Raw genomic sequence first — 70732 nt, 5'->3', positions numbered from 1 at the left:
AGTAACCGGACGCCAGATCGAGGGTGGAAAAATACCGCGCTCCTGCGAGACTGTCGAAGGTGTCGTCGATGCGAGGTATGGGGAAGGCATCGCCGAGCGTGACTGCGTTTAGTTTACGGTAATCGACGCAGAACCGGGTTGACCCATCCTTTTTCGTTACTAGTACCACCGGGGCTGACCAGGGGCTCGCCGAGGGCTGAATTATGTTATCGCGAAGCATGTCCCCAACTGCCTCTTTGATTTGGGCGCGTTCGGGTGCGCCCACTCGGTACGCAGGGAGTTTGATGGGTCGGGCTGCACCGGTGTCAATTTGATGCTTAACAAGGTCGGTCCGACCCACGTCCGAGTCGTGTTCGCTGAACACGTCGGCATACTCCCGCAGTAACTCGCGCAGCCGATCGGCCTCTCCCTTAGGTAAGTCCGCCCATGGTACATGTAACGCGTCGAGCAGGGGAACGACCTCGGCTCGGGGAGTCGGGCCGACTCGCCAGGCCAGGTCCTGCTCACCCTCAGGACGACCGGGGTCCTCAGCCCAGAGTGCGAACACCGAGTCGTTAGAGTGGCGTGCGTGCAGGGGGTGTACTGTGGCTATCGGGGTGCGCCGTCGCAGTATCGCGGGGGTATTGTGGGGGTTAAACATCCGCATAAACAATCGGTCCCCATCTGCGTTTACCAACGTGGCGGATCCCACAACCCCATACCGTTTTGCCAACTCCGGGTGAGGAGTTAGCATTACCTCCCCTGATGGTCGGAGCGCGGGGTCGGTGGGGGATGTTGCCACCGGCACCAGCATCTCGGTGAGCGGGCCGATGGTGACTGCCGTCGCCAGGATAGCGGCCACAGGTGCAAAGCGGCGGCGCGTTGGTTCTCGTCCCAGGAACGGTATCCGCTCGCCGTTGCTCTCCATGGTGGCGCATCGCTGGCGGGGTTGCACGTTGAGTCCCAACCGTTCTAGGAGGTCGGTGCCTGCGATACACTCGTGACACAACGCACTCGACACGTAGAACTCCTGCGTGCACACCTGGCTGCCTATGCGGACCTCTAGGGTGGCTTTCCCCAGCAGCCCCATTCCGGCTCCGCTCGCAGTGTGCAGCGCGCGGTCCGGTGCCTGCAGGTGACGCACGTCGACCCCGATCGCGCTGCAGTGCGCTGCGCTCACGAGCGAGGCCACCGCCCCCGTGTCCAGTAGGATTCGGGTACGCACTCCGTTAACCTCCCCTTCCACCAGCGACGTGGCCCCCGTGATCCCCGCCACCAGCTCCCGCAGCCAGTCGCCAGGAGTCACCGTTTCCGTGGGCGTTGTTGCTGGAACCTGTGTGGAGATCACTCGCTCGCCATTATTCTCATTATCGTCTATTTGTATCGGGACCGCGTCGATTGCACCCCTAGTTGGTCCGCTCTCTAGGGGGCGTTGGAGTTTAACCCCCGCGTCTGTCTAGCTCGGGTGATTTCAGGACAGTCCCTCACTAGATGCCCTCGGCGATCGCACATATAACATGCCCGGGGAGGGGGGGCGGCTCCGTAGTGGGCCCCCTGCCCACTCCCTCCCCCCCCATTACGCCGCTGTCCACCCTCCGCCTCTAGTCGGGCTACCCTCCCAGATAACCCTCCTACCGTGGCGCGTAGGTCCCCCATTTCGGATCGGATGGTCTCAACGGCGGATTGCAGTTTGGTCACATTCTCACCTACGTGGGTTACCCTATCACCTACTTGGTTTATCATATCTCCCATACCTGCCTGTAACCCAGCTACCCACCCCGGAGTTGTTTCGCTGGGTCTCTGGGGCTCCCTTGCCCGTCCTCTTACTGCGATGGCGAGCTCCTCCTCCTCGTCCGAGAGTAGGCTCGTTACGGCGCACTCTCGTCCCCTCCCTCGAGGCTGCGCGCGCTCACCAGAGAGCTTCTCGCATTTACGCGCGCGCTCGACAAGTGTGGTAAAGGAGAGGCGTGCACCGTCTATATTTGGCTGCCACCACGGGGTGCGTGCCAAATATCGCTGGACCTTCCCGGTGGCGAGGCTCTCAATTACTTTCGCCTCGTGCTCCGGGTACGCAAGCTGGGTCAACATGCGTACGTCCTCGGCGTAATCTCGCAGATCCTCGCCGGGCTGGCGGCGGCGTGCCTCTAAGGCCGCCTGCGCCTCCTCCTCGTCATAGGCGCCGAAGCGCCGTTCGAGTTCGCACATTAATTTTTCCCACTGAGTTTGTGTGCTTGCGGGCAAAGCTTCCACAAAGTCAGCTGCCCGTCCATCTAAATGTATCTCTAACTGCTGCAACGCCTCCTCATCCGACCACCCATTAACCTTTTTAGCCCCCCTGATGCTGCGGGCAAACGATTTCCATGATGGAATTCCTTTGCCCGTAAATGTGCATTTGATTTTAACCTGGGTTGGGGGGCCTCTTTCCCTTGGGGGTGCGGGGGATCGTCCCGCTTCTGACACCAATATGTGGGGGTCGCTAGCCCCCGAGATCCCTCCCTCGATAATGCTAACGGCCGGGCTAGCATCATCAATCGCCCCCCCGCTGCTAAGCGAACCGCTGCTAAGTTCCTCACCTATGGCGGGGGAGCCGTCGCCCGCGGATTCCCCTCCACCGCGGGTCCGCGTAATGGGCATGGTTAATTACCGATTAGTATTCTTCCCCTCTCTACTACGATACTTCCCTTTCCTAATCGCGCGCCTGCAACCCACGCGGAGCGAACGCACGCACGCCCACACACACGCCGCTCCGCGCACTCCAACTCAACTCACGTTATACTCGCGCACCTGTATCACACACGGAGTGAACACACGCGACACCCACTCTCGCACCGCTCTGCGCAGCGCTCCCCCGAGGCGAGCCGCAGCACTACAGAATCACTGCGTACCCACGCGCAACCCGCGCGCTCAGCTCCGCGCAGCGCTCACTCACGTGGCGAACCACTGTGCACACAGCGCACCCACACGCTCACACTGCACGACAAGATCACGCGAGACCACGCTTCGCTATTAATGATTTATTATAGGCCACCTGCGAATTGATGTTGAATCAGTGAGTCGACGAGGCTGGCCTATTCCACTAAACCTGTACCTATTCCCTATTTATCGGCTTACGATACCCTACTTTACCTCCCCACTCACTGTTTGGTGCCCGCGGAGGTTCGCTGCTCTCTGCGCTAACAGCGTACCTCGATGCGTCGCACGGACGTCCGGGTCGCTGGCTGGAACTCCTGCTGGTCCGCTGGCCTGGAGAGAAGGGGCGATTTCCCCTCTCCGCTCCTCTATTTATCCTTCCTACCTCAAAGGGGATGCTGCGCTGAACAATGGGCTCGTGCACCCCAAGCCCGTGCACGGCGGTTCCCCGGGCGCTGTTGATATGCTAATCAGTGAGCGACGTTGGCGGCGTACATCCTAATTACTCCCTTACCCTTCCTAACAATGGGGCCTGTGTGGTGCCACAGCGACGGGGCCGCTCTGCCGAGCCAGGGAGCCGCCCGGCTTCCCCCACCGCACTGCCCCCAATCACCCGCCCCACATAAGCACACACCCGCACGCATCCCCCCCCCCCCCCCCCCCCATAGAGCTGGAAGGGAAGGTTACCTGATCGACCGGTTTTTATCCGAGAGACCCTTATCGGGATTAATTCTCACGGTTTCCGGCGATCAGGGAATTGGATGACCTCCCCCGTGCTACGTGGTACCGCGGCGCTGCTGCCGGCCTTAATATGGTGTGGTCGCGGCGTGGGGCATTCGGCCACCGCGGTTGAGGCGCATTTCCCCCCACACACACCCCCACGAGTCGACGGGGCAAGCAGGGGAGGCACGGGACAGCATGAATAGCGGGGTCACAGGGGCTGTTGCGCATAGTCATGGAGGGTTGGGATAATTGCGCTTGAGCGCGCAAGCCCCATTGGTAGGAAGGGTAAGGGAGTAATTAGGATTTACGCCTTGCACGCAGCACACTGATTAGCATATCAACAGCGCCTGGGGACTGCCGTGCGCGGGCTTGGGGTGCACGAGCCCATTGTTCAGCGCAGCATCCCCTTTGGGAGGTAGGGAGGATAAATAGAGGAGCGCAGAGGGGAAATCGCTCTCTTACTCCAGCGCCAGGCGACCAGACGCAGCTCGAGCCAGCGACCCGGACGTCCGTGCGACGCACCGAGGCACGCGGTTAACAGAAGGATCAGCGGACCGCCGTGGACACTTAACAGTGAGTAAGAAGGGGAATTAGAATCATAGCCGATAAATAGGGAATAGGTACAGGTTTAGTGGAATAGGCCAGCCTCGTCGACTCACTGATTCAACATCAATTCGCAGGTGGCATATAATAAATCATTAATAGCGAAGCGTGGTCTCGCGTGATCTTGTCGTGCAGTGTGAGCGTGTGGGTGCGCTGTGTGCACAGTGGTTCGCCACGTGAGTGAGCGCTGCGCGGAGCTGAGCGCGCGGGTTGCGTGTGGGAACGCGTGTGGTACTGTGTGTGCGTAAGCTCGCGGCGTGCGTAATCGGCGTACCCCAGGTGCGCGATTGTAACGTGAGCGGCCAGCGCGGCGCAGAGAAGCGCAAGAGTGAGTGCCGTACAGAGCTGTGTGTGTGGGTGTGCGCGTACGTAATTAACCATGCCTGCTACGCGGACCCGCGGTGGAGTGGAACCCTCGGGCGACGGCTCCCACACCATGGGTGAGGAACTTAGCAGCGGTTCGCTTAGCAGCGGGGGGGCGATTGATGATGCTAGCCCGGCCGTTAGCATTATCGAGGGAGGGATTTCGGGGGCTAGCGACCCCCACAAATTGGTGTCAGAAGCGGTACGGACCCCCGCGTTACCTCACGCTAAAATAAGACTAATATTTACCGGCCGGGGGGCCCCTTCGTGGAAGGCATTCGCCCGCAATCTCTTAGGGGCCAAGGAAATTAATGGATGGACGGACGCGCAGGCAGTACGTCAACTTAATATGAATCTTGATGGGCGGGCAGCCGATTTTGTAGAAGCGTTACCCGCGAGCGCACAGACACAGCTAGAGGAGCTGATGCGCCGACTCGATCAGCGTTTTGGCACGCGTGACGAGGAGGAAGCAAAATCGGCCTTAGAGGCGCGCCGGCGCCAACCTGGCGAAGATCTACGTGATTACGCCGAGGATGTGCGTGAGTTAACAAAGATCGCACGCCCGGGGTACGCAACTGATGTTATTGAGGAACTGGCCGCCGAGAAAATCCAGCGGTACCTGTCTCGCACGGCGTGGTGGCAGCCAGACATGAGCTGCCCACGTCTTCCGTTTAACACCCTTGTCGAGCGCGCACGTAAGTGTGAAAGAATTCACAGCGAACGCGCGCAGCTCCGGGGGCTGGGACGAGAGCGCGCCATTGCGAGCCTGCTCTCGGAAGACGAGGAGGAGGGACAGGAGCTCGCGAGGACGGTAAGGGGCCGGGAAAGAGAGCCACAGAGACCCAACGAGACGACCCCGGGGTGGGTAGCCGGGTTACAGGCCGGCATGAGAGATATGATAACCCAAGTAGGTGAAAGGGTAACCCAGGTACGCGAGGAAGCAAATAAAAATATGACCAAACTGCAATCCTCCGTTGAGACCATCCGATCCGAAATGGGGGACCTACGCGCCACGGTGGGAGGGTTATCTGGGAGGGTAGCCCGACTAGAGGCGGAGGGTGGACAGCGGCGTAATGGGGGGGGAGGGAGCGGACAGGGGACCCGCTACGGAACCGCCCCCCCTCCCCGGGCATGTTATATGTGCGATCGCCGAGGGCATCTAGTGAGGGACTGTCCTGAAATCACCCGAGCGAGACAGACGCGGGGGGTTAAACTCCAACGCCCCCTAGAGAGCGGACCAACTAGGGGTGCAATCGACGCGGTCCCGATACAAATGGACGATAATGAGAATAATGGCGAGCGAGTGATCTCCACACAGGTTCCAGCAACAACGCCCACAGAAACGGTGACTCCTGGCGACTGGCTGCGGGAGCTGGTGGCGGGGATCACGGGGGCCACGTCGCTGGTGGAAGGGGAGGTTAACGGAGTGCGTACCCGAATCCTGCTGGACACGGGGGCGGTGGCCTCGCTCGTGAGCGCAGCGCACTGCAGCGCGATCGGGGTCGACGTGCGTCACCTGCAGGCACCGGACCGCGCGCTGCACACTGCGAGCGGAGCCGGAATGGGGCTGCTGGGGAGAGCCACCCTAGAGGTCCGCATAGGCAGTCAGGTGTGCACCCAGGAGTTCTACGTGTCGAGTGCGTTGTGTCACGAGTGTATCGCAGGTACCGACCTCTTAGAACGGCTGGGACTCAACGTGCAACCCCGCCAGCGATGCGCCACCATGGAGAGCAACGGCGAGCGGATACCGTTCCTGGGACGAGAACCGACGCGCCGCCGCTTTGCACCTGTGGCCGCTATCCTGACGACGGCAGTCACCATCGGCCCGCTCACCGAGATGCTGGTGCCGGTGGCAACATCCCCCACCGACCCCGCGCTCCGACCATCAGGGGAGGTAATGCTAACTCCTCACCCGGAGTTGGCAAAACGGTATGGGGTTGTGGGATCCGCCACGTTGGTAAACGCAGATGGGGACCGATTGTTTATGCGGATGTTTAACCCCCACAATACCCCCGCGATACTGCGACGGCGCACCCCGATAGCCACAGTACACCCCCTGCACGCACGCCACTCTAACGACTCGGTGTTCGCACTCTGGGCTGAGGACCCCGGTCGTCCTGAGGGTGAGCAGGACCTGGCCTGGCGAGTCGGCCCGACTCCCCGAGCCGAGGTCGTTCCCCTGCTCGACGCGTTACATGTACCATGGGCGGACTTACCTAAGGGAGAGGCCGATCGGCTGCGCGAGTTACTGCGGGAGTATGCCGACGTGTTCAGCGAACACGACTCGGACGTGGGTCGGACCGACCTTGTTAAGCATCAAATTGACACCGGTGCAGCCCGACCCATCAAACTCCCTGCGTACCGAGTGGGCGCACCCGAACGCGCCCAAATCAAAGAGGCAGTTGGGGACATGCTTCGCGATAACATAATTCAGCCCTCGGCGAGCCCCTGGTCAGCCCCGGTGGTACTAGTAACGAAAAAGGATGGGTCAACCCGATTCTGCGTCGATTACCGTAAACTAAACGCAGTCACGCTCGGCGATGCCTTCCCCATACCTCGCATCGACGACACCTTCGACAGTCTCGCAGGAGCGCGGTATTTTTCCACCCTCGATCTGGCGTCCGGTTACTGGCAGGTGGAGATGACGGAGGAGGATCGGCCAAAAACAGCATTCACCACCCCGATGGGCCTGTTTGAGTTTCGAGTGTTGCCGTTCGGACTCACTAACGCGCCCGCGACGTTCCAGCGGTTGATGGAGTTGGTGATGCGGGGCTTGCAGTGGGAACAGTGCCTGATTTACTTGGACGATGTGATAGTGTTCAGTAGATCTTTGTCTGAGCATTGGTCCAGGCTTCGAGAGGTGTTCCAGCGGCTGCGAGCGGCTCATCTCAAGCTCAAGCCACGTAAGTGTTACATCGCACAACGCGAGGTGGGGTACCTCGGGCATCGCGTCAGCGAGGCAGGCGTGCGCACCGATCCGGAGAAGGTACGCGCCGTAGTGGAGTGGCCACGGCCAAGGAATCTGACGGAGATCAGATCATTTTTGGGGCTCGCCACCTATTATCGTCGCTTTGTAAAGGGATTCAGCGAGATTGCACGCCCCCTCACCCAACTCACCTCCCCTAAGCACCCCTACCAGTGGACGGGGGCCTGCCAGACGGCCTTCACCACTCTCAAAGACCACCTCACCCACGCCCCCACCCTCGCTTTCCCCGATTTTACCACCGATTTTATTTTGGACACCGACGCCTGCAGCAGCGGGCTGGGCGCGGTGTTGTCACAGGTACAGGATGGGGCGGAACGAGTCATCGCGTACGCCAGCCGGACCTTGAGTGGGGCCGAGCTGAACTATTGCGTGACCCGCCAAGAGTTGTACGCCGTGATTTTCGCATGCAAACAGTTCCGACCGTATTTGTACGGCAGGAGATGTCGCGTACGCACTGACCATTATGCTCTGCAGTTTCTTCTTACATTCAAGGAGCCGCGGGGGCAGATGGCCCGGTGGTTGGCGCAGTTGCAGGAGTACAACCTGCAAATCGAGTATCGGGCTGGCCGGACGCATGCAAACGCGGACGCCTTATCGAGGCGACCCACGGTGTACGCCGAGACGAGGGCGGAGGAGGCCTGCCCGTGTTTCACGGGGGGACGCTGCCGGCAGGCAACGGACCCCCGAGAGGCCGCGGCCACTGACCCCCCCCCAGCGAGGGAGAGTGCAGTGTGCGCCACAGAAACCCTCACAGGTGGCACTGAGGATCCCGTCGACCGCCCGGCAAGCGCGGGACCCGCGGCTCGGGACCCGATCGGACGGATCCAGGAGGACGTCGGCTGCGCCTTCCCGGGCCTAAACGACGAGCAGCTGAGACAGACCCAGCAGCGAGATCCGGATCTGGCGGCAGTGGAGGCGGCACTGCGGGAGGAAAAGAGCGCCCTACCAGGACCCTGGAGCGGTTTGTATGCCCGGTTGTGTGTGCGGAACGGAGTGGTACGGGAGTTAACCGAGGCCGGCCAGCCGGGGGGCATCTGTGTTCCTGCCCAGGTGCGACCCCAGCTGCTACGGCTGGTGCATGACCACCCACTCGGGGGCCATGATGGGGAACGGCGCACCCGCGTGTGGTACTGTGTGTGCGTAAGCTCGCGGCGTGCGTAATCGGCGTACCCCAGGTGCGCGATTGTAACGTGAGCGGCCAGCGCGGCGCAGAGAAGCGCAAGAGTGAGTGCCGTACAGAGCTGTGTGTGTGGGTGTGCGCGTACGTAATTAACCATGCCTGCTACGCGGACCCGCGGTGGAGTGGAACCCTCGGGCGACGGCTCCCACACCATGGGTGAGGAACTTAGCAGCGGTTCGCTTAGCAGCGGGGGGGCGATTGATGATGCTAGCCCGGCCGTTAGCATTATCGAGGGAGGGATTTCGGGGGCTAGCGACCCCCACACCTGCGCGCTCCAGCGCAATTATCCCAACCCCCCATGACTATGCGCAACAGCCCCTGTGACCCCGCTATTCATGCTGTCCCGTGCCTCCCCTGCTTGCCCCGTCGACCCGTGGGAGTGTGTGTGGGGGGAAATGCGCCTCAACCGCGGTGGCCGAATGCCCCACGCCGCGACCACACAATATTAAGGCCGGCCGCGGCGCCGCGGTGCCACGTAGCACGGGGGGGTCATCCAATTCCCTGATCGCCGGAAACCGTGAGAATTAATCCCGATAAGGGTCTCTCGGATAAAAACCGGTCGATCAGGTGACCTTCCCTTCCAGCTCTATGGGGGGGGGAAATGCGTGCGGGTGTGTGCTTATGTGGGGCGGGTGATGGGGGGCAGTGCGGTGGGGGAAGCCGGGCGGCTCCCTGGTTCGGCAGAGCGGCCCCGTCGTTGTGGCACCACAGAACGAATGATTATTGCATTCGTTCTAAATTTGTAGCTTTCGTGACTGCAATGATTCATACTCTTAGGTTTTTTCGGTAAAGTCACGTAGGTAAAACAATAATAAATAACTAAAACAATATAAATAATAAAATAACAAATCAGGGGGGAAGAGGGGGGCTTATCTGAATGTGGTTGCCGGGAAGTGGCGGGGGTGTCGGGGCTAAAAGAGAACAAATGAGCACATCAGCTCAGGGTTGTGGCCGGTGTTAGCTGATAGTAAGCATAAAAGTACTGGTAAACGCTGGGGATGTTAACACTCGGTAAAGTATAATATTACCTGTCAAATAAGATGGTACAAATATGTGTAGTTAAATATTTTTTACATGGTTAATAACATCTTTCCAATGATTACTCATTCGTGTTACTTAGTGCAGTAAATACGTGTTACTTATTGCAGTAAAAACAACTCATCGCATGAACCATCCTGCGCTCCTAGAATATCAACTCTGTCAATGCATTAAACGTAAGATTATATATTTTCTTTAAACATTCGACTGCGGAGTCACTTGAGTTGAATTTGAGTGGTGATGATTGTGCACCGTGCCTCGATCTTGTTCAAAGCGCGCGACCCTTCTGCAGTGCGTGACCTACTCACCTCTTGCCACGTAAAATGTTAAACTTTCTATTTAATGTCGGTTAATTTTGAGTAATTTTCTTCAGTTTGTTGTCCATCTGAAAATCCATATATTTATTCATTTCAAAGTTCGATTAAAACGTCCAGTTAAAAGTTCGGTGACAAGGGACGATTGACATGGCGCGCAGTCCTCACCATAGCGCGAGAGGAGGAATCGCGAGCGCGCGAGGCAAAACTTAAATAGAAAATATTTCGTTGGAATTAAATGAGTAGTATGTTTAAGCATCTTGTCTTGCAAAAAATTCGAGTGCGTTTTAAATAGTGTTCATCAGTAACACTTTTGAAAACCGACAATCATCATATCTTGCCCTGACCGAACAATGTTGTGGTGCCACAACGACGGGGCCGCTCTGCCGAACCAGGGAGCCGCCCGGCTTCCCCCACCGCACTGCCCCCCATCACCCGCCCCACATAAGCACACACCCGCACGCATTTCCCCCCCCCATAGAGCTGGAAGGGAAGGTCACCTGATCGACCGGTTTTTATCCGAGAGACCCTTATCGGGATTAATTCTCACGGTTTCCGGCGATCAGGGAATTGGATGACCCCCCCGTGCTACGTGGCGCCGCGGCGCCGCGGCCGGCCTTAATATGGTGTGGTCGCGGCGTGGGGCATTCGGCCACCGCGGTTGAGGCGCATTTACCCCCCACACACACTCCCACGGGTCGACGGGGCAAGCAGGGGAGGCACGGGACAGCATGAATAGCGGGGTCACAGGGGCTGTTGCGCATAGTCATGGGGGGTTGGGATAATTGCGCTGGAGCGCGCAGGCCCCATTGTTAGGAAGGGTAAGGGAGTAATTAGGATGTACGCCGCCAACGTCGCTCACTGATTAGCATATCAACAGCGCCCGGGGAACCGCCGTGCACGGGCTTGGGGTGCACGAGCCCATTGTTCAGCGCAGCATCCCCTTTGAGGTAGGGAGGATAAATAGAGGAGCGGAGAGGGGAAATCGCCCCTTCTCTCCAGGCCAGCGGACCAGCAGGAGTTCCAGCCAGCGACCCGGACGTCCGTGCGACGCATCGAGGTACGCTGTTAGCGCAGAGAGCAGCGAACCTCCGCGGGCACCAAACAGTGAGTGGGGAGGTAAAGTAGGGTATCGTAAGCCGATTAATAGGGAATAGGTACAGGTTTAGTGGAATAGGCCAGCCTCGTCGACTCACTGATTCAACATCAATTCGCAGGTGGCCTATAATAAATCATTAATAGCGAAGCGTGGTCTCGCGTGATCTTGTCGTGCAGTGTGAGCGTGTGGGTGCGCTGTGTGCACAGTGGTTCGCCACGTGAGTGAGTGTGGTACCACAACGACGGGGCCGCTCTGCCGAACCAGGGAGCCGCCCGGCTTCCCCCACCGCACTGCCCCCCATCACCCGCCCCACATAAGCACACATCCGCACGCATCCCCCTCCCCCCCCCCCATAGAGCTGGAAGGGAAGGTCACCTGATCGACCGGTTTTTATCCGAGAGACCCTTATCGGGATTAATTCTCACGGTTTCCGGCGATCAGGGAATTGGATGACCTCCCCGTGCTACGTGGCACCGCGGCGCTGCGGCCGGCCTTAATATGGTGAGGTCGCGGCGTGGGGCATTCGGCCACCGCGGTTGAGGCGCATTTCCCCCCACACACACCCCCACGAGTCGACGGGGCAAGCAGGGGAGGCACGGGACAGCATGAATAGCGGGCTCACAGGGGCTGTTGCGCATAGTCATGGAGGGTTGGGATAATTGCGCTTGAGCGCGCAGGCCCCATTGTTAGGGAGGGTAAGGGAGTAATTAGGATTTACGCCTTGCACGCAGCACACTGATTAGCATATCAACAGCACCCGGGAACCGCCGTGCGCGGGCTTGGGGTGCACGAGCCCATTGTTCAGCGCAGCATCCCCTTTGAGGTAGGGAGGATAAATAGAGGAGCGGAGAGGGGAAATGGCCCCTTCTCTCCAGGCCAGCGGACCAGCAGGAGTTCCAGCCAGCGACCCGGACGTCCGTGCGACGCATCGAGGTACGCTGTTAGCGCAGAAAGCAGCGAACCTCCGCGGGCACCAAACAGTGAGTGGGGAGGTGAAGTAGGGTATCGTAAGCCGATAAATAGGGAATAGGTACAGGTTTAGTGGAATAGGCCAGCCTCGTCGACTCACTGATTCAACATCAATTCGCAGGTGGCATATAATAAATCATTAATAGCGAAGCGTGGTCTCGCGTGATCTTGTCGTGCAGTGTGAGCGTGTGGGTGCGCTGTGTGCACAGTGGTTCGCCACGTGAGTGAGCGCTGCGCGCGGGTTGCGCGTGGGTACGCAGTGATTCTGTAGTGCTGCGGCTCGCCTCGGGGGAGCGCTGCGCAGAGCGGTGCGAGAGTGGGTGTCGCGTGTGTTCACTCCGTGTGTGATACAGGTGCGCGAGTATAACGTGAGTTGAGTTGGAGTGCGCGGAGCGGCGTGTGTGTGGGCGTGCGTGCGTTCGCTCCGCGTGGGTTGCAGGCGCGCGATTAGGAAAGGGAAGTATCGTAGTAGAGAGGGGCAGAATACTAATCGGTGATTAACCATGCCCATTACGCGGACCCGCGGTGGAGGGGAATCCGCGGGCGACGGCTCCCACACCATAGGTGAGGAACTTAGCAGCGGTTCGCTTAGCAGCGGGGGGGCGATTGATGATGCTAGCCCGGCCGTTAGCATTATCGAGGGAGGGATCTCGGGGGCTAGCGACCCCCGCAAATTGGTGTCGGAAGCGGTACGGACCCCCGCGTTACCTCACGCTAAAATAAGACTAATATTTACCGGCCGGGGGGCCCCTTCGTGGAAGGCATTCGCCCGCAATCTCTTAGGGGCCAAGGAAATTAATGGATGGACGGACGCGCAGGCAGTACGTCAACTTAATATGAATCTTGATGGGCGGGCAGCCGATTTTGTAGAAGCGTTACCCGCGAGCGCACAGACACAGCTAGAGGAGCTGATGCGCCGACTCGATCAGCGTTTTGGCACGCGTGACGAGGAGGAAGCAAAATCGGCCTTAGAGGCGCGCCGTCGCCAACCTGGCGAAGATCTACGTGATTACGCCGAGGATGTGCGCGAGTTAACAAAGATCGCACGCCCGGGGTACGCAACTGATGTTATTGAGGAACTGGCCGCCGAGAAAATCCAGCGGTACCTGTCTCGCACGGCGTGGTGGCAGCCAGACATGAGCTGCCCACGTCTTCCCTTTAACACCCTTGTCGAGCGCGCACGTAAGTGTGAAAGAATTCACAGCGAACGCGCGCAGCTCCGGGGGCTGGGACGAGAGCGCGCCATTGCGAGCCTGCTCTCGGAAGACGAGGAGGAGGAACAGGAGCTCGCGAGGACGGTAAGGGGCCGGGAAAGAGAGCCTCCAGTGTCCCGCGAGACAACCCCGGGATGGGTAGCCGGGTTACAGGCTGGCATGGGAGATATGATAACCCAAGTAGACGATAAAATGAGCCGAAATATGGCCAAGCTACAGTCTACCATTGAGACGGAGATGGGGGAACTACGCTCGACCGTAGGGGGGCTGGCCGGGAGAGTGTCCCAATTAGAGTCCGATTTGGGACAACTGCGTACTGGAGGAGGGAGAGGGAGTGGGCAGAGAGCCCATTACGGAGCCGCCACCCCTCCCCGGGCATGTTATATGTGCGATCGCCGAGGGCATCTAGTGAGGGACTGTCCTCAGGTCGCCCGAGCTAGACAAGAGCTAAGGTCAAACACTAAGGCCCCCCTAGAGAGGGGACCACCGGGGGGTGAAATCGACGTAGCCCCGACACAAACAAGCTGTGAGAATAATGGCGAGCGAGTGATCTCCACACAGGTTCCAGCAACAACGCCCACAGAAACGGTGACTCCTGGCGACTGGCTGCGGGAGCTGGTGGCGGGAATCACGGGGGCCACGTCGCTGGTGGAAGGGGAGGTAAACGGAGTGCGTACCCGAATCCTGCTGGACACGGGGGCGGTGGCCTCGCTCGTGAGCGCAGCGCACTGCAGCGCGATCGGGGTCGACGTGCGTCACCTGCAGGCCCCGGACCGCGCGCTGCACACAGCGAGTGGAGCCGGAATGGGGCTGCTGGGGAGAGCCACCCTAGAGGTCCGCATAGGCAGCCAGGTGTGCACGCAGGAGTTCTACGTGTCGAGTGCGTTGTGTCACGAGTGTATCGCAGGCACCGACCTCCTAGAACGGTTGGGACTCAACGTGCAACCCTGCCAGCGATGCGCCACCATGGAGAGCAATGGCGAGCGGACCAACGCGCCGCCGCTTTGCACCTGTGGCCGCTATCCTGGCGACGGCCGTCACCATCGGCCCGCTCACCGAGATGCTGGTGCCGGTGGCAACATCCCCCACCGACCCCGCGCTCCGACCATCAGGGGAGGTAATGCTAACTCCTCACCCGGAGTTGGCAAAACGGTATGGGGTTGTGGGATCCGCCACGTTGGTAAACGCAGATGGGGACCGATTGTTTATGCGGATGTTTAACCCCCACCATACCCCAGCGATACTGCGACGGCGCACCCCGATAGCCACAGTACACCCCCTGCACGCACGCCACTCTAACGACTCGGTGTTCGCACTCTGGGCTGAGGACCCCGGGCGTCCTGAGGGTGACCAGGACCTGGCCTGGCGAGTCGGCCCGACTCCCCGAGCCGAGGTCGTTCCCCTGCTCGACGCGTTACATGTACCATGGGCGGATTTACCTAAGGGAGAGGCCGATCGGCTGCGCGAGTTACTGCGGGAGTATGCCGACGTATTCAGTGAACACGACTCGGACGTGGGTCGGACCGATCTTGTTAAGCACCAAATTGACACCGGTGCAGCCCGACCCATCAAACTCCCTGCGTACCGAGTGGGCGCACCCGAACGCGCCCAAATCAAAGAGGCAGTTGGGGACATGCTTCGCGATAACATAATTCAGCCCTCGGCGAGCCCCTGGTCAGCCCCGGTGGTACTAGTAACGAAAAAGGATGGGTCAACCCGGTTCTGCGTCGATTACCGTAAACTAAACGCAGTCACGCTCGGCGATGCCTTCCCCATACCCTGCATCGACGACACCTTCGACAGTCTCGCAGGAGCGCGGTATTTTTCCACCCTCGATCTGGCGTCCGGTTACTGGCAGGTGGAGATGACGGAGGAGGATCGGCCAAAAACAGCATTCACCACCCCGATGGGCCTATTTGAGTTTCGAGTGTTGCCGTTCGGACTCGCTAACGCGCCCGCGACGTTCCAGCGGTTGATGGAGTTGGTGATGCGGGGCTTGCAGTGGGAACAGTGCCTGATTTACATGGACGATGTGATAGTGTTCAGTAGATCTTTGTCTGAGCATTGGTCCAGGCTTCGAGAGGTGTTCCAGCGACTGCGAGCGGCTCATCTCAAGCTCAAGCCACGTAAGTGTTACATGGCACAACGCGAGGTGGGGTACCTCGGGCATCGCGTCAGCGAGGCAGGCGTGCACACCGATCCGGAGAAGGTACGCGCCGTAGTGGAGTGGCCACGGCCAAGGAATCTGACGGAGATCAGATCATTTTTGGGGCTCGCCACCTATTATCGTCGATTTGTAAAGGGATTCAGCGAGATTGCACGCCCCCTCACCCAACTCACCTCCCCTAAGCACCCCTATCAGTGGACGGGGGCCTGCCAGACGGCCTTCACCACTCTCAAAGATCACCTCACCCACGCCCCCACCCTCGCTTTCCCCGATTTTACCACCGATTTTATTTTGGACACCGACGCCTGCAGCAGCGGGCTGGGCGCGGTGTTGTCACAGGTACAGGATGGGACGGAACGAGTCATCGCGTACGCCAGCCGGACCTTGAGTGGGGCCGAGCTGAACTATTGCGTGACCCGCCAAGAGTTGTACGCCGTGATTTTCGCATGCAAACAGTTCCGGCCGTATTTGTACGGCAGGAGATGTCGCGTACGCACTGACCATTATGCTCTGCAGTTTCTTCTTACATTCAAGGAGCCGCGGGGGCAGATGGCCCGGTGGTTGGCGCAGTTGCAGGAGTACAACCTGCAAATCGAGTATCGGGCTGGCCGGACGCATGCAAACGCGGACGCCTTGTCGAGGCGACCCACGGTGTACGCCGAGACGAGGGCGGAGGAGGCCTGCCCGTGTTTCACGGGGGGACGCTGCCGGCAGGCAACGGACCCCCGAGAAGCCGCGGCCACTGACCCCCCCCCAGCGAGAGAGAGTGCAGTGTGCGCCACAGAGACCTTCACAGGTGGCACCGAGGATCCCGTCGACCGCCCGGCAAGCGCGGGACCCGCGGCTCGGGACCCGATCGGACGGATCCAGGAGGACGTCGGCTGCGCCTTCCCGGGCCTAAACGACGAGCAGCTGAGACAGACCCAGCAGCGAGATCCGGATCTGGCGGCAGTGGAGGCGGCACTGAGGGAGGAAAAGAGCGCCCTACCAGGACCCTGGAGCGGTTTGTATGCCCGGTTGTGTGTAGAAAACGGGGTGGTGAGGGAACTGGCCGACGCTGGGCAGCCGGGGTGCATCTGCGTTCCCGCCCATGTGCGACCCCAACTACTACGACTGGTACACGACCACCCGCTCGGGGGCCATGATGGGGAACGGCGCACCCGGGAGACTCTGCGTCGCCAGTATCTCTGGCCTAAATTGGCGCAAGATGTGGCCGCCTGGGTGCAGGGCTGCCGGGCCTGTCAGCAGTGTGGGCAAAAGCCGGCGAGGTACCAGGTACCCCTGAGGCCGTTCCGAGTCAGTCGGACGAATCAGTTGGTCGGAATCGACCTGCAGGGGCCCTTTCCACGATCCCACCGGGGCAACCGATATATTCTCGTAGCGGTGGAGTACTTCACCCGCTACCCCGTGGCGGTGGCTATCCCGGATAAAACAGCCCTCGTAGTGGCCCGGGCCTTCGTGGAAAACTACGTACTTAAGTGCGGGATCCCCGAACGAGTCATTACCGACCAGGGTAGTGAATTCGAGGCCGAACTATTTCAGGCGCTGTGCCGAGAGTTCGGGATCCAGAAGGACCGAACCACGGCGTATCACCCCCAGGCGAACGGGATGGTAGAGAGGATGAACCAGACTCTGGCCGGGAAGCTTAAACGCATGGCGGCCGCGAATCAACAGGACTGGGACGAACACCTTCCCTATGCCCTGTTCGCCTACACCACCGCCGTTCACACCTCTACAGGACAGACCCCGTTCCTAATGATGTTTGGTCGCGAGTCTCGCCTGCCCGCAGATCTGCTGTTCGGTGTCCCTCCGCCGCAACGGGAGGAAGGGAGCCACCCCGTGGAGCACTTGCTGGAGACCCTGCGAGGGGCCAGGGGCCGAGCCTACCCGCACGGAGAGGCCGCGCACCAGCGGCAAGAGCAGGGCGCCCGACCCCGTATGGAGCCCCCCTTCTACACTGCGGGCTCCGAGGTGTGGCTGTACACTCCCCGCGTCGGTGCCGGACAGGTGGGGAAGCTGACCACCTACTGGCGAGGACCCTGGATTGTGAGACGGCAGATCTCACCATGGACGGTGCTGATTCAGGGAGGAGAGAGGGGCCGGGAGATGGTGGTCAACATCCGCCGACTGAAGCCGTGGCGAGCAGCCCCCGAGGGGGGGAGCCCCGCCGTCCAAGTACCCCGAAACCCCGGGGTCCCCCCACCCCCCGTGCCCGGGGGCCTCGCGCAGTATATGGGCCCCACGGAGCCCCGGGCTCCGAGGGGCCCCGGGCGGGGCCGGGGGCGACGAGGACGGCGACCCTTAAACCCCACCGCCTCTGAGTTTGTTCCCCAGCCCGCAGGTGCCAGGGGCCGAGGGGAGCCGTTGGAATGGAGGAGGAGACCACCGCCGGAGCCCCAGGAGACGGAGCCGCCACCCCCGAGGCCAGCCACAAGGGCCGGGCGAATCCCGCGGACCCCGCGGCGATACCTCGTGGGGGCAACCCAGGCGAGGTGCTCCAGTCAACCCGGGACGGGGACTGGCACCCCGGGGGGCTATGTGGTGCCACAACGACGGGGCCGCTCTGCCGAACCAGGGAGCCGCCCGGCTTCCCCCACCGCACTGCCCCCCATCACCCGCCCCACATAAGCACACATCCGCACGCATCCCCCCCCCCCCCCCCCCCCCCATAGAGCTGGAAGGGAAGGTCACCTGATCGACCGGTTTTTATCCGAGAGACCCTTATCGGGATTAATTCTCACGGTTTCCGGCGATCAGGGAATTGGATGACCTCCCCGTGCTACGTGGCACCGCGGCGCTGCGGCCGGCCTTAATATGGTGAGGTCGCGGCGTGGGGCATTCGGCCACCGCGGTTGAGGCGCATTTCCCCCCACACACACCCCCACGAGTCGACGGGGCAAGCAGGGGAGGCACGGGACAGCATGAATAGCGGGCTCACAGGGGCTGTTGCGCATAGTCATGGAGGGTTGGGATAATTGCGCTTGAGCGCGCAGGCCCCATTGTTAGGGAGGGTAAGGGAGTAATTAGGATTTACGCCTTGCACGCAGCACACTGATTAGCATATCAACAGCGCCCGGGAACCGCCGTGCGCGGGCTTGGGGTGCACGAGCCCATTGTTCAGCGCAGCATCCCCTTTGAGGTAGGGAGGATAAATAGAGGAGCGGAGAGGGGAAATGGCCCCTTCTCTCCAGGCCAGCAGACCAGCAGGAGTTCCAGCCAGCGACCCGGACGTCCGTGCGACGCATCGAGGTACGCTGTTAGCGCAGAAAGCAGCGAACCTCCGCGGGCACCAAACAGTGAGTGGGGAGGTGAAGTAGGGTATCGTAAGCCGATAAATAGGGAATAGGTACAGGTTTAGTGGAATAGGCCAGCCTCGTCGACTCACTGATTCAACATCAATTCGCAGGTGGCATATAATAAATCATTAATAGCGAAGCGTGGTCTCGCGTGATCTTGTCGTGCAGTGTGAGCGTGTGGGTGCGCTGTGTGCACAGTGGTTCGCCACGTGAGTGAGCGCTGCGCGCGGGTTGCGCGTGGGTACGCAGTGATTCTGTAGTGCTGCGGCTCGCCTCGGGGGAGCGCTGCGCAGAGCGGTGCGAGAGTGGGTGTCGCGTGTGTTCACTCCGTGTGTGATACAGGTGCGCGAGTATAACGTGAGTTGAGTTGGAGTGCGCGGAGCGGCGTGTGTGTGGGCGTGCGTGCGTTCGCTCCGCGTGGGTTGCAGGCGCGCGATTAGGAAAGGGAAGTATCGTAGTAGAGAGGGGCAGAATACTAATCGGTGATTAACCATGCCCATTACGCGGACCCGCGGTGGAGGGGAATCCGCGGGCGACGGCTCCCACACCATAGGTGAGGAACTTAGCAGCGGTTCGCTTAGCAGCGGGGGGGCGATTGATGATGCTAGCCCGGCCGTTAGCATTATCGAGGGAGGGATCTCGGGGGCTAGCGACCCCCGCATGAGCGCTGCGCGGAGCTGAGCGCGCGGGTTGCGCGTGGGTACGCAGTGATTCTGTAGTGCTGCGGCTCGCCTCGGGGGAGCGCTGCGCAGAGCGGTGCGAGAGTGGGTGTCGCGTGTGTTCACTCCGTGTGTGATACAGGTGCGCGAGTATAACGTGAGTTGAGTTGGAGTGCGCGGAGCGGCGTGTGTGTGGGCGTGCGTGCGTTCGCTTCGCGTGGGTTGCAGGCGCGCGATTAGGAAAGGGAAGTATCGTAGTAGAGAGGGGCAGAATACTAATCGGTAATTAACCATGCCCATTACGCGGACCCGCGGTGGAGGGGAATCCGCGGGCGACGGCTCCCCCGCCATAGGTGAGGAACTTAGCAGCGGTTCGCTTAGCAGCGGGGGGGCGATTGATGATGCTAGCCCGGCCGTTAGCATTATCGAGGGAGGGATCTCGGGGGCTAGCGACCCCCACAATGTCTCCCAAATGTTGGTTGTTCACTTGTTTAGAATTATAATTTATATCGTGAGCATTGTCGTATATTGCATAAGTAACGTACATTAAAGAAGTGATCTTCGTGATGATGTATCAACTAGATGCATGTAAGTATGAACGTTACGGGAGTAATCGAGCCCAAAGGCAGGCGTGATAAACACAGTGAGTATGGTGGCAACTCCCTCACTAGAGCTGAGTGCTGGATGATCTCAGCGACGTCCGCATTCAGTACGCCGCTTCTATAATAACCTCGGGCCTGGAGGACGCTCGGTTCGAATTCGTGAGAGCGCTGATTTCGGTTTCAAAGAGGCGAGGCGATAAAAGCGACGTCTTGAGATGGCGGAAACTGCTCCTGCTCAACCACCAGCTGTGGCTACTTCAGCGCCTAAAAGCCCCAAGAAGAAGCGCGCCGCTCCAAAGGCCAAGAAGGTCGGCCCCAGCGTGTCCGAGCTCATCCTCAAGGCTCTGGCCAGCAGCAAGGAGAGGAACGGCGTGTCTCTTCCTGCGCTCAAAAAGTCGCTTGCTGCCGGAGGATACGACGTGGAGAAGAACAATTGTGGTGCCACAGCGACGGGGCCGCTCTGCCGAGCCAGGGAGCCGCCCGGCTTCCCCCACCGCACTGCCCCCAATCACCCGCCCCACATAAGCACACACCCGCACGCATCCCCCCCCCCCCCCCCCATAGAGCTGGAAGGGAAGGTTACCTGATCGACCGGTTTTTATCCGAGAGACCCTTATCGGGATTAATTCTCACGGTTTCCGGCGATCAGGGAATTGGATGACCTCCCCCGTGCTACGTGGTACCGCGGCGCTGCTGCTGGCCTTAATATGGTGTGGTCGCGGCGTGGGGCATTCGGCCACCGCGGTTGAGGCGCATTTCCCCCCACACACACCCCCACGAGTCGACGGGGCAAGCAGGGGAGGCACGGGACAGCATGAATAGCGGGGTCACAGGGGCTGTTGCGCATAGTCATGGTGGGTTGGGATAATTGCGCTTGAGCGCGCAAGCCCCATTGTTAGGAAGGGTAAGGGAGTAATTAGGATTTACGCCTTGCACGCAGCACACTGATTAGCATATCAACAGCGCCTGGGGACTGCCGTGCGCGGGCTTGGGGTGCACGAGCCCATGGTTCAGCGCAGCATCCCCTTTGGAGGTAGGGAGGATAAATAGAGGAGCGCAGAGGGGAAATCGCTCTCTTACTCCAGCGCCAGGCGACCAGACGCAGCTCGAGCCAGCGACCCGGACGTCCGTGCGACGCACCGAGGCACGCGGTTAACACAAGGATCAGCGGACCGCCGTGGACACTTAACAGTGAGTAAGAAGGGGAATTAGAATCATAGCCGATAAATAGGGAATAGGTACAGGTTTAGTGGAATAGGCCAGCCTCGTCGACTCACTGATTCAACATCAATTCGCAGGTGGCATATAATAAATCATTAATAGCGAAGCGTGGTCTCGCGTGATCTTGTCGTGCAGTGTGAGCGTGTGGGTGCGCTGTGTGCACAGTGGTTTGTGGTGCCACAACGACGGGGCCGCTCTGCCGAACCAGGGAGCCGCCCGGCTTCCCCCACCGCACTGCCCCCCATCACCCGCCCCACATAAGCACACACCCGCACGCATTCCCCCCCCCCATAGAGCTGGAAGGGAAGGTCACCTGATCGACCGGTTTTTATCCGAGAGACCCTTATCGGGATTAATTCTCACGGTTTCCGGCGATCAGGGAATTGGATGACCTCCCCGTGCTACGTGGCACCGCGGCGCTGCGGCCGGCCTTAATATGGTAGGTCGTGGCGTGGGGCATTCGGCCACCGCGGTTGAGGCGCATTTCCCCCCACACACACTCCCACGGGTCGACGGGGCGAGCAGGGGAGGCACGGGACAGCATGAATAGCGGGGTCACAGGGGCTGTTGCGCATAGTCATGGAGGGTTGGGATAATTGCGCTTGAGCGCGCAGGCCCCATTGTTAGGGAGGGTAAGGGATTAAGTAGGATTTACGCCTTGCACGCGGCACACTGATTAGCATATCAACAGCACCCAGAACCGCCGTGCGCGTGCCAGAGGATCGCGAGCCCATTGTTTAGCGCAGCATCCCCTTGAAGGTAGGGAGGATAAATAGAGGGGCGCAGAGGGAAAATAGCTCCCTTCTCTCCAGGCCAGCGGACCAGCAGGACTTCCAGCCAGCGACCCGGACGTCCGTGCGACGCATCGAGGTACGCTGTTAGCGCAGAGAGCAGCGAACCTCCGCGGGCACCAAACAGTGAGTGGGGAGGTGAAGTAGGGTATCGTAAGCCGATAAATAGGGAATAGGTACAGGTTTAGTGGAATAGGCCAGCCTCGTCGACTCACTGATTACACATCAATTCGCAGGTAGCATATAATAAATCATTAATAGCGAAGCGTGGTCCCGCGTGATCTTGTCGTGCGGTGTGAGCGTGTGGGTGCGCTGTGTGCACCGTGGTTCGCCACGTGAGTGAGCGCTGCGCGGAGCTGAGCGCGCGGGTTGCGCGTGGGTACGCAGTGATTCTGTGGTGCTGCGGCTCGCCTCGGGGGAGCGCTGCGCAGAGCGGTGCGAGAGTGGGTGTCGCGTGTGTTCGCTCCGTGTGTGATACAGGTGCGCGAGTATAACGTGAGTTGAGTTGGAGTGCGCGGAGCGGCGTGTGTGTGGGCGTGCGTGCGTTCGCCCCGCGTGGGTTGCAGGCACGCGATTAGGAAAGGGAAGTATCATAATAGAGAGGGGCAGAATACTAATCGGTAATTAACCATGCCCATTACGCGGACCCGCGGTGGAGGGGAATCCGCGGGCGACGGCTCCCACACCATAGGTGAGGAACTTAGCAGCGGTTCGCTTAGCAGCGGGGGGGCGATTGATGATGCTAGCCCGGCCGTTAGCATTATCGAGGGAGGGATCTCGGGGGCTAGCGACCCCCACAAATTGGTGTCGGAAGCGGTACGGACCCCCGCGTTACCTCACGCTAAAATAAGACTAATATTTACCGACCGTGGGGCCCCTTCGTGGAAGGCATTCGCCCGCAATCTCTTAGGGGCCAAGGAAATTAATGGATGGACGGACGCGCAGGCAGTACGTCAACTTAATATGAATCTTGATGGGCGGGCAGCCGATTTTGTAGAAGCGTTACCCGCGAGCGCACAGACACAGCTAGAGGAGCTGATGCGCCGACTCGATCAGCGGTTTGGCACGCGTGACGAGGAGGAAGCAAAATCGGCCTTAGAGGCGCGCCGGCGCCAACCTGGCGAAGATCTACGTGATTACGCCGAGGATGTGCGCGAGTTAACAAAGATCGCACGCCCGGGGTACGCAACTGATGTTATTGAGGAACTGGCCGCCGAGAAAATCCAGCGGTACCTGTCTCGCACGGCGTGGTGGCAGCCAGACATGAGCTGCCCACGTCTTCCCTTTAACGCCCTTGTCGAGCGCGCACGTAAGTGTGAAAGAATTCACAGCGAACGCGCGCAGCTCCGGGGGCTGGGACGAGAGCGCGCCATTGCGAGCCTGCTCTCGGAAGACGAGGAGGAGGAACAGGAGCTCGCGAGGACGGTAAGGGGCCGGGAAAGAGAGCCTCCAGTGTCCCGCGAGACAACCCCGGGATGGGTTGCCAGTATACAAACGGGTATAAAGGATGTCTCCGGCCAGGTAACCCAGATAGACAACAAGGTAAACCAAGTAGGTGAGAGGGTAACCCAGGTACGCGAGGAAACGAATAAAAATATGACCCAACTGCAATCCTCCGTTGAGACCATCCGATCCGAAATGGGGGACCTACGCGCCACGGTGGGAGGGTTATCTGGGAGGGTAGCCCGACTAGAGGCAGAGGGTGGACAGCGGCGTAATGGGGGGGGAGGGAGCGGACAGGGGACCCGCTACGGAACCGCCCCCCCTCCCCGGGCATGTTATATGTGCGATCGCCGAGGGCATCTAGTGAGAGACTGTCCTGAAATCACCCGAGCTAGGCAGGCGCGGGGGTTAAACTCCAACGCCCCCTAGAGAGCGGACCAACTAGGGGTGCAATCGACGCGGTCCCGATACAAATAGACGATAATGAGAATAATGGCGAGCGAGTGATCTCCACACAGGTTCCAGCAACAACGCCCACGGAAACGGTGACTCCTGGCGACTGGCTGCGGGAGCTGGTGGCGGGGATCACGGGGGCCACGTCGCTGGTGGAAGGGGAGGTAAACGGAGTGCATACCCGCATCCTACTGGACACGGGGGCGGTGGCCTCGCTCGTGAGCGCAGCGCACTGCAGCGCGATCGGGGTCGACGTGCGTCACCTGCAGGCCCCGGACCGCGCGCTGCACACTGCGAGCGGAGCCGGAATGGGGCTGCTGGGGAAAGCCACCCTAGAGGTCCGCATAGGCAGCCAGGTGTGCACGCAGGAGTTCTACGTGTCGAGTGCGTTGTGTCACGAGTGTATCGCAGGCACCGACCTCCTAGAACGGTTGGGACTCAACGTGCAACCCCGCCAGCGATGCGCCACCATGGAGAGCAACGGCGAGCGGATACCGTTCCTGGGACGAGAACCAACGCGCCGCCGCTTTGCACCTGTGGCCGCTATCCTGGCGACGGCAGTCACCATCGGCCCGCTCACCGAGATGCTGGTGCCGGTGGCAACATCCCCCACCGACCCCGCGCTCCGACCATCAGGGGAGGTAATGCTAACTCCTCACCCGGAGTTGGCAAAACGGTATGGGGTTGTGGGATCCGCCACGTTGGTAAACGCAGATGGGGACCGATTGTTTATGCGGATGTTTAACCCCCACAATACCCCCGCGATACTGCGACGGCGCACCCCGATAGCCACAGTACACCCCCTGCACGCACGCCACTCTAACGACTCGGTGTTCGCACTCTGGGCTGAGGACCCCGGTCGTCCTGAGGGTGAGCAGGACCTGGCCTGGCGAGTCGGCCCGACTCCCCGAGCCGAGGTCGTTCCCCTGCTCGACGCGTTACATGTACCATGGGCGGACTTACCTAAGGGAGAGGCCGATCGGCTGCGCGAGTTACTGCGGGAGTATGCCGACGTGTTCAGCGAACACGACTCGGACGTGGGTCGGACCGACCTTGTTAAGCATCAAATTGACACCGGTGCAGCCCGACCCATCAAACTCCCTGCGTACCGAGTGGGCGCACCCGAACGCGCCCAAATCAAAGAGGCAGTTGGGGACATGCTTCGCGATAACATAATTCAGCCCTCGGCGAGCCCCTGGTCAGCCCCGGTGGTACTAGTAACGAAAAAGGATGGGTCAACCCGGTTCTGCGTCGATTACCGTAAACTAAACGCAGTCACGCTCGGCGATGCCTTCCCCATACCTCGCATCGACGACACCTTCGACAGTCTCGCAGGAGCGCGGTATTTTTCCACCCTCGATCTGGCATCCGGTTACTGGCAGGTGGAGATGACGGAGGAGGATCGGCCAAAAACAGCATTCACCACCCCGATGGGCCTGTTTGAGTTTCGAGTGTTGCCGTTCGGACTCACCAATGCGCCCGCGACGTTCCAGCGGCTGATGGAGTTGGTGATGCGGGGCTTGCAATGGGAACAGTGCCTGATTTACTTGGACGATGTGATAGTGTTCAGTAGATCTTTGTCTGAGCATTGGTCCAGGCTTCGAGAGGTGTTCCAGCGACTGCGAGCGGCTCATCTCAAGCTCAAGCCACGTAAGTGTTACATCGCACAACGCGAGGTGGGGTACCTCGGGCATCGCGTCAGCGAGGCAGGCGTGCACACCGATCCGGAGAAGGTACGCGCCGTAGTGGAGTGGCCACGGCCAAGGAATCTGACGGAGATCAGATCATTTTTGGGGCTTGCCACCTATTATCGTCGATTTGTAAAGGGATTCAGCGAGATTGCACGCCCCCTCACCCAACTCACTTCCCCTAAGCACCCCTATCAGTGGACGGGGGCCTGCCAGACGGCCTTCACCACTCTCAAAGACCACCTCACCCACGCCCCCACCCTTGCTTTCCCCGATTTTACCACCGATTTTATTTTGGACACCGACGCCTGCAGCAGCGGGCTGGGCGCGTTGTTGTCACAGGTACAGGATGGGACGGAACGAGTCATCGCGTACGCCAGCCGGACCTTGAGTGGGGCCGAGCTGAACTATTGCGTGACCCGCCAAGAGTTGTACGCCGTGATTTTCGCATGTAAGCAGTTCCGGCCGTATTTGTACGGCAGGAGATGTCGCGTACGCACTGACCATTATGCTCTGCAGTTTCTTCTTACATTCAAGGAGCCGCGGGGGCAGATGGCCCGGTGGTTGGCGCAGTTGCAGGAGTACAACCTGCAAATCGAGTATCGGGCTGGCCGGACGCATGCAAACGCGGACGCCTTGTCGAGGCGACCCACGGTGTACGCCGAGACGAGGGCGGAGGAGGCCTGCCCGTGTTTCACGGGGGGACGCTGCCGGCAGGCAACGGACCCCCGAGAGGCCGCGGCCACTGACCCCCCCCCAGCGAGGGAGAGTGCAGTGTGCGCCACAGAAACCCTCACAGGTGGCACTGAGGATCCCGTCGACCGCCCGGCAAGCGCGGGACCCGCGGCTCGGGACCCGATCGGACGGATCCAGGAGGACGTCGGCTGCGCCTTCCCGGGCCTAAACGACGAGCAGCTGAGACAGACCCAGCAGCGAGATCCGGATCTGGCGGCAGTGGAGGCGGCACTGCGGGAGGAAAAGAGCGCCCTACCAGGACCCTGGAGCGGTTTGTATGCCCGTTTGTGTGTGCGGAACGGAGTGGTACGGGAGTTAACCGAGGCCGGCCAGCCGGGGTGCATCTGTGTTCCTGCCCAGGTGCGACCCCAGCTGCTACGGCTGGTGCATGACCACCCACTCGGGGGCCACGATGGGGAACGACGCACTCGAGAGACCCTGCGTCGCCAGTATCTCTGGCCCAAATTGGCACAAGATGTGGCCGCCTGGGTGCAGGGCTGCCGGGCCTGTCAGCAGTGTGGGCAAAAGCCGGCGAGGTACCAGGTACCCCTGAGGCCGTTCCGAGTCAGTCGGACGAATCAGTTGGTCGGAATCGACCTGCAGGGGCCCTTTCCACGATCCCACCGGGGCAACCGATATATTCTCGTAGCGGTGGAATACTTCACCCGCTACCCCGTGGCGGTGGCTATCCCGGATAAAACAGCCCTTGTAGTGGCCCGGGCCTTCGTGGAAAACTACGTACTTAAGTGCGGGATCCCCGAACGAGTCATTACCGACCAGGGTAGTGAATTCGAGGCCGAACTATTTCAGGCGCTGTGCCGAGAGTTCGGGATCCAGAAGGACCGAACCACGGCGTATCACCCCCAGGCGAACGGGATGGTAGAGAGGATGAACCAGACTCTGGCCGGGAAGCTTAAACGCATGGCGGCCGCGAATCAACAGGACTGGGACGAACACCTTCCCTATGCCCTGTTCGCCTACACCACCGCCGTTCACACCTCTACAGGACAGACCCCGTTCCTAATGATGTTTGGTCGCGAGTCTCGCCTGCCCGCAGATCTGCTGTTCGGTGTTCCTCCGCCGCAACGGGAGGAAGGGAGCCACCCCGTGGAGCACTTGCTGGAGACCCTGCGAGAGGCCAGGGGCCGAGCCGGCCCGCACGGAGAGGCCGCGCACCAGCGGCAAGAGCAGGTGTGGTGCCACAGCGACGGGGCCGCTCTGCCGAGCCAGGGAGCCGCCCGGCTTCCCCCACCGCACTGCCCCCAATCACCCGCCCCACATAAGCACACACCCGCACGCATCCCCCCCCCCCCCCCCCCCCCATAGAGCTGGAAGGGAAGGTTACCCGATCGACCGGTTTTTATCCGAGAGACCCTTATCGGGATTAATTCTCACGGTTTCCGGCGATCAGGGAATTGGATGACCTCCCCCGTGCTACGTGGTACCGCGGCGCTGCTGCCGGCCTTAATATGGTATGGTCGCGGCGTGGGGCATTCGGCCACCGCGGTTGAGGCGCATTTCCCCCCACACACACCCCCACGAGTCGACGGGGCAAGCAGGGGAGGCACGGGACAGCATGAATAGCGGGGTCACAGGGGCTGTTGCGCATAGTCATGGAGGGTTGGGATAATTGCGCTTGAGCGCGCAAGCCCCATTGTTAGGAAGGGTAAGGGAGTAATTAGGATTTACGCCTTGCACGCAGCACACTGATTAGCATATCAACAGCGCCTGGGGACTGCCGTGCGCGGGCTTGGGGTGCACGAGCCCATTGTTCAGCGCAGCATCCCCTTTGGGAGGTAGGGAGGATAAATAGAGGAGCGCAGAGGGGAAATCTCTCTCTTACTCCAGCGCCAGGCGACCAGACGCAGCTCGAGCCAGCGACCCGGACGTCCGTGCGACGCACCGAGGCACGCGGTTAACAGAAGGATCAGCAGTGAGTAAGAAGGGGAATTAGAATCATAGCCGATAAATAGGGAATAGGTACAGGTTTAGTGGAATAGGCCAGCCTCGTCGACTCACTGATTCAACATCAATTCGCAGGTGGCATATAATAAATCATTAATAGCGAAGCGTGGTCTCGCGTGATCTTGTCGTGCAGTGTGAGCGTGTGGGTGCGCTGTGTGCATAGTGGTTCGCCACGTGAGTGAGCGCTGCGCGGAGCTGAGCGCGCGGGTTGCGTGTGGGAACGCGTGTGGCACTGTGTGTGCGTAAGCTCGCGGCGTGCGTAATAGGCGTACCCCAGGTGCGCGATCATAACGCAAGCGGCCAGCAGACGGCGAGCGCTGCGCAGAGTGGCGCAAGAGTGGGTGTCGCGTGTGTTCACTCCGTGTGTGATACAGGTGCGCGATCATAACTTGCGTAGTTGGTGTGGAGTTGGAGTGCACGGAGCGGCGTGTGTGTGTGTGCATACGTTCGTTACATGTCGGATACGGATGCGCATTGGTAACGTGCCGCACAGGGCTATACTGCGAGCACGGCGTTTGATTGACGATGATGTGCGCACGTATGCTCGCAGCGTGGGAGCGCGGCGCGAGGCTGTAACAGTAGGGGCGTCGCATTCGAATGCCGGCGAAACCGTAGCGGGTAATAGGGAGGTGGGGTAACGTAAACGGAATAGGGGATGCAGGCGGGAGGGACCCCGGGGGCCAACGGCCCCCACAAATTGGTGTCGGAAGCGGTACGGACCCCCGCGTTACCTCACGCTAAAATAAGACTAATATTTACCGGCCGGGGGGCCCCTTCGTGGAAGGCATTCGCCCGCAATCTCTTAGGGGCCAAGGAAATTAATGGGTGGACGGACGCGCAGGCAGTACGTCAACTTAATATGAATCTTGATGGGCGGGCAGCCGATTTTGTAGAAGCGTTACCCGCGAGCGCACAGACACAGCTAGAGGAGCTGATGCACCGACTCGATCAGCGCTTTGGCACGCGTGACGAGGAGGAAGCAAAATCGGCCTTAGAGGCGCGCCGGCGCCAACCTGGCGAAGATCTACGTGATTACGCCGAGGATGTGCGCGAGTTAATAAAGATCGCACGCCCGGGGTACGCAACTGATGTTATTGAGGAACTGGCCGCCGAGAAAATCCAGCGGTACCTGTCTCGCACGGCGTGGTGGCAGCCAGACATGAGCTGCCCACGTCTTCCCTTTAACACCCTTGTCGAGCGCGCACGTAAGTGTGAAAGAATTCACAGCGAACGCGCGCAGCTCCGGGGGCTGGGACGAGAGCGCGCCATTGCGAGCCTGCTCTCGGAAGACGAGGAGGAGGAACAGGAGCTCGCGAGGAAGGTAAGGGGCCGGGAAAGAGAGCCTCCAGTGTCCCGCGAGACAACCCCGGGATGGGTTGCCGGTATACAAACGGGTATAAAGGATGTCTCCGGCCAGGTAAACCAGGTACGCGAGGACGCAAATAAAAATATGAAGACCCTCCAGTCTGAGATGGGTGAACTACGCTCGACAGTAGGGGGACTAGCCGGGAGGGTGTCCCAATTAGAGGCCGATTTGGGACAACTGCGTACTGGGAGAGGGAGCGGACAGGGGACCCGCTACGGAGCCGCCACCCCTCCCCGGGCGTGTTATGTGTGCGATCGGCGAGGGCATCTCAGGAGGGACTGTCCTCAGGTCGCCCGAGCTAGACAAGAGCTAAGGTCAAACACTAAGGCCCCCCTAGAGAGGGGACCACCGGGGGGTGAAATCCACGTAGCCCCGACACAAACAAGCTGTGAGAATAATTGCGAGCGAGTGATCTCCACACAGGTTCCAGCAACAACGCCCACAGAAATGGTGACTCCTGGCGACTGGCTGCGGGAGCTGGTGGCGGGGATCACGGGGGCCACGTCGCTGGTGGAAGGGGAGGTAAACGGAGTGCGTACCCGAATCCTGCTGGACACGGGGGCGGTGGCCTCGCTCGTGAGCGCAGCGCACTGCAGCGCGATCGGGGTCGACGTGCGTCACCTGCAGGCCCCGGACCGCGCGCTGCACACTGCGAGCGGAGCCGGAATGGGGCTGCTGGGGAAAGCCACCCTAGAGGTCCGCATAGGCAGCCAGGTGTGCACGCAGGAGTTCTACGTGTCGAGTGCGTTGTGTCACGAGTGTATCGCAGGCACCGACCTCCTAGAACGGTTGGGACTCAACGTGCAACCCCGCCAGCGATGCGCCACCATGGAGAGCAACGGCGAGCGGATACCGTTCCTGGGACGAGAACCAACGCGCCGCCGCTTTGCACCTGTGGCCGCTATCCTGGCGACGGCAGTCACCATCGGCCCGCTCACCGAGATGCTGGTGCCGGTGGCAACATCCCCCACCGACCCCGCGCTCCGACCATCAGGGGAGGTAATGCTAACTCCTCACCCGGAGTTGGCAAAACGGTATGGGGTTGTGGGATCCGCCACGTTGGTAAACGCAGATGGGGACCGATTGTTTATGCGGATGTTTAACCCCCACAATACCCCCGCGATACTGCGACGGCGCACCCCGATAGCCACAGTACACCCCCTGCACGCACGCCACTCTAACGACTCGGTGTTCGCACTCTGGGCTGAGGACCCCGGTCGTCCTGAGGGTGAGCAGGACCTGGCCTGGCGAGTCGGCCCGACTCCCCGAGCCGAGGTCGTTCCCCTGCTCGACGCGTTACATGTACCATGGGCGGACTTACCTAAGGGAGAGGCCGATCGGCTGCGCGAGTTACTGCGGGAGTATGCCGACGTGTTCAGCGAACACGACTCGGACGTGGGTCGGACCGACCTTGTTAAGCATCAAATTGACACCGGTGCAGCCCGACCCATCAAACTCCCTGCGTACCGAGTGGGCGCACCCGAACGCGCCCAAATCAAAGAGGCAGTTGGGGACATGCTTCGCGATAACATAATTCAGCCCTCGGCGAGCCCCTGGTCAGCCCCGGTGGTACTAGTAACGAAAAAGGATGGGTCAACCCGGTTCTGCGTCGATTACCGTAAACTAAACGCAGTCACGCTCGGCGATGCCTTCCCCATACCTCGCATCGACGACACCTTCGACAGTCTCGCAGGAGCGCGGTATTTTTCCACCCTCGATCTGGCGTCCGGTTACTGGCAGGTGGAGATGACGGAGGAGGATCGGCCAAAAACAGCATTCACCACCCCGATGGGCCTGTTTGAGTTTCGAGTGTTGCCGTTCGGACTCACTAACGCGCCCGCGACGTTCCAGCGGTTGATGGAGTTGGTGATGCGGGGCTTGCAGTGGGAACAGTGCCTGATTTACTTGGACGATGTGATAGTGTTCAGTAGATCTTTGTCTGAGCATTGGTCCAGGCTTCGAGAGGTGTTCCAGCGGCTGCGAGCGGCTCATCTCAAGCTCAAGCCACGTAAGTGTTACATCGCACAACGCGAGGTGGGGTACCTCGGGCATCGCGTCAGCGAGGCAGGCGTGCGCACCGATCCGGAGAAGGTACGCGCCGTAGTGGAGTGGCCACGGCCAAGGAATCTGACGGAGATCAGATCATTTTTGGGGCTCGCCACCTATTATCGTCGATTTGTAAAGGGATTCAGCGAGATTGCACGCCCCCTCACCCAACTCACCTCCCCTAAGCACCCCTACCAGTGGACGGGGGCCTGCCAGACGGCCTTCACCACTCTCAAAGACCACCTCACCCACGCCCCCACCCTTGCTTTCCCCGATTTTACCACCGATTTTATTTTGGACACCGACGCCTGCAGCAGCGGGCTGGGCGCGGTGTTGTCACAGGTACAGGATGGGACGGAACGAGTCATCGCGTACGCCAGCCGGACCTTGAGTGGGGCCGAACTGAACTATTGCGTGACCCGCCAAGAGTTGTACGCCGTGATTTTCGCATGCAAACAGTTCCGGCCGTATTTGTACGGCAGGAGATGTCGCGTACGCACTGACCATTATGCTCTGCAGTTTCTGCTTACATTCAAGGAGCCGCGGGGGCAGATGGCCCGGTGGTTGGCGCAGTTGCAGGAGTACAACCTGCAAATCGAGTATCGGGCTGGCCGGACGCATGCAAACGCGGACGCCTTGTCGAGGCGACCCACGGTGTACGCCGAGACGAGGGCGGAGGAGGCCTGCCCGTGTTTCACGGGGGGACGCTGCCGGCAGGCAACGGACCCCCGAGAGGCCGCGGCCACTGACCCCCCCCCAGCGAGAGAGAGTGCAGTGTGCGCCACAGAGACCCTCACAGGTGGCACTGAGGATCCCGTCGACCGCCCGGCAAGCGCGGGACCCGCGGCTCGGGACCCGATCGGACGGATCCAGGAGGACGTCGGCTGCGCCTTCCCGGGCCTAAACGACGAGCAGCTGAGACAGACCCAGCAGCGAGATCCGGATCTGGCGGCGGTGGAGGCGGCACTGCGAGAGAAGAAGGATGCACTACCAGGACCCTGGAGCGGTTTGTATGCCCGGTTGTGTGTGCAGAACGGAGTGGTACGGGAGTTAACCGAGGCCGGCCAGCCGGGGTGCATCTGTGTTCCTGCCCAGGTGCGACCCCAGCTGCTACGGCTGGTGCATGACCACCCACTCGGGGGCCACGATGGGGAACGACGCACTCGAGAGACCCTGCGTCGCCAGTATCTCTGGCCCAAATTGGCACAAGATGTGGCCGCCTGGGTGCAGGGCTGCCGGGCCTGTCAGCAGTGTGGGCAAAAGCCGGCGAGGTACCAGGTACCCCTGAGGCCGTTCCGAGTCAGTCGGACGAATCAGTTGGTCGGAATCGACCTGCAGGGGCCCTTTCCACGATCCCACCGGGGCAACCGATATATTCTCGTAGCGGTGGAATACTTCACCCGCTACCCCGTGGCGGTGGCTATCCCAGATAAAACAGCCCTTGTAGTGGCCCGGGCCTTCGTGGAAAACTATGTACTTAAGTGCGGGATCCCCGAACGAGTCATTACCGACCAGGGTAGTGAATTCGAGGCCGAATTATTTCAGGCGCTGTGCCGAGAGTTCGGGATCCAGAAGGACCGAACCACGGCGTATCACCCCCAGGCGAACGGGATGGTAGAGAGGATGAACCAGACTCTGGCCGGGAAGCTTAAACGCATGGCGGCCGCGAATCAACAGGACTGGGACGAACACCTTCCCTATGCCCTGTTCGCCTACACCACCACCGTTCACACCTCTACAGGACAGACCCCGTTCCTAATGATGTTTGGTCGCGAGTCTCGCCTGCCCGCAGATCTGCTGTTCGGTGTCCCTCCGCCGCAACGGGAGGAAGGGAGCCACCCCGTGGAGCACTTGCTGGAGACCCTGCGAGGGGCCATGGGCCGAGCCTACCCGCACGGAGAGGCCGCGCACCAGCGGCAAGAGCAGGGCGCCCGACCCCGTATGGAGCCCCCCTTCTACACTGCGGGCTCCGAGGTGTGGCTGTACACTCCCCGCGTCGGTGCCGGACAGGTGGGGAAGCTGACCACCTACTGGCGAGGACCCTGGATTGTGAGACGGCAGATCTCACCCTGGACGGTACTGATTCAGGGAGGAGAGAGGGGCCGGGAGATGGTGGTCAACATCCGCCGACTGAAGCCGTGGCGAGCAGCCCCCGAGGGAGGGAGCCCCGCCGTCCAAGTACCCCGAAACCCCGGGGTCCCCCCACCCCCCGTGCCCGGGGGCCTCGCGCAGTACATGGGCCCCACGGAGCCCCGGGCTCCGAGGGGCCCCGGGCGGGGCCGGGGGCGACGAGGACGGCGACCCTTAAACCCCACCGCCTCTGAGTTTGTTCCCCAGCCCGCAGGTGCCAGGGGCCGAGGGGAGCCGTTGGAATGGAGGAGGAGACCACCTGCCGGAGCCCCAGGAGACGGAGCCGCCACCCCCGAGGCCAACCACAAGGGCCGGGCGAATCCCGCGGACCCCGCGGCGATACCTCGTGGGGGCAACCCAGGCGAGGTGCTCAAGTCAACCCGGGACGGGGACTGGCACCCCGGGGGGCTATGTGGTGCCACAGCGACGGGGCCGCTCTGCCGAGCCAGGGAGCCGCCCGGCTTCCCCCACCGCACTGCCCCCAATCACCCGCCCCACATAAGCACACACCCGCACGCATCCCCCCCCCCCCCCCCCCCATAGAGCTGGAAGGGAAGGTTACCCTGATCGACCGGTTTTTATCCGAGAGACCCTTATCGGGATTAATTCTCACGGTTTCCGGCGATCAGGGAATTGGATGACCTCCCCCGTGCTACGTGGTACCGCGGCGCTGCTGCCGGCCTTAATATGGTATGGTCGCGGCGTGGGGCATTCGGCCACCGCGGTTGAGGCGCATTTCCCCCCACACACACCCCCACGAGTCGACGGGGCAAGCAGGGGAGGCACGGGACAGCATGAATAGCGGGGTCACAGGGGCTGTTGCGCATAGTCATGGAGGGTTGGGATAATTGCGCTTGAGCGCGCAAGCCCCATTGTTAGGAAGGGTAAGGGAGTAATTAGGATTTACGCCTTGCACGCAGCACACTGATTAGCATATCAACAGCGCCTGGGGACTGCCGTGCGCGGGCTTGGGGTGCACGAGCCCATTGTTCAGCGCAGCATCCCCTTTGGGAGGTAGGGAGGATAAATAGAGGAGCGCAGAGGGGAAATCTCTCTCTTACTCCAGCGCCAGGCGACCAGACGCAGCTCGAGCCAGCGACCCGGACGTCCGTGCGACGCACCGAGGCACGCGGTTAACAGAAGGATCAGCAGTGAGTAAGAAGGGGAATTAGAATCATAGCCGATAAATAGGGAATAGGTACAGGTTTAGTGGAATAGGCCAGCCTCGTCGACTCACTGATTCAACATCAATTCGCAGGTGGCATATAATAAATCATTAATAGCGAAGCGTGGTCTCGCGTGATCTTGTCGTGCAGTGTGAGCGTGTGGGTGCGCTGTGTGCATAGTGGTTCGCCACGTGAGTGAGCGCTGCGCGGAGCTGAGCGCGCGGGTTGCGTGTGGGAACGCGTGTGGCACTGTGTGTGCGTAAGCTCGCGGCGTGCGTAATAGGCGTACCCCAGGTGCGCGATCATAACGCAAGCGGCCAGCAGACGGCGAGCGCTGCGCAGAGTGGCGCAAGAGTGGGTGTCGCGTGTGTTCACTCCGTGTGTGATACAGGTGCGCGATCATAACTTGCGTAGTTGGTGTGGAGTTGGAGTGCACGGAGCGGCGTGTGTGTGTGTGCATACGTTCGTTACATGTCGGATACGGATGCGCATTGGTAACGTGCCGCACAGGGCTATACTGCGAGCACGGCGTTTGATTGACGATGATGTGCGCACGTATGCTCGCAGCGTGGGAGCGCGGCGCGAGGCTGTAACAGTAGGGGCGTCGCATTCGAATGCCGGCGAAACCGTAGCGGGTAATAGGGAGGTGGGGTAACGTAAACGGAATAGGGGATGCAGGCGGGAGGGACCCCGGGGGCCAACGGCCCCCACACAGGGCGCCCGACCCCGTATGGAGCCCCCCTTCTACACTGCGGGCTCCGAGGTGTGGCTGTACACTCCCCGCGTCGGTGCCGGACAGGTGGGGAAGCTGACCACCTACTGGCGAGGACCCTGGATTGTGAGACGGCAGATCTCACCATGGACGGTGCTGATTCAGGGAGGAGAGAGGGGCCGGGAGATGGTGGTCAACATCCGCCGACTGAAGCCGTGGCGAGCAGCCCCCGAGGGGGGGAGCCCCGCCGTCCAAGTACCCCGAAACCCCGGGGTCCCCCCACCCCCCGTGCCCGGGGGCCTCGCGCAGTACATGGGCCCCACGGAGCCCCGGGCTCCGAGGGGCCCCGGGCGGGGCCGGGGGCGACGAGGACGGCGACCCTTAAACCCCACCGCCTCTGAGTTTGTTCCCCAGCCCGCAGGTGCCAGAGGCCGAGGGGAGCCGTTGGAATGGAGGAGGAGACCACCGCCGGAGCCCCAGGAGACGGAGCCGCCACCCCCGAGGCCAGCCACAAGGGCCGGGCGAATCCCGCGGACCCCGCGGCGATACCTCGTGGGGGCAACCCAGGCGAGGTGCTCCAGTCAACCCGGGACGGGGACTGGCACCCCGGGGGGCTATGTGGTGCCACAACGACGGGGCCGCTCTGCCGAACCAGGGAGCCGCCCGGCTTCCCCCACCGCACTGCCCCCCATCACCCGCCCCACATAAGCACACACCCGCACGCATTCCCCCCCCCCATAGAGCTGGAAGGGAAGGTCACCTGATCGACCGGTTTTTATCCGAGAGACCCTTATCGGGATTAATTATCACGGTTTCCGGCGATCAGGGAATTGGATGACCTCCCCGTGCTACGTGGCACCGCGGCGCTGCGGCCGGCCTTAATATGGTAGGTCGTGGCGTGGGGCATTCGGCCACCGCGGTTGAGGCGCATTTCCCCCCACACACACTCCCACGGGTCGACGGGGCGAGCAGGGGAGGCACGGGACAGCATGAATAGCGGGGTCACAGGGGCTGTTGCGCATAGTCATGGAGGGTTGGGATAATTGCGCTTGAGCGCGCAGGCCCCATTGTTAGGGAGGGTAAGGGATTAAGTAGGATTTACGCCTTGCACGCGGCACACTGATTAGCATATCAACAGCACCCAGAACCGCCGTGCGCGTGCCAGAGGATCGCGAGCCCATTGTTTAGCGCAGCATCCCCTTGAAGGTAGGGAGGATAAATAGAGGGGCGCAGAGGGAAAATAGCTCCCTTCTCTCCAGGCCAGCGGACCAGCAGGACTTCCAGCCAGCGACCCGGACGTCCGTGCGACGCATCGAGGTACGCTGTTAGCGCAGAGAGCAGCGAACCTCCGCGGGCACCAAACAGTGAGTGGGGAGGTGAAGTAGGGTATCGTAAGCCGATAAATAGGGAATAGGTACAGGTTTAGTGGAATAGGCCAGCCTCGTCGACTCACTGATTACACATCAATTCGCAGGTAGCATATAATAAATCATTAATAGCGAAGCGTGGTCTCGCGTGATCTTGTCGTGCGGTGTGAGCGTGTGGGTGCGCTGTGTGCACCGTGGTTCGCCACGTGAGTGAGCGCTGCGCGGAGCTGAGCGCGCGGGTTGCGCGTGGGTACGCAGTGATTCTGTGGTGCTGCGGCTCGCCTCGGGGGAGCGCTGCGCAGAGCGGTGCGAGAGTGGGTGTCGCGTGTGTTCGCTCCGTGTGTGATACAGGTGCGCGAGTATAACGTGAGTTGAGTTGGAGTGCGCGGAGCGGCGTGTGTGTGGGCGTGCGTGCGTTCGCCCCGCGTGGGTTGCAGGCGCGCGATTAGGAAAGGGAAGTATCATAATAGAGAGGGGCAGAATACTAATCGGTAATTAACCATGCCCATTACGCGGACCCGCGGTGGAGGGGAATCCGCGGGCGACGGCTCCCACACCATAGGTGAGGAACTTAGCAGCGGTTCGCTTAGCAGCGGGGGGGCGATTGATGATGCTAGCCCGGCCGTTAGCATTATCGAGGGAGGGATCTCGGGGGCTAGCGACCCCCACAGGTTCGCCACGTGAGTGAGCGCTGCGCGGAGCTGAGCGCGCGGGTTGCGTGTGGGAACGCGTGTGGTACTGTGTGTGCGTAAGCTCGCGGCGTGCGTAATCGGCGTACCCCAGGTGCGCGATTGTAACGTGAGCGGCCAGCGCGGCGCAGAGAATTGCAAGAGTGAGTGCCGTACAGAGCTGTGTGTGTGGGTGTGCGCGTACGTAATTAACCATGCCTGCTACGCGGACCCGCGGTGGAGTGGAACCCTCGGGCGACGGCTCCCACACCATGGGTGAGGAACTTAGCAGCGGTTCGCTTAGCAGCGGGGGGGCGATTGATGATGCTAGCCCGGCCGTTAGCATTATCGAGGGAGGGATTTCGGGGGCTAGCGACCCCCACACAATGCCCGCGTGAAGTTGGCCATCAAGAAGCTCGTGGCCAAAGACGCCGTGGCGCAAGTGAAGGGCAGCGGCGCGTCTGGCTCTTTCAAACTCAACAAGGAAAAGGCTGCCGCAAAGGCGAAGCCCAAGTCGTCAACGGCAAAGCCCGCAGCTAAAAAGCCCGCGGCAGCCAAGAAGGTGAAGAAGCCCGCGGCAGCCAAGAAGACCGCGCCCAAGAAGTCTCCCAAGAAAGCAAAGAAGCCCGCGGCTGCCAAGGCGGCCAAGAGCCCCAAAAAGGTGAAGTCGGCTGTAAAGCCCAAGAAGGCGGCGAAGAGCCCAGCCAAGCCCAAGGCTGCGAAGCCCAAGGTCGCTAAGCCCAAGACCGTCAAGGCCAAGGCCGCCAAACCCAAGGTGGCCAAGCCCAAGAAGGCCGCGGCCAAGCCCAAGAAGACTGCGCCAAAGAAGTGAATCCGATGGGACGACCGACGCTCGATTCACTCCACCTCAACGGCTCTTTTCAGAGCCACCCACTTCGTTAAAAAAGTGAACCAGATGCTGCTGCGCTTCAATTAGTTCAAATTAACTGTGTAACATTTCACCCACTCGATGTGTTTTAAGCATTGATGTGATGGGAGTGATCGAGCCCGAAAGCAGGGATCACAAACACAGGCGAGGCGGGTGGCAGCTCCCTCACTCGAACTGAGTGCAGAGTAATCTCAGCGACGTCAGCATTCTCGCTGGCGATTCTAATCTAAATCCAGATTCAAAAGCGATGCATTCTTGACGAACCTCCAATTTGATTATGTGTTGCACCTCTTCATTCCGTCATCATGCTACTGGTGCCAAATATGGAATTTAGTCTAAAAATGTATTGATTCCAGACAGCTTTACTCATTTGCCTTCATTCGCTCGTTCTCGCCTTTTCACTTTGTTTTTGTTTTGTAAACATTGCGGTGCACCATCTAAACTTCTCTATTTAAATTAATTTATATACGTAAATATCGCATTGTTTGCAATGTCTTTCTTACTTTGGGAGAACTAGTTGGTGACGTTCACTCAACTATTGTGTTGGAAGCCGTTTAGCTTCACACGATTATAAAGTTAGTTAATCTTGTTCACTTGCAAACAAGACCTTACACCGATTATTCACTGCACGTGCAATCTTGCAACAGATCGCGTTCCTCTCGCGTTCGCTGCGGGTGTGCCAATATCATTCCAGAGTGCTTCGAAGAAGGGCCATTGCCTAAAACGTCGCATATTATACATGTCAAGGAAGTGTTATTGACGACGGTGGAGGGTTTTCTTCGTCGCAGAGGTTAAAGGTGGAAGGTTTAAGGCGGAGCCATCGCGGAGGGCAGGGGTGGTCGGTGACGTCGCCACGCTTCGGGTATAAAGGCGGCTGCTGCTGCTGCAAGCTGAGCGCGCAGTCTCTCGCGAGGAGCTTTGTCACAAGTAGTCGCAATGTCTGGACGCGGTAAAGGCGGTAAGGGGCTCGGCAAGGGAGGCGCAAAACGCCATCGCAAGGTGCTGCGCGACAACATCCAGGGCATCACCAAGCCCGCCATCCGCCGCCTCGCTCGCCGCGGCGGTGTGAAGCGCATCTCGGGCCTCATCTACGAGGAGACCCGCGGCGTCCTGAAGGTCTTCCTTGAGAACGTCATCCGCGACGCCGTCACCTACACGGAGCACGCCAAGCGCAAGACCGTCACCGCCATGGACGTGGTCTACGCCCTCAAGCGCCAGGGCCGCACTCTCTACGGCTTCGGAGGCTGAGCGCCCATCTCTCGCACACTAAGCCAACCCAAAGGCTCTTTTCAGAGCCACCCACCTCTTCGAAACTGCTTGCGCCAGTGTTGCCAAACACGCTCTGAATGGAGCACATGTCCTGGGTTGTTGTGAGCGTGCTGGACGTTCGCTTGTTGAGTTGGCGAATCTTCATCTGCTTCCACATGAATGAAAGAAATCATGATATTCACGACACGTCACATTTAACAAGGCGTAATTCTTGAACGCCTTAATACAGTACCCATTTCTGGTATTTTTGCGTGAATTATTTCCAGCTGCAGCCGATTCCGATATTACGTAGAGCATTTGGCGCCACAATCTTACAGCACACTCGTCCTAATTGACGGAGCGTGCCGGAATGCTAATCTCCACCTGTACAGCACAACAGCGAAGTTATTTTTCTCCACCGAGCGCTTGTATTTTTCCAAATTGCGTTCATAAAACGCCCGTGCGCCGTATTAGACGAGTGGTGAAACAATCCCTCGTAAGAAACAAAAAAACCCACGCTCAAAACACAATATACTGTATTGGGTTTTCTAGTCATCCTTTTTAAAGCAAAGGCAATGTCATGTCTGCAATTCACTAATACACATGTTTGGACATTACATTGTGTTATATTCACAAGTCCTTTTTGCAGTAAAATCGATATTAAAGTGAACATCGCGTCCGCGTTTCTCATTGGAGGCTGATGGAGAGGGACGGTACTAAAAGAGCCACTCAGCAGCGCCGCGCACTACGATCCTCTGATTTGCATCTCGCCTCCTATAAAAGGAGCTCAACGCGCGAGCGACATCCACATTCGCTTCCCGTCTGTTCTGACCTGAAGCTGCTGCCTACGACGCGTCGACATGCCCGATCCTCCCGCATCAAAGAGCGCTGGGCCGGCCAAGGTTCCTGCTCCCAAGAAGGGCTCCAAGAAGGCTGTGACCAAGGCTACGCGCAAGGATGGCAAGAAGCGACGCCACCGCAGGAAGGAGAGCTACGCCATTTACATCTACAAGGTGATGAAGCAGGTGCACCCCGATACCGGCATCTCGTCCAAGGCAATGAGCATCATGAACTCGTTCGTCAACGACATCTTCGAGCGCATCGCTTCCGAGGCGTCCCGCCTGGCGCACTACAACAAGCGCTCCACCATCACTTCTCGGGAGATCCAGACCGCAGTGCGACTGCTGCTCCCCGGCGAGCTGGCCAAGCACGCCGTGTCGGAGGGCACCAAGGCCGTCACCAAGTACACAAGCTCCAAGTGAAGCCTCGACTCCACCATTAATTACAAAGGCTCTTTTCAGAGCCACCCACCTCTCCGAACCTGCTTGTACCAGTCCTAGCAGGAGTACTAAACGAAACTTCCAACAAAGCCCCGGTTCACGCGGGGACATTGTTCGCTCATTGAGTGAAATGGAGAGATGGAACGCATTTTGACCTGTTTCCACGTGAATAAAAGCGATAACAATATTCATGGCACATTCACCAGCAGGCATTTCTTGGACTTGTTTGTCCGTTGATTTCATCTGCAGCCCATTCAGATATTACATTGGATATTTGGTGCCAAAACCTTGCAATGCAATATATTTAATTCGTGGTTGTATTTCGGGCAGGAACTAACATTTTGCAATTGATGATCATCATCTCAATGCCAAGAGAATAGATATCTATCCCTGTGATCACCTCTTTCCGACAATTTTACGTATTAACTTTGGAGCTTTCGTGACTGCAGGAATTATTCTTTGGTTCTTTCGGTAAAGTCACGTATATATAAAAAAAAACAAATTGGTGATATCTGTCTGCTTATATGTCTGTCTATAATTTTTTCTGGTTCGATTTTATGTCGCTATTTCATTATACCTGATGATGATTGCTTGTGTTGCAATCGAAACGTCGTATGCTATTATTTAATTTATTCTTTATACGTGACTTTACCGAAAGAACCAAAGAATAATTTTTACGTATTACTGTTTCCAATGAAGTCCAGTTTCTTCACACTTTATTTAGATCACGCGGAGCACTGTAAAGTTGTCTTCGGAAAGGTGTTTGCTTGAGAAAATAACATCCGTTAAAGACACGGACGGCGCTCAAGCGGTACTACTGCATCGTGATGCGGCATTCTGCAATGCTCCAAAGTGAGAACATTTCGTTGATGAAGAAGAGTTGACGACTCGAGATCATTGCACGCTGCCAACCAATCAGCACGCGCCCCTTCTTCGCACGTCACGACTCCGCTGACCAGTGAGCGCGCGCTCTGGGCTACATAAGCCGCCTTCTCCTCCCCGCCTGTGAGAATCTTTGCCCTCACCAAGCCATGGCTCGCACCAAGCAGACGGCTCGCAAGTCCACGGGCGGCAAGGCCCCCCGCAAGCAACTCGCCACCAAGGCGGCCCGAAAGAGCGCTCCGGCCACGGGCGGCGTCAAGAAGCCTCACCGCTACAGGCCCGGCACCGTCGCTCTGCGCGAGATCCGCCGCTACCAGAAGTCCACCGAGCTGCTCATCCGCAAACTGCCCTTCCAGCGCCTCGTCAGGGAGATCGCGCAGGACTTCAAGACCGACCTGCGCTTCCAGAGCTCCGCTGTCATGGCTCTGCAGGAGGCCAGCGAAGCGTACCTTGTCGCGCTCTTCGAGGACACCAACCTGTGCGCCATCCACGCCAAGCGCGTCACCATCATGCCCAAGGACATTCAGCTCGCCCGCCGCATTCGTGGCGAGCGCGCTTGAACGCCCAGCTCGGCCCTCAAAGCACAACACAAAGGCTCTTTTCAGAGCCACCACTTACTCGTGAGAAAGCTTCCATGTGTGTCCTTCAAAGTTCGGGTGCCGGAAACCATCGTTTGTTGGTCACGGCTCTCACGAGTCGTCAGGCGTAAGCGACAATGAAGTTCATTTTCTATACCCCGCCGCTCATTCTGCAACATCACACGTTGGTGTTGTGTATAAGCGTTGTGAAACCATGTTTACATAATGTACAACAAAAGAGTTATTTTGGTGAAATGTATTTTACCTCAGAGTCGCGTGGTGGGTGTGGAGGCCTCGCACCGTGCAGAGCCTCCCGCCTCGCCTGATTTTGCCACCCGGCTGACGCTGGGTACGGGTGCCGTTTCCCCCCCCCCCCCCACCGCGCTACAATAATACTGTGTAATCGCTATAATTTAATAATCTACCGACCCTATAATAGTAATAGCACACATTGTGGTGGGGGGGGGAGTAAAGAGGACGTGAAACTTAGATGAATTTACCTCAGAGTCGCGTGTTAATGCGTGCGCCTATTTTTAACGGGAATTAAAGATGGCGTCCACCCCGCAACTGCTAGCCCGTCGCTAGCCGTTGCCAGGGGCAACCGGCGTCCAATGAAAGCGGCGAAGTCGTCGCTAGGCGTTGGCAGGGGCAACCGGCGTCCAATGAAAGTGCGTATGGTCCGACATCCACACACAGACAGACAGACATTCACGATTTTATATATATAGATTAAACCCAAAGATATTGGTTTATGCTGTTTCAAGCCCGAGCTGATAAGAAGTTCACATTTTGCAAACTGAGACTGAATTATTCACGCACATATATTTTTAGGCATTGCCCGAACAGGCGGTTAAAAAAAGATATCTATACACCGTATAGGCACGTGGGCGATCAATCACGAGCTCAAGGCTATCACAATGATTTCTTATAACCAATGCGGTCCCTCAAAATGATGATTATAATCAATAATACATTGATATTTGCGGAATCCGCTTATAAGTTTGACTTGCCAGCACGCGCCCATAAATTAACTCTATCATGCTTAAAACTTGAACCTATTAGGTACGTGTATCGCATTGTTTAATTCGTAAGATGCGTGTGCGCATTAAAACATATATGGATACGAATAATGAAAGTCAACATCGAATCCTCGCGTCCCGGCTTTTCATTGGTGGCTCAAGGAGAGGGCGGACTCGAGCGAGAGGAGCCAATCAGCAGCGGCGCGCTCTACGATCCTCGTCTCCGCTATAAAAGCCGCTCCCGTGGTGCGTGTTAACGTCACAAATCGTTCGTACTTTGTCTCCAGTGCTTTTTGCATCCTAGGTCCCTTAACGATGTCTGGACGCGGCAAGACCGGTGGCAAATCTCGCGCCAAGGCAAAGTCCCGCTCTTCCCGCGCCGGCCTGCAGTTCCCCGTGGGTCGCGTTCACAGGCTGCTCCGCAAGGGCAATTACGCCCAGCGGGTCGGCGCTGGAGCACCTGTCTACCTGGCCGCCGTGCTCGAGTACCTTTCTGCCGAGATCCTCGAGCTGGCTGGCAATGCCGCCCGCGACAACAAGAAGACGAGGATCATCCCCCGACACCTGCAGCTCGCCGTGCGAAACGACGAGGAGCTCAACAAGCTCATGGGCGGCGTGACTATCGCCCAGGGCGGTGTGCTGCCCAACATCCAGGCCGTGCTGCTGCCCAAGAAGACCTCTCAGGCAAAGAAGTGAACGCGCCGCCGCCTCTACCACCACAACAACGGCTCTTTTCAGAGCCACCCACTTGCTTGCAAAGAGCTCGGACAGTCGTGCACAGGGGTTTTGTTATTAATAAGGACACCTCGATTTAAAGCTTTCGTGACTGCAGGGATTCATCTTCTTGGTTCTTTCGGTAAAGTCACGTACAAGGGAAGTAACAAAATAATAAAAATAAAACAATAAAATAATATATTATTTTATTATGTTTTATTTTTATTATAAAATAATATATTATTTTATTGTTTTATTTTTATTATTTTATTACTTCCCTTCTACGTGACTTTACCGAAAGAACCAAGAAGAAAAAAATAAGGACACCGTCGTCGAGTTACCCTCGTCCCAAATTGCTCGCAATTAAACGAATGCTCTGCTCATTCCAGATACCCTTTATGTCTAATTTAGGAACGGTATTTGAGCAGCATTCCAACATTGCATCAATCATGGAACATGGTTTAGAATAAATTGGGATGCCTATTTGAAAAAAGTATCGTGTTTTTTAAGGAATAAAACTCGCTCTTTTTGAGCGGTCAGATTACATATGAAGAGGAGTCGGAGAATGGTTCAAGCACTTTAAGGGATCTGCGAGCCACCCTCACGCACCACGCAAACACGACATCTCCGCTCTCACGACAACACGCACCAATCGCACGCGCGGGGAAGAGCTGGACGGGGGGGTCAGGGGTTAAAGGGCAGACACCGCTGGTTTCAAGTTCATTTCAAGTTCATTTATTAGGTATAGCCCTGTGAGCCATTCAGCTCTTGAATCGGGTGCAACCGCAACAAACAAAAAACAAAAAACATGAACAAAAAACATCTTAAAGTGAATATGTGACTAAGTGCAAACAGAAAATCCAAGAAAAGACAGCAAAAATATTGCAGAAAAAACACCGTACACCAACGCTGTGTGCAAAAATCCCAGTGGGATGCAAGTCAAACAACAACAACAACCACAAGACAACTTAGATTAAGGCCATCAGTCTAACTCTGTACTACAACAACACAAACATGGCTAAACCAATACACTTTTCGAAATCACCAAAATAAAGCCATGAAAGCAATGAAAAAGCAATCATAGGAACTGTGACGGAATTTTCACAATAAATGGCATAAACAACATGTACTACCAAAACCCTGCAGCCATAGCTGGCTGCATGAGTCACTCCACAGCAGGTCGCAAGAGACTGCGCGTGGCGCTTTGTGTTGCCGTTGCCATGAATCGTCGAAGCGCGTTCACGATCTGTTGTTCTCCTGTAACGCGGTGGTCATTTCGATTTAAAGCTTTCGTGACTGCAGGGATTCATCTGCTTGGTTCTTTCGGTAAAGTCACGTAAGATGGAAATAATAAAAAAATAATAATAAAACAAAAAAGTAATTGTAAAATTTTATTATTAAAATAAAAATGCTATTTAATAATAAACTAATGAAAATAAAAATAATAAGTAAAAGGTTTCTTTGTATTATTTTATTATTTAATAATGACGTCAACACCCCCCTCCCCACTGACTCGCGAGCCCACAGAGCAATGACGTCCACACCCCCCTCCCCACTGACTCGCGAGCCCACAGAGCGATGACGTCAACACCCCCCTCCCCACTGACTCGCGCGCCCACAGAGCAAGAATTGCAACAGGCGATGTCATTGGCTGCGCCGGATGCGACGGCCATCTTGTTTAGTTCATTTAGTTCACGGATCGCAGGGGGAGCGGGCGGCCATCTTGTCAGACAGAGGGACGGCCTCGCGAAGCCTGTCGCAGTAGGCCTCGCGAAGCCTCCTGCAGTAGGCCTCGCGAAGCTTTCTGCACTAGGCCTCGCGAAGCCTTCTCTGCAGTAGGCCTCGCGAAGCCTTCTCTGCAGTAGGCCTTGCGATGCCTTCCCTGCAGTAGGCCTCGCGATGCCTTCCCTGCAGTAGGCCTGGCGAAGCCTCCTGCACTAGGCCTCGCGAAGCCTCCTGCAGTAGGCCTCGCGAAGCCTCCTGCACTAGGCCTCGCGAAGCCTTCTCTGCAATAGGCCTCGCGAAGCCTCCTGCAGTAGGCCTCGCGAAGCCTTCTGCACTAGGCCTCGCGAAGCCTTCTCAGCAGTAGGCCTCGCGCCGTGCTTTTCGTGCACAAATAAGGCGATTAAATGTATCTTGTCTCTGTGTTAATAAATGTATCTTGTCTCTGTGTTAATAAAACGTGCTGCGTTTCAGTAAAGTAAATTTGAAGCGAAGTTTATTATTACACTTGTTAAGCCAGGAAAGCCCCACTGAGTCAAAAGGTTTTTGTAGGGTCCTGCCAAGTGTTTGCAGTAGGGGGCGATGTTGCTACCAGGATAGCGTAACTGAGTCTAAAGGTTTTTGTAGGGTCATGCCAAGTGTTTGCAGTAGGGGGGCGATGTTGATACACGGACGGACGGACGGACAGTCAGACGGACGGACGGACGGACAGACACATTAATCTATTGGTGGTCTGGTCCACTTCGTTCCTACCAGTATAAAACCCCCACCCACTCCCCCCACCCCATCACCCCATCACTCCCCCCCACCCCATCACTCCCCCCACACCCCCCACCCCATCACTCCCCCCCACCCCATCACCCCCCACCCCATCACCCCCCCCAACCCCCACTCCCCCCACCCCATCACCCCCCTTCACTCCCCGCCACTTCCCCCCACCCCCACTCCCCCCACCCCATCACTCACCCCCACCCCCCCCACCCCTCCCACCCCCTACTCCCCCCACCCCTCCCACCCTCAATTCCCCCCTCCCACCACTCACCAACCGCCATTCCGCCCCCACTCACCCCCACCCCCTCGTCCCCCTCTTCCCCACCCCCCCACACCCCCAACCGCCATTCCGCCCCCCCCCCACCCCCCACTCCCCCCCACTCCCCCCCCACCCCCCACTCCCCCCCACTCCCCCCCCACCCCCACTCCCCCCCCCACCACCAACCGCCGCCATTGGCCACTGAGTGACGGTGACGTCACCACGGCGCCTGTGCCAGGCTGGGTGCACTTCGAGGCTGCCGCGTGAAGTGTCGACGGCTCGACACTGAGGTGGTGACGTCACGCGAGCGTTGTGTTTAACGATTTAACGATATTAGCGTAAAGATATGAATGAGCATTAGCTCAAGTGATGTGAATACGTTCGGATTACCTCAAGTAATGTTACATTTACCTGAGGTAATTTTACCTCGCATAAGGTAAAGTTACCTCATTTGAGATGTTACCTTACCTGACGTAATTTTACCTTTGCCTGAGGTAATGTTACCTCGACCTAACGTTATATTACATCGCTTGAGGTAAAGTTACCTCACGTGAGGTAAAGTTACCTCGCCTTCCATTGAATTCCGATTATGTAACCCTGAGGTAATAATCACGCGATAATTGTGTTTAATGATTTAACTACGTGAGAATATTACGATATGGGCATTAGCTCAAGTGATGTGAATACGTTCGGATTACCTCAAGTAATGTTACATTTACCTGAGGTAATGTTACCTCTATGTGAGGTAAAGTTACCTCACTTAAGGTCAAGTTACCTCGCCTGAGGTAAAGTTAACTAACCTGGGGTAATGTTGCCTCTACCTGAGGTGAAGTTTCCTCACCTGAAGTAATTTTACTTCGCCTAAGATAAAGTTACCTCAGCTGAGGTAAAGTTACCTCATTTGAGATAATGTTACCTTACCTGACGTAAAGTTACCTCGGCCTGACGTTATATTACTTCGTCTGAAGTAAAGTAACATCACCTGAGGTAAAGTTACCTCGGCCTAACGTTATATTACTTCGTCTGAAGTAAAGTTACATCGCCTGAGGTAATGTTACCTCGCATGAGGTAAAGTTACCTCATTTGAGGTAAAGTTACCTCACCTGAGGTAATGTTATCTCGACCTGAGGTTACTAAGGGCACCACGGGGTGACCAGCTCCTCCCCACCCCCCACCCAGCCCCCTCCACTCAGCCCCACCCAGCCCCTCCCCACCCCCCACCCAGCCCCTCCCTCCCCACCCCCCACCCAGCCCCCCCCACTCAGCCCCACCCAGCCCCTCCCCACCCCCCACCCAGCCCCTCCCTCCCCACCCCCCACCCAGCCCCTCCCTCCCCACCCATCCCCACCCCCCACCCAGCCCCACCCTCCCTACCCAGCCCCTCCCTCCCCACCCAGCCCCACCCTCCCCACCCAGCCCCTCCCTCCCCACCCCTCCCCCCACCCAGCCCCACCCTCCCCACCCAGCCCCTCCCTCCCCACCCAGCCCCACCCCACCCAGCCCCACCCTCCCCACCCAGCCCCACCCTCCCCACCCAGCCCCTCCCCTCCCCAACCATCCCCACCCTCCCCACCCAGCCCCTCCCTCCCCACCCAGCCCCTCCCTACACGACGGACGGACGGACACATTAATCCCCTGTGGGCTGGTGTAACCAGGAGGTTCCTACCAGTAGTCAAGTGAGGATTCTATCTCACGCGAATTTTAAATCGTGTAAGATTTACGCTACGAGACGACTTCACGTTACGATTACAGCTACACATCTCGTACAGTGTTGACACGAGCGACTAATTAATTGTACAAGATTTACTTTGCACTGAATGAGAATGTCGCGGTGAAGATTACCTTATAATATAACGTGATTTGATACGGATTGCATCACATTCTGATTACCTTACCCTCAGTGCCGGATAAAGTTAGTTCGGGGCCTGTAGCATGTGCTAGAAAGGGGCCCAATAATTTTTTTTAAAACGTAAACATTAAAACACATTTTTTACTTGCACAGTAAAGTATTTGTATTTTTTCATTTGCTATACAGCCGGATAATACGACTAATCGCTAACCTTAAACACCCAGTCGTTCATAAAAAAAAAAGTTGAAGTCTGTACAGTACTATAGTAATAGAGCAAGTGCAGAATCAATTAACCCGAATTGATATCTTGAAAGCATTTAGCGCGGGGCCCTTGAAAGTGCGGGGCCCGTAGCATTTGTAGCAACTTTTGCGACTCCGATAATTATAAACCCCCCCCACTCCCCCCACCCCATCACCCCCCACTCCCCCCCACCCCATCACTCCCCCCCACCCCCCACTCCCCCCCACCCCCCACTCCCCCCACCCCATCACCCCCCCCCCCACTCCCCTCCCACCACCGCCAATCGCCGCCATTGGCCACTCAGTGACGGTGACGTCACCACGGCGCCTGTGCCAGGCTGGGTGCACTTCGAGGCTGCCGCGTGAAGTGTCGACGGCTCGACACTGAGGTGGTGACGTCACGCGAGCGTTGTGTTTAACGATTTAACCACGTGACGATTTTACGATATTAGCGTAAAAATATGAACATTAGCTGAAGTGATGTGAACACGTTCGGATTACCTCAAGTAATGTTACATTTACCTGAGGTGATGTTACCTCATCTGAGGTGATGTTACCTCAGGTGAGGTAATGTTACCTTAGCTGACGTAATTTTACCTCTGCCTGAGGTAATGTTACCTCGACCTAACGTTATATTACATCGCTTGAGGTAGAGTTACCTCGCCTTCCGACAGTCTGTTAAGGCCACACGGGGGATCTTAGTCTCGTATCCCTGTGACTCTGTCTCCCTGTGACTCTGTCTCCATGTGACTCTGTCTCCATGTGACTCTGTCTCCATGTGACTCTGTCTCCATGTGACTCTGTCTCCATGTGACTCTGTCTCCATGTGACTCTGTCTCCATGTGACTCTGTCTCCATGTGACTGCATCTGACCGTCGTCCGCGTCTCGTCCCTCCGTGTCTCTGCGCCTCAGCAGCAGCAGCAGCAGGAGATGGGCGACTTCCGAGACATCAGAGGCTTCTTCACCAAGGCCGAGTGGAGCGATCTGGCCGAGTGCGAGAAGCGGCGCTACAGGAACATCAAGCAGAACCACGCCGTCCTGCTGAACCTCGGTGGGTACGGCAGGCCGAGCCTCTTCGCAACTCAACTAATTGTCGCAGTGATTATAATGATGAGACCAAGACGTCGTAGCAGAGTGGCATGCATGGGGCGCCATGGTGGCGAGATGTTAACTACCTCGCCTGGTCTACAGGAGGTCGTGGGTTCGATGGCGACCCTGACGATGCCTGTCATATATCTGGAGTCTGCGTGTGTCTCTCCCCGGTGAGATGTTAACTACCTCTCATGGTCTACAGGAGGTCGTGGGTTAGATCCCGGTCCTCCGGGTTTTTGCTCCACTTGTAGAATCAACATCACGCGTTTAGAGTATTTGTCTGCTGCTATAAATGTCCACGTGGTAAGCCACTTGGTTGAGCTGTCATTTGTGGCAGCCAGGTCGCTTCTGAAGAAGGAGCCAATAGCTCAGTGGACTTCACCTGGTGAAGTAAAAATAGATTTAGTTTTAGTTTAATGATTTGTTTACCTTTACTCTACTTTGCACGCCTATCGTGTTTGTGTTTTGTGTTGTAACTTTCTGACCCCGTGCCCCCTATGGGACATCTATGAAAAAGAGCTTCATAGCTCATCGGATTCATAATTCTAGTCACGTAGGTAAAAAATAAAATTAAAATTAATCAAAGTAAAATTAAATTTATAAAAGTACTTTTATTAATTTAAATTTTATTTTTTACCTACGGATTCATAATGTTGGAGAGTAAACCCACAACATTTACAAAAATAGTTTATTTTGACTTAAAACTTTCGTGACTGCAGGAATTCATATTCTTTGGTTCTTTCGATAAAGTGACGTAGATAGAAAAACTAAAATAAAAATAAAGTGAATAATAAAAATGATAAAGCACTCATGTATAATCAAAACTTTTGAGTTATAAATTAGTCTTCTTGGTTCTTTCGGTAAAGTCACATAGAAGGGAAAAAAACATAAAATACAATTATTAAAATACAATTTTAATGTTTTCTTTTTAATATTTTATTATTTCCCTTCTACGTGACTTTACCGAAAGAACCAAGAAGATGAATCCCTGCAGTCACGAAAGCTTTAAATTGAAATGTATACATTAGTGTTTTTTTTATGGAGCAGTCTAATTAGTGTCTTATTTTTATAATTTTTTATTCACTTAATTTGTATCATTTGAACTGCCTCTATTGGGAGGGTTTCCACATAACCATGAGATCTTTTAACAATCTCCGTGACAAGAAAGTTCATCTGATCGAGTCACTCACATTTCTGAAGAGATGCCGTGACTCTAACGTAATACCGATCTCATTGACACTGATTTCTGCTGCAGTCACATCTTCCAATGCCAGACGAATTTTGTTCAGGGCGAGCTTGGCCCTGATCTCAGAGAGAATTAGACTGCTCCATACTGAACTAGATCATGTAGACAAGACACTCTTGAAATCACACTTAACATTGACGGGAAAAATGTCGACATCTGATTGGGAACATGTAGATAACATGACCGCTTAATCAGCCACTACAATGTCAGCGAAATGTAAAGATCTGATTTTCGAGTTCAACCTCCTTTCTAACAAGAAACCAGATCCACACGTTAAAAGGTTAGACGTTGACAAGGTTGTTATTAATCTGAGTAATAGCCCAATGTGCGATGGTCTAAAGTCGGTTTTGGCTAAAGGGTTGAACTTCTCAGTCACCCCCAAACACATTCCAGTGGATGACGTTATTGCCCAGGTCGATGTCGCTCTTAAGGGTTTGGGGCGCATCGCTGCAGACGTTACAAGATCTGAAATTGCTGCAACCCTCAAAAGCGCTAAGATACCAGTCAGCAACATCAGTGAGGATGAACGTTTTTGTGGTTTTTGATTATTTTTATTCACTTTATTTTTCTATCTACGTGACTTTGCCGAAAGAACCAAAGAATATTTACAAAAAAATGTATTTTGTGTGTGTGTAATTTGTTTACCTTTTCTATACTTTGCACTCCTATCGTGTTTACTGTATTGCTTGGAGTTATTGTAGCAGCCAAATAATATAAATGAACGTAGTAGCGGTACACCGTTGCGCTGTATGAAATAATCATCACATTTTTGGCAAAAGTTATTTATTTCCTCGCGATTCGAGACCCCAGACAGAAGGATATTTTGGGGTGGTGGTGGTGCGTCAAAATCAGTTGTCGTGATGCCAAAGCGGTGGGAAGACGGAACGTGACATGAGCAGCACTGAACACGAAGCTTCGCAGTCTGTTGCCGTACAGCGGCGCCCAGTCTGATGACGATCGGCTGCTCCGTGCTCCAGTGGCAAGATTGGACTCCTCGTGCCCCTAGAGACTCGGTCGGACGGTGCCTCGATACGACTCGTGGTGTCGCCACCGCACGTTCGGAATGGGGGACGCGGCTGCTGAATCTGAGTGCAACTTCTGATGGAGAGTCCTGCAGCTCACTCAAGGGGCAACGGCGACATCGTCGGGACTATGAAAAATAAGAATCGGTTTTACTCTTTATGGGAATGAAACAGGAGGTGTTAAGATGTTCAAACACCAGATAGATTATAGCTTTTGCAAGGAATCAGGTTACTGCATTAACCACGCGTACTGAACATGCAAACAAACACTCTCTGATAACATTTAATCATTGTCTTTGATACTGATTGGTCTACCCCAGAGACAGCCTTCTTCATGGCCTAGTCTCACCAGTGTCAGACCAGAGAACAACACCAAAAGGCGACCAGTACAAAGACAATGTAGTGTCAAGAGCATTTATAGCTCGGGGTGAGTAGCTATATCATTGGACCTTTTTGCCAGAATCAAAGTATAAAAAATAGGAATCGGTTTTACCCTTTCTGGCAATAAAACAGGAGCTGTTAAGATGTTCACACACCAAATAGATGATTCCTTTTTGCAAGGAATCAAGTTACTGCATTAACCACGCGTACTTGTGTTGAACACGCAAACAAACACGCTCTGATAGTAATCACATCGTCAGGACTGTGTTACGAGGACCCGGTGTGTTGCTATGCTGCACGGGTGTACTGCCAATACGTACAAATAACAATGACCGACTGCCTCCTTGCGCAGGGATGAACCCGGCCCAGCCCGAGTTCATGCGCGCACGCGGCAAGCGCAGGGCGAGGGGGAATAGAGCGGAGTGCGGGCGGTCGAGCGACTCCGACGAGGAGTGGACGGGGAGGAGGAAGAGGAAGGAGGTGGCGATGCACGGAGGACGAAGAGGCAAACGTAAAAGGGCGCTTGCAGACCGTGCAGAGACCCCCTGTAGACTCACACAGAGACCCCCTGTAGACTCACACAGAGACCCCTGTAGACTCACACAGAGGCCCCCTGTATACTCACGCAGAAACCCCCTGAAGACTCACACAGAGACCCCCTGTAGACTCACGCAGAGACCCCCTGTAGACTCACGCAGAGACCCCCTGTAGACTCACGCAGAGACCCCCTGTAGACTCACGCAGAGACCCCTATAGACTCACACAGATACCCCCTGTAGACTAACACAGAGACCCCCTGTAGACTCACACAGAGACCCTCTGTAGACTCACGCAGAGACCCCCTGTAGACTCACGCAGAGACCCCCTGTAGACTCACACAGAGACCCCCTGTAGACTCCCACAGAGACCCCCTGTAGACTCACGCAGAGACCCCCTGTAGACTCACACAGAGACCCCCTGTAGACTCACACAGAGACCCCTGTAGACTCACACAGAAACCCCCTGTAGACTCACACAGAGACCCCCTGTAGACTCACGCAGAGACCCCTGTAGACTCACACAGAAACCCCCTGTAGACTCACGCAGAGACCCCCTGTAGACTCACACAGAGACCCCTGTAGACTCACGCAGAGACCCCTGTAGACTCACACAGAGACCCCTGTAGACTTACGCAGAGACCCCCTGTAGACTCATGCAGAGATCCCCTGTAGACTCACGCAGAGACCCCCTGTAGACTCACACAGAGACCCCCTGTAGACTCACACAGAGACCCCCTGTAGACTCACGCAGAGACCCCTGTAGACTCACACAGAGACCCCCTGTAGACTCACATAGACCCCTGTAGACTCACACAGAGACCCCCTGTAGACTCACACAGAGACCCCCTGTAGACTCACACAGAAACCCCCTGTAGACTCACACAGAGACCCCCTGTAGACTCACGCAGAGACCCCTGTAGACTCACACAGAAACCCCCTGTAGACTCACACAGAGACCCCCTGAAGACTCACACAAAGACCCCTGTAGACTCACACAGAGACCCCTGTAGACTCACAGAGACCCCCTGTAGACTCACGCAGAGACCCCTGTAGACTCACACAGAGACCCCCTGTAGACTCACGCAGAGACCCCTGTAGACTCGCTTGATGAAGCTGGTTGTAATCACCAGCGGAACCAAGTTAAATGCCCGCTCACGGCCAACACCAGTGACGACGATCCGAACTGGTCCTGAGCCTCCCCTAGGTTGACTCAGCGTCAAAATGAGTACCCGGTGCAGTGGTGTGTAGTAAACATCACAACTGGGGAGACAAAGACGGTCGGGCGTGTTGCTAGCTGCCCATCCCCCCGTGTGCCGTGCTGGCCTTCGTAGATGCTGCTTGCTGACAGCACTTGACCGCAACAGTCTGTGAAGGCTACACGGGGCATCTTTTTAATTGTGGACCGAGTTGGCACAGTCGCGGGCACAGGTGGTGCATCTGGCAGTCATCTCAGTAAACCTATGGCACCTGCAGGGTCCGTCTCGTGACCTGCACCTAGCCTGGCACAACAGTCAACCCATGGCATGGCACCTGGTTCTGTCCTGTGACAACAGTCTGTTAAGGCGGCACAGGGGAGATCATTGACTTTTTGGTAAATATGTGAGTGAGTAAATGTTTTCATGCGTAAATACGCGTGTGGGTGTGTTCACACGTGTGTGTGTGTGTTAATGCATTTCCGTGTGTTCACACGTGTGTGCGTGTGTTAACGCGTGTGCATATGGGGAGCGGTAGTGTAGCGGTTAGCGCGCTGCGCTATGAACCCGGCGACCCGGGTTCGATTCCCGCTCACGGTCAACACCAGTGACGATTATTTGAACCGGTCCTGTGCCTCCCCTATGTCGGCTCAGCCTCAACTGAGTACCTGGTGCGGTGTGTAAACATCACCACTGGGGAGACAAAGACGGTCGGGCGTGGTGCTGGCCACCCACCCCCTCGTGTACCGTTCTGGCCTTCATAGGTGCTCACTAACAGCACTTGCCCCTACAGTCTGTTAAGGCTATACGGGGGAGCTTTGTCCTTGCATATGTTCATGCGTGTCCGTGTGTTCACACGTGTGTTCACGTGTGTGCGTGTGTTCACGTGTGTGCGTGTGTTCACGTGTGTGCGTGTGTTCACGTGTGTGCGTGTGTTCACGCAGGAGGAGGCAAGGGGGCTGCTTCACGCTGGGCCACCGTGGGAGAGTCTCACGCGAGGGCAGCTTCCAGCAAGCGCAAGGTCTCTGTGCACAGCGCACGGCACTCCTCTCGTTACAGCTGCTGCTGCTGTTGTCTTTAGTTTGTTGTCCTTCCCCCGCACCTCCCATTAGCGAGGTTGGCTACGTACGGTGACAAAGACATTCAACGTACATACATACTACTAGACACTGCTATACCAGGGACGTGCGGTCAGGGGAGACGGGCGAGGCAGAGCCTCACCTGTCATATACTCCAATGAAAATAGCTGTTACGAAAAGTACAAAAAAATGTTCCACTGGTCTGTGTTATAAAAGTAATTTCTATATAATTATACCAGAGACGTGCGTCATTATTGTGGTGGTGGTGGTATTGGAACGCGCGCACACCAGCTCCGGTTAACTCCCATTACTTACCTGTGCGGGGCGGTTGTGATATCCCTAGCCGGGGCCCCTCCCGAGGGGAGGGGGCTGTGGGGTGTGTGTGATCCCACAGAACCCCGCCCCTCAGTGGGGAATCGTATAAAAGGCGAGACTCTGAGAGGAGAGAGTTAGTTCGAACAAGCCAAGGACGAAGAACCAGCTGAAGTCCAGCTAGCTAGACCCTGGGACTCCTCTGACCCGCTGTCCTTCTAAAGGCCGGGCAGAGCAAGCCAGTGGTGCGACCCCAGAGCCGCGAAGGCTGATGTCCTTGTAAGGGCCGGATTCGTGTGGCTGGTGGTCAGGACCTGTGCCTTGGCTGGGCCAGGTCAGGTAGTCTCCTTGAGAGGAGGGTCGTAGTATTGGTGGGGAGTCGGTGAGTTAGCTTGGGGAGTTAGCTCCCTTGAGAGAACGGGTGAAGAGGCCGTTACCTCTTCAAGTGTGAAGCTGTAACGGGCTCAGAGTTAATAAATATGGGTTGCCTCTACTTCAACTGTCTCTGTCGTCACGGTGTCCACTACATTATTATAATTAGTTTATTAATTAGTTGAGTTGTGAAGAGGCATGGCCTGCCATACCCACCGAGGTTCAGCATGACGGCATGGTTCTGCTTGATGTATGGAATCAGATTTACAGATTCAGAATATCAGAATTAAAATATGTATTGTACTGGAGGAATCCGATGAGGTGTCAGGGTCGAGATGGAACCCGCGACCTCCTGCGTACCAGGCGAGGGAGTTAACATCTCCTAGCCACCGCTGGTCACCGCACCAACTCCGCCCCCACACCCCCTCCGCCCCCTCACCCCACCGCCCCCTCCGCTCAGACTAAAGCGGAAGCCCTGGAGTACGTGTGGAGCATCTTGCAGGGCGTGGAGGAGGAGGAGCAGCAGGAGGAGGAGTTCAGGGGATTTGAGCTGAGGGAGGTGCACAAGGCCAGGATGGCGATGTTCAGGCTGGAGCGCAGAGCCACCGCCTGCAAGGAGGCCCTGAGGGTGGCGCTCCAGAGGATACGTGGAGGTGCGTAGCCTGCAGCGGTGATTTCTATTCCCACCGCAACTCCACACTCCCCTCTATTCTCACCGGAACTCCACACTCCCCTCTATTCTCACCAGAACTCCACGCTCCCCTCTATTCTCACCGGAACCCCACACTCCCCTCTATTCTCACCGGAATTCTACACTCCCCTCTATACCCACCAGAACTCCACACTCCCCTCTATTCTCACCAGAACTCCACACTCCCCTCTATTCCCACCGGAACTCCACACTCCCCTCTATTCCCACCGGAACTCCACACTCCCCTCTATTCTCACCGGAACTCCACGCTCCCCTCTATTCTCACCGGAACTCCGCAATCTTCTGTTAGTGCTGATGGAAGTCGCCACTGCTGTTGATGCTACTGCTACATGTGCTCCTGTCAGGGCTGCTGCTGGTACTGATGCAGCCTATGAACTAAACGATGTTTATTTTTCTTATTGGTTCTTTCGGTAAAGTCACGTAGAAGGGAAGTAATAAAATAATAAAAATAAAACATAACAAAACAATTCTCACGACGTTTCGGCCACAACGCAAGCAGCCGTCCTCAGGTGAAAACCAGGTCTGTCGAGGCGACAGCGTCTGAATGATACAGCACACGTGCTTGGAGCATATATATAAGCTGGGTTGGAAGGGGGGAAAAGAGCGCCTTGACAAAAGAATATGCATATCAAGAGGCATTTAGCATATTTATGGGAAATGCAGGTATGTGATTAGTACTACTCATGCCCGTGCATTATGCAGGATTAGCAGCATCAAAGGGAGGGGATATGGGAAATGCAGGTATGTGATTAGTACTACTTATGCCCGTGCATTATGCAGGACTAGCAGCATCAAAGGGAGGGGATATGGGAAATGCAGGTATGTGATTAATACTACTTATGCCCGTGCATTATGCAGGATTAGCAACCAGGGTGTGCCCCACTGAGCTGTGTAGCTGTTTTTCAGAAGCGACTGGCTATCACAAATAAGAGCTCAACGAAGTGACTTGTCATCATCGTCATTACGTGGACATTTATAGCAGCCAAATATTCTCAACGCATGACGTTGGTTCTATATGTCGAGGGAAAAAAACGAAGGACCCGGAGAAAAATCCACGCAACCACGGGGAGGTATTCGCCATGAAAGTTTGCACAGACAAGGAATTTACTATGGCCGGAAGGTGCATACATTCAACATGTAGGAATCTTAAAACTGAAATGAGTGGTATACAGTCAAACTATACTAAAATTACAAAGTCTAACTAATACTAAGGGGCTAAAGTATGTAAAATTGTGAATAAGTGTACAATATAAAATGTAAACTAGCCATAATATACAATCTAAAAATACAAAAATACAAATAGGGTAACATGTTGTAAACTATACAGTCGGGATGGAACCCACGACCTCCTGTAGACCATGCGAGGGAGTTAACATCTCGCCACGGAGGAGAGAGAGACACGCAGACTCCAAATATACAGCAGGCTTCGTCAGGGTCGGGATGGAACCCACGACCTCCCGTATACCACGAGAGGTAGTCAACATCTCGCCGTGTTTGCCTGCAGGCTCCTCCGTGCCGCCGGCCTCCGCCCAGGCTGTGGCGGTGTCGCGCAGCGCTCGCTCTCGCTACGGCCTGCGCCCGCGCGAGAGGAAAGTCTACACAGAGGTGGAGGAGCCCCAGGACGACGACTTCTTCTGTGAGACCCCCTGCTCCCTCTCACTCTCTCTCTCACTTTCTCACTCTCTCTCTCACACTGTCACTTTCTCACACTCTCTCTCTCACTGTCACTTCTCACACTCTCTCTCTCACTGTCACTTTCTCACACTCTCTCTCACACCGTCACTTTCTCACTCTCTCTCTCTCACTGTCACTTTCTCACACTCTCTCTCACACTGTCACTTTCTCACACTCTCTCTCACACTGTCACTTTCTCACACTCTCTCTCACACTGTCACTTTCTCACACTCTCTCTCACACTGTCACTTTCTCACACTCTCTCTCACACTGTCACTTTCTCACACTCTCTCTCACACTGTCACTTTCTCACACTCTCTCTCACCACTGTCACTTTCTCACACTCTCTTAGGGCCGTCCATTAATGGCGTCACGCGATTTTGGACCCCCCTCCCCCCCATCACACGACATCACAAAAAGTCAGACCCCCCCCTCAAATGTGACGTCACAAAGCTCATTTAATATGCTTAAAATCGCTTCAAACTATTGTCATTGTAGTGCATATTTAATGTGGCACTGCAGTCTGATGTTGTAGGAGAAAACATTTATTAAAAAGTATTTAATTAAGTAGAACGTGTTGTCTGTGGTTCCTCACACATCGTCACAAATGTCTGACCCCCCCACCCCCCTAGGTGCATGAAGTCATTTATGGACGGCCCCTTACTCTAACTTTCTCACACTCTCTCCTATCTCTCTCTATTGCTCCCGCGCTCTCACTCGATATATTCCACCTGCTCCCTCTCACTCTCTCTCCCTTTCCCTCCCTCTCACACGCTCCCTTTCTCGCACTCTCACTTACCTCCCTGTCTTTTGCTCCCTCACTCAGGGATGCAGGGAGGGAGCAGGGAGGGTGACAGGGTTTACATCTCCGATGAGCGAGCTAAAGAAGTTCACAATGCAGAGAGGGAGGAAAGGAGGCATCTGTCTGGAGCGCTCCTCACCCTCTCACTCTCTCACAGTGCCACTGCTGCTGCTGCTGTTGCTACTGCGGTTCGCCCTCCTCCTGCTGCTGCTGCTGTGGCTCTCAGTCTGCGAGCTGTGCAGGGATTTCTACCTGGGGGAGTGCTCCGTGCACGGCCCGCCAGAGTTCATTGCAGACGCGGCCGTGGCCCCGGGAGTGGCCAACAGGGCCCGGCTCAGCTGCCCCAGGGCCTCACCGTCGGCGCCTCCTCCATCGCCGGCGCCGGCCTCGGGGTGTGGAGCAACAGGAAGAAGCTGCCCAAGGGGGTGATTTTTGGGCCCTACCAGGGAGAGGTGTCTGAGGAGAACCCCGTGAGCGAGTACTGCTGGCTGGTGAGCTGCTGCTGCTACTGCTGCAGCCTCCTCCTATTCCTACATCATCATCGTGTGTGTGGAGAGGAGGCTCGTGAAGGAGATGCAGAGAAACCCATAGCCTCACACAGTCACCCACAGACTTACACAGAGATCTAGAGACTGGCACAGAGAGACCCAGAGACTCACAGAGACCCATAGACTCACACAGAGACCCATAGACTCGCACAGAAACCATAGACTCACACAGAGACCCATAGACTCGCACAGAGACCCATAGACTCGCACAGAGACCTATAGACTCGCACAGAGACCCATAGATTCACACAGAGACCCATAGACTCGCACAGAGACCCATAGCCTCACACAGTCACCCACAGACTCACACAGAGACCCAGAGACTGGCACAGAGAGACCCAGAGACCTTTGCACAGAGACCCAGAGACTCGCATAGAGAGACCCACAGACTTGCACAGAGACCTAGAGACTTGAACAGAGACCCAGAGACTCACAGTGGGACACACAGACTCACACAGAGACCCAGAGACTCACACAGAGAGACCCAGATACTCACACAGATGCTCAGAGAATCGCACAGAGAGATCCACAGTCTCACACAGAGACCCAGAGACTCGCACAGAGACCAAGAGAATCGCACAGAGACCCACAGTCTCACACAGAGACCCAGAGTCGCACAGATACCCTAGAGACTCGCACAGAGACCCAGAGACTCGTACAGAGACCTAGAGACTCACCCAAAGACCCCCAGAATCACAGAGAGACCCAAAAATTAACGTAATTATTTGAACTTGTAACACACAGCAAAGACGGTGGTCACCGCATGGCGCGGCGCTTACAGATGCACTTCTGCGGCCGTCTGGAAGGTTCTTCCTTCCAATGTTAGGAAGCCACTGGGAGCTATGCACTTTAAAATCTTGTAGATTGAAAATGCATTTCTTTAGAACTGCTTTTAGTGTTTAGTTTGTTGTCCTTCCCCCCGCACCTCCGATCAGCATGGTTGGCTACGTGCGGTACGAAAGAAGTTCAACTTACAGTCCAACTGACATTAATTATCCGTGGATCCGCTCGTGTGCGTGTGTGTTTCAGATTTACAAAAACAAAAGGATCGTGAATATGTTGATGCTCAGGATGAATCTAAATCAAACTGGATGAGGTGATTATTGTCTGAAGGACCACTACACAGAGACCAGAACCACTACACACAGAGACCAGAACCACCACACACAGAGACCAGAACCACCACACACAGAGACCAGAACCACTACACACAGAGACCAGAACCACTACACACAGAGACCAGAACCACTACACACAGAGACCAGAACCACTACACACAGAGACAAGAACCACTTCACACAAGAGACCAGAACCACTACACACAGAGACCAGAACCACTACACCACAGAAACCAGAAACCTACAACAGAGACCAGAACCACACACACAGAGACACACACCCAGACAAACCAGCACACACAGACCAGAACCACTACACAACAGAGACCAGAAACACCACACCAGAGACCAGACCCACTACACACAGAGACCAGAACCAGCACACACAGAGACCAGAACCACTACACACAGAGACAAGAACCAGCCACACACAGAGACCAGAACCACTACACACAGAGACCAGAACCACCACACACAGAGACCAGAAACCACCACACACAGAAACCAGAACACCACACACAGAGACAAGAACCACCACACACAGAGACCAGAACCACTACACATAGAGACCAGAACCACCACACACAGAGACAGAAACCACTACACACAGAGACCAGACCCACTACACACAGAGACCAACCTGGGCCTCCCCTTGGTCGACTCGGCATCAATGAGCACCCGGTACGGAGCGTGGTTCCAGCCACACCACCCCCACGTAGCGCCCAGTGCCGGCCCTTAATAGGCGCTCGCTAACGGCGCCCACCCCGCCCCGCGTCTGCCCGCGCAGGTTCGTCAACTGCGCGAGGAATGAGCAGGAGCAGAACCTGGTGGCCTTCCAGCACCGGGGGCAGATTTACTACCGCACATTCCGTGCCGTGGGGCCCGGCTCTGAGCTGCTGGTCTGGTACGGCGAGGAGTTCGCCCAGGAGCTGGGCATCGCCTGCGAGGCCGGGCCCTCGCGACGCCGCAGCAGCAGCAAGCAGCGAGATGGCTCCTAGGGCCACCGCCAGAAGACCTGCAGCCCGTGCAGCCTCCACCAAGCGAGGAACACCGTGAGCACTGCTCCCCAGAGACTCACCACTGCTCACCAGACTATAGCCACCACTCACCAGAGATGATAGCCACCACTCACGAGAGACGATAGCCACCACTCACCAGAGATGATAGCCACCACTCACCAGAGATGATAGCCACCACGCACCAGAAATGATAGCCACCACTCACCAGAGATGGCAGCCACCACTTACGAGAGACGATAGCCACTACTCACCAGAGACGATAGCCACCACTCAGTAGAGATGATAGCTACCATTCACCAGAGATGATAGCGACATCTCACCAGAGATGTGGATGTAGCTAACCACTCACCAGAGATGATAGCCACCACTCACTAGAGATGATAGCCACCACTCACCAGAGATGATAGCCACATCTCACCAGAGTTGGTAGCCACCACTCACCAGAGATGACAGCCACCACTCACCAGAGATGATAGGCACCAGCCACACTGATAAGGTGGAAGTGAGTAACTGGTGTGGTGTGTAGTAGTAAACATCGCCACTGGGGAGACAAAGGCGGCTATGTGTGGTGCTGGCCACCCTCCCACTCGTGTGCCGTGTTGGCTTTCATTGGTGCCCATAACAGCACTTGTCCCAAAAGTATATACAGGCTATATGGGGGTTCTTTGTCTTTGTGTGTAATATAATGGAGCCCACTGCACTACGAACCCGGCCACCTGAGTTCGATTCCCACTCACGGCCAACGTCAGTGGTGATATTTAGGCCTCCCCTAGGCTGACTCAGCCTCAAATGAGTACTAGCTTAAACGTGGAAACATCGCCACTGGAGAGACAAAGGCGGGCCGGGCCTGGTGTTGGCCACCTACTCCCTCGTGTGCCATGGCCGGCCTTCATAGGTACTCGCAAACAGCACTTGCCCAACAGTCTGATATGGCTGTGGGAAACCTTTACCTTTGTGTATACACCACGTGTGCAAGAGTGTTCATGTCTAGATGTTGGTGTGTGCGCGTGTGTCTTGTTTCCTCTGGGATGACGCAGGTGGAGTGGGTGTGGAGGTCACAAGGCTGCCGTGTCCTGCCTGCAACCGTCAGTTCATCTGCCGCTCGAGTCTACAGTATCACGTGCAGAGCAGACACCCCACTAAGCCAGTAACAAAAGTCATCAGTGTGACCAATGTCCATACAGCACAGACTACAAGAGTACCTTGAAGAAGCACCAGAGAACACACACGGGAGAGAAGCCGTTCAAGTGCACCGTGTGTGAGAAGGCGTTTGCACGGCTATCACATCTTCACAGCCACCAGAGAACACACACGGGAGAGAAGCCGTTCAAGTGCACCGTGTGTGAGAAGGCATTTGCACATTTACAACATCTTCACAGCCACCAGAGAACACACACGGGAGAGAAGCCGTTCAAGTGCACCGTGTGTGAGAAGGCATTTGCACATTTACAACATCTTCACAGCCACCAGAGAACACACACACGGGAGAGAAGCCGTTCAAGGCACTGTGTGTGAGAAGGCGTTTGCACAGCTATCAGATCTTCACAGGCACCAGAGAACACACACGGGAGAAAAGCCGTTCAGTGCACCGTGTGTGAGAAGGTGTTTGCAGACCCATCCAGTCTTTGCCGGCACCAGAGAACACACACCGGCCAGAATGCATTTTCTCATTCCCGTGGAAACAGAAAAGTCAGCCATCCTGAGCAAAACGCGCACAGCGCCGAGCTGTGAATTAGTTTTAAACAACAGGCCACGTGACTAGCCGAGGCTGTGCCACTCTTGAAACTGATTTTGAATGTGAACACGGAAACCTACGGACCCTCCTACACCTGCCTCACCTCTGTGGGGGGTGGGAGATTAAACCGACCTGGCCACCCCTCGATTGCAAGTGCGGAGTTCTAGGTCCCAACCACTGCACGTGTCCCCCCCCACCCCCATCACCTGGGGGTCCCTGTGTGTGTGAGTGTGCAGAGTCCCCCGTGCAGAGCTGCACTGTTGTTACCCCTAGAGGGGACACCGCAGGGCGATCCACCTACAGATACCCCAGTCTGCACGTCTCCCGCGCGTCTCCATGCGCACCGCGTGCCGTCTCGTAGCCCTGCCCCGTGCGACGTACGTACAGTACGTACAGTACGTACCCATCCAGCGGTAGACTGAACCGCGGCCGATGACGAAGGTGGCATCCGCTCACAAATCTCCGTGCACTCAGTCCCGTAGCCCTGAGCCATCGCTTGCGCGATATTCACTTTGCCGCTGAGAGGAAAGCTACGGGGAGGAGGTGGGGGGGGGTGTTAGGAGAGGACATCTGTGGAACGGCTGGAGATCTGCGAAGAAGAGCTTCATAGCTCATCGGATTCCTGCGGTCTGAAAAAATATTCCGAGAGGGCGTTGGGGGAGGGGGTGTAGGTATGATTGGGGCATCTGCACTTGGATCACCCTGCGTGTTGTTGCTGCCTCCCCCCGTTGAAAATGTTCCCAGCGTGAACTAACCCTTTGCCGTCGCGACGACGCCGCGCGCCGTGCGTGAACGTCGTCGTCGGAATAACAAAACGCAGTAAAAACTAAAGCAACATTATCGGTACCGAGGCTCCCACAGGGCCACGCGGGGCAGGGAGTGTGGCACAGTTTTCGCGCCGGCTAGCGCAGAGTGGCGGCGGTCGTGTCGCTACGCTTCTCTGCGGTGAGCAACGACGTCTTTATAACAACAACAGCAGTGCTGCTGCTGCTGCTGCCACTGCTGCGGTGAACGGTGACAGCCACCCCGTGACCTGACCCCCACCCCGTGAACGGTGACACCCACCCCGTGAACGGTGACACCCACCCCGTGAACGGTGACACCCCATGGGTGGAAAAAACCCGATTTTTCCAGCTGCAGGCATCGGGTTTTTTCTTTAACACAATTAAACCCGATTTCGGGGAATTAAAACCTGGTTTAATGAATACGAAACTCTGATAGGCTTAGGCTGCTTCCTCGTCGGTGCTGCTATGGTACTCGGGGCCGTCGGGCACGGGGTAGTCGTAGAATGCGGCGGGCAGGTTGGTCTTAATGAACACGAGCTTCTCCACAATCGTGGGCGCCAGTGAGTTCCTTAGCTTGGAATGGATGAAGCCCATCGTTGAGAAGTGCGGTTCTGCAATTAGAACCAATGAAACCGGATTTCTCTCAATCTTAGATGATCGGGTTTAATATAAAAAGACAATTAAACCCTATTGTAAAAAACCCGACTGTGCCACCCTTGTGACACCCACCCTGTGAACGGTGACACCCACCCCGTGAACGGTGACACCCACACCGACCCTGCAACTCTGCAGACGTCTCGGACGCGGGAAAGGGTTGAGAGATTTTCTGCGTCCCGGTTGCTCGCGTGATGTCGCACGGTGGTGGCGCGCGTTGACTCTTGCACGTTTAAGAAAGTTGAGCGTTAGTTTGTGATTCTGTTTAAAATGATATATATACATAAACTAACAAACATTATCTTGGGATTCTACCAAGTAAGGTCCAACTGGATACGTAGTAGCTCTTTTATCAGACGCGACCACCTGGCCATCACAAATGAAAGCTCAACGAAGTGGCTTATCATTGTGTGGACATTTATAGCGGCCAAATACTCTGATTGCGTGATCTCGATTCTAAATGTCGAGGGAAAACCGGAGGACCTGGAGAAAATCCACACGACCACGGGGAGAGAGAGAGAGAGACGCGCAAACTCAAAATATACAGCAGGCGTCAGGGTCGGAATCAAACACACGATCTCCTGTATACCAGGAGAGGTAGTTAACATCTCCACATGTGTTCAGAGTATTTGGCTGCTGTAAATGTCACGTGATAAGCCACTTCGGTGCGCTGCTGTCATTTGTGATAGCCAGGTCGCTACTACACAGCTCAGTGGGGGCCTTACCTGGAAAAGTAAAATGATTAATAAAAATCTACTGTATTCTTGGTTCTTTTGGTAAAGTCACGTAGAAGGGAAATAATAAAATAATAAAAATGTAAGAATCAAATTAACACGACGTTTCGATTGCAACACAAGCAATCATCAGTTTATGAAAACCCACAACAACAAAAACAATATTGCTGTGGTTTTCACACCTGATGATGATTGCTTGCGTTGCAATCGAAACGTCGTGAGAATTGTATAGTTTTATTTTTATCATTTTATTATTTTCCTTCTACGTGACTTTACCGAAAGAACCAAGAATATGAATCCCTGTAGTCACGAAATCTTCAAATCGAAAAAAAAATCTCTTCTTGGTTCTTTCGGTAAAGGCACGTAGAAGGGAAGTAATAAAATAATAAGAATAAAACATAATAAATAATATGATATAATAAAATAATATAATAATATAACATATTATTATATAAGTCACTTATAAGGCAAGTAATAAAATAATAAAAATAAAACAATAATTTAATATAATAAAATATTTTATTATATTTTGTTTCATTATCTTTTATTTTTATTATTTTATTACTTCCCTTCTACGTGACTCTACCGAAAGAACCAACAATATGAATCCCTGCAGTCACGAAAGCTTCAAATCGAAAAACAAAAATCTCCTGTTGAGAATGACCTCACCGGACCGGTGGAGGCAGCGCTGCCGTCTTGGTCCCAATTGGCAGCGGCGGCGTCTCGTTGGTTGTGAAGGCGGCCCAGCTCACACAGCCCGTGCCGGTGCAACAGGCCGTAGTCTACCCGGGGTTCAAGCGGCCTAGGCTACATTGTACCCGGGTGTATCATGGCCGAGGCCAAATTATACCCCTCTAGGCCAAATCATACCCCCATGATAGTAATAGTGTTGAGCGATATCTTCTTGTTTAGTGCTGCCTAACGGCGTGTGGCGACTTCACGATGATATTGGTCCCGGTCTAGCACGGCGTGTAGAGTTTGTGCTGTTGTTAATTGTAGCCATGTTTTGATGTTACTGAGCCATGTCGTTTTTGGCCGTCCTGGTCGTTTTTTCCCTTCGATTTTTCCTTCCAGGATTTGCTTTAATAGCTGGTATTTGTGATATACACATGAATTACTAAATTTTTCCAACATTTTATTTAAAACTGTAAACACATAGACTTTGATTACTTCAACCAGGAAAAACTGATAATAACCCTAAAAATGCTTCAATTGATCAAATTGAGATTCTTACTTCCATTTATACGCTTTTTAGATATCGATTGAAGTCCGTTGTCGGCTGTTCTCTGTATGGATAATTGCCTTTGAACTTTCACATGGGGCATGTTCTGCCCTGGAGGGGGGGTATGGTCTGGACCGTCTAGTTTAAACCCCCGGGTATAGTTTAGCCTAGGACACTTTATCCCCCGGGTCTACTCTGGCCTGGGCCAAACTATATCCGGGTTTAATCGGGGCAGGGGTTATTTTTAAATCCTTTATATTAAGTTCACTTGCTTGCTTGCTTGCGCGCTCACGACCGTGCAAATCTTTCAGTCGTTTTTTTAACCGACTTCCCGTGATCCAATCGAGCTGACATTTTGCACACAGACTCGTTGTGCGTGACAATTTATTTTCGTGAAAAAATTTTACCAAAATTTTACACTTTTTAGGAAAAAAAAATTGTATTTAATTACCAATTGCTTAATGGTGGCAGGCAACCATCTGAGCCATAGGTGGCAGCCATCTCAAGCCAGAGGACGAGAGGACTCTAGCCGCCACGCATATAAAGGATTTATAGTGAAAAACTTTGTTTTTTACGGGTTAATTTTTAGCCTGTTTCACCGGTATCTCCAGGAGGTCGGAGCGACTTGCTCTGCGGTAACACTTTTCCGTGACAGAGGTTTGGTTTTTGTTGTTGTTGTTGTTGGGTTAGAGATCTCGTAAATATCAACATTGTGTCGTTAACCCACCACCACCCACCACCATCGCCTGACACGGCCAATCAGTCAGGGTTTGTCACGTAAACGAAACGTGCCAATTGGTTACCCAACTTCAGCACACACAGCGCTTGTGGTCGGGGAGAGGGTGAACCCACAACAGCATTTACAATTCGAGTGCCGGTGTACGTTTCGCACGGTGATTACAAACAACGGCGACCGGTTTCATCGGGGCGATGTGCCAGGATTGTGATCCAACGCCATCTAACCCAGGAGCAGCAGCAGCGACGACAACAAAAAACCTTACATCACAGACACCGTCTGGTCGCAAGAGACTGCGCCGTGGCGCTTTGTGGTTGCCGTTTTGCCACGAATCGTCGACGCGCGTTCACGATCTGTTGTTCTCCTGTAACGCGGTGGGTCATTTCGATTTAAATCTTCTTTCGTGACTGCAGGGATCATCTTCTTGGTTCTTTCGGTAAAGTCACGTAGAATGGAAATAATATAATAATAAAATAAAACAATAAGTAATTGTTTTATTTGTATTGTTTTATTATTTAATAATAAAATTATAAAATAAACATTTACTTTATTATGTTATATTTTTATGGAAATAATAAAAATAATAAAAATAAAACAAGAAAGTAATTGTTTTATTTTTATTATTTTATTATTTAATAATAGAATAATAAAAATAAACATTTACTTTATTATTTTTTATTTTTATGGAAATAATAAAATAATAAAATTTAAACAATAAAGTCATTGTTTATAATTATTATTTTTATTTAATAATAAAATAATAAAAATAAACATTTTCTTTATCATGTTTTATTTTATTTATTTTATTATTTCCATTCTACGTGACTTTACCGAAAGAACCAAGAAGATGTGGTGGTCATTGTTGCGTTCCTGAAGAACACCGCGTTGTGGAGAAATAATATAAACTATAGGGGGTGAAGCGTGGTCCGCGACAACACGCGAGATGATGGTGAGACAGAGGCCGGACTACGACTGAGGCAGCTGGGGGTAGCGTCTAGAAGCAGCATCCAGCAGCATACCAATGCCTCCTCGCGTGATGCCGCTACGCCGAGGCAGCCGCACGGAGAACCGCGTTGTTCCTACTCGCGTTGCGACCTCGTTCCGTTCGCGTCGCTCGCGTTGCATCCAATCCGCATCCGCGTCACAAACAGCGTGTTCCCCTACACATCATTCATGGCGTTTTATCATCCAATCGGCGTTGTCAAACTAACACGCGGCCGTTGTAGGAGAACCAGACTGTTGCCGTTGTTCTTCTGCTGTTTAACGCAGAGGCCGCATCGACCGTTCCAATAGTCGCTGTAGCCACTGCGAGCCCCAAGCTGTCGGCTCCCGGCTCTTAAACTCCCCCCCCCCCCCCCTGGCGTTATCTGTAGTCGTTACACACAGCAGCACCTGGTCACAGCTGCTCACTGCTAATCCTAACAACACCAATCCCAGTCGTCATCCCTGCACCTCAAGGATGGTAAAACTATGACCCAACAAAATTACACATCACACTGTCCTACAAACTTCAATTCACACGCCCCTACAGATGTGTTTTGGTCATGTGCCTACCATTCCTCTATTCTGCACTGCTACGGTGTTTATTGTGTTGTGTTTGTTGTTGTGGCGTTCTGACCACGTGCCCCGACTGGACACCTGTGGACAATAAAGAGCTTCACAGCTCATCGGATTCCTCCAGAATAAAAATTTAAACTTTAAAAACTCTGATGACGTCACTGCGTGGTGACGTCACGCGTCTAGCCCCCTCCACTCCCCCGTTACCCCCCACCCCTCCCACCCTCCATTCCCCCCTCCCGCCACTCACCAACCGCCATTCCGCCCCCTCCTCCCCCCACCCCCCACCCCCCCCCACTCCCCCCCACCACCACCGCCGCCATTGGCCACTGAGTGACGGTGACGTCACCACCGGCGCCGTGCCAGGCTGGGTGCACTCGAGGCTGCCAGCGTGAAGTGTCGACGGCTCGACACTGAGGTGGTGACGTCACGCGAGCGTTGTGTTTAACGATTTAACGATATTAGCGTAAAGATATGAGCATTAGCTCAAGTGATGTGAATACGTTCGGATTACCTCAAGTAATGTTACATTTACCTGAGGTAATTTTACCTCGCATAAGGTAAAGTTACCTCATTTGAGATAATGTTACCTTACCTGACGTAATTTTACCTTTGCCTGAGGTAATGTTACCTCGACCTAACGTTATATTACATCGCTTGAGGTAAAGTTACCTCACGTGAGGTAAAGTTACCTCGCCTTCCATTGAATTCCGATTATGTAACCCTGAGGTAATAATCGCGCGATAATTGTGTTTAATGATTTAACTACGTGAGAATATTACGATATGGGCATTAGCTGAAGTGATGTGAATACGTTCGGATTACCTCAAGTAATGTTACATTTACCTGAGGTAATGTTACCTCTATGTGAGGTAAAGTTACCTCACTTAAGGTC

At 55.9% G+C, this 70732-nt stretch overlaps 5 protein-coding genes and 1 pseudogene across 5 annotated transcripts; all 6 read left to right on the top strand.

Annotated features, from left to right (window-relative positions):
* The first annotated feature begins 19792 nt into the window (after positions 1-19792).
* LOC133359821 (histone H1.5-like) lies at positions 19793-38687 on the top strand. The gene is made up of 2 exons (XM_061578358.1): positions 19793-20537; positions 38243-38687. The coding sequence occupies exons 1-2, from the start codon at positions 20318-20320 to the stop codon at positions 38683-38685; spliced, it is 663 nt and encodes a 220-aa protein (XP_061434342.1). The 5' UTR covers positions 19793-20317; the 3' UTR covers positions 38686-38687.
* Positions 38688-39670: 983 nt separating this feature from the next.
* LOC133359816 (histone H4) lies at positions 39671-40042 on the top strand. The gene has a single exon (XM_061578352.1). It carries the CDS (start codon positions 39679-39681, stop codon positions 39988-39990), a length of 312 nt encoding a protein of 103 aa, XP_061434336.1. The 5' UTR covers positions 39671-39678; the 3' UTR covers positions 39991-40042.
* A 324-nt stretch (positions 40043-40366) lies between these two features.
* On the top strand, positions 40367-41390 carry LOC133359799 (histone H2B type 3-B-like). Its single transcript, XM_061578331.1, has one exon. It carries the CDS (start codon positions 40851-40853, stop codon positions 41250-41252), a length of 402 nt encoding a protein of 133 aa, XP_061434315.1. The 5' UTR covers positions 40367-40850; the 3' UTR covers positions 41253-41390.
* A 602-nt stretch (positions 41391-41992) lies between these two features.
* On the top strand, positions 41993-42813 carry LOC133359796 (histone H3). Its single transcript, XM_061578327.1, has one exon. It carries the CDS (start codon positions 42302-42304, stop codon positions 42710-42712), a length of 411 nt encoding a protein of 136 aa, XP_061434311.1. The 5' UTR covers positions 41993-42301; the 3' UTR covers positions 42713-42813.
* A 1129-nt stretch (positions 42814-43942) lies between these two features.
* On the top strand, positions 43943-44609 carry LOC133359809 (histone H2A). Its single transcript, XM_061578343.1, has one exon. The coding sequence runs from the start codon at positions 44065-44067 to the stop codon at positions 44443-44445; it is 381 nt and encodes a 126-aa protein (XP_061434327.1). The 5' UTR covers positions 43943-44064; the 3' UTR covers positions 44446-44609.
* A 12167-nt stretch (positions 44610-56776) lies between these two features.
* LOC133359903 (zinc finger protein 835-like) overlaps positions 56777-70732 on the top strand; it is a 28802-nt pseudogene continuing 14846 nt past the window's right edge.

The sequence above is a fragment of the Lethenteron reissneri genome, chromosome 66, assembly GCF_015708825.2.
Source record: "Lethenteron reissneri isolate LAM-NWPU_2019-01 chromosome 66, ASM1570882v1, whole genome shotgun sequence".
NCBI classification, from domain to species: domain Eukaryota; kingdom Metazoa; phylum Chordata; class Hyperoartia; order Petromyzontiformes; family Petromyzontidae; genus Lethenteron; species Lethenteron reissneri.
This window is presented reverse-complemented; position numbering and strand designations above follow the sequence as displayed.

Coding starts and splice junctions, on each gene's coding strand:
- LOC133359809 (XM_061578343.1), top strand. CDS start 44,065: ATGTCTGGACGCGGCAAGACCGGTGGCAAATCTCGCGCCAAGGCAAAG.
- LOC133359821 (XM_061578358.1), top strand. CDS start 20,318: ATGGCGGAAACTGCTCCTGCTCAACCACCAGCTGTGGCTACTTCAGCG. Junction 20,538..38,242: donor CGACGTGGAGAAGAACAATT/GTGGTGCCACAG, acceptor CCCCACACAATG/CCCGCGTGAAGTTGGCCATC.
- LOC133359796 (XM_061578327.1), top strand. CDS start 42,302: ATGGCTCGCACCAAGCAGACGGCTCGCAAGTCCACGGGCGGCAAGGCC.
- LOC133359799 (XM_061578331.1), top strand. CDS start 40,851: ATGCCCGATCCTCCCGCATCAAAGAGCGCTGGGCCGGCCAAGGTTCCT.
- LOC133359816 (XM_061578352.1), top strand. CDS start 39,679: ATGTCTGGACGCGGTAAAGGCGGTAAGGGGCTCGGCAAGGGAGGCGCA.